The 72,089-nt window shown below is 34.8% G+C and overlaps 1 protein-coding gene across 1 annotated transcript; it reads right to left on the minus strand.

Moving 5' to 3' along the window:
* Window positions 1-23,159: 23,159 nt before the first annotated feature.
* LOC150099994 (uncharacterized protein C3orf38 homolog) lies at window positions 23,160-57,331 on the minus strand. The gene is made up of 4 exons (XM_090402897.1): window positions 57,255-57,331; window positions 48,620-48,767; window positions 31,748-31,932; window positions 23,160-24,033 (listed from the first exon to the last, which is right to left on the minus strand). Exons 2-4 carry the CDS (start codon window positions 48,738-48,740, stop codon window positions 23,404-23,406), a joined length of 936 nt encoding a protein of 311 aa, XP_090259023.1. The 5' UTR covers window positions 48,741-48,767; window positions 57,255-57,331; the 3' UTR covers window positions 23,160-23,403.
* Between the last annotated feature and the right edge of the window lie 14,758 nt (window positions 57,332-72,089).

Raw genomic sequence — 72,089 nt, forward strand, 5'->3', positions numbered from 1 at the left:
TTTAAGAAAGGTAATAGAGATGACCCTAAAAACTATAGAGGTATCAGTATACTAAATTCATGTTACAAAATATACAGCAGAATCTTAAATAACAAACTAATGAAATATTCCGAAAACTTTATTCTAGAGGTACAAAATGGATATAGAAAAGGACGATCATGTATAGACCCAGCCTTCTGCCTAAAATTAATAATAGAGAAAAGAAGAGAATATAATTTAGAAACACATATTGCATTTATTGACTTTGAAAAAGCAATAAATGCAATATGTCAAAGTTTCTTTTAACTTTGACAAAGTTAAAAGAAACATATTATTTAACATATTAAAAGAAAGATAAATACCAAATAATACCCTAAAAGCTGTCACAAGTATATATGAAAATAATCAAATACAAATAAGATTAAATCATGAGCTATCATATACAAGAGAGATAAACCAAGGGGTCCGACAGGGATGTCCCCTCTCAGCAACTCTTTTTAATATCTACTTAAATGAAATAATAATAAAATGGAGTAAAAATTTACATCAAGGAATTAAACTTTCGCCTACAGTTAACTTAAACACTCTCCTCTTTGCAGACGACCAAATAATAATTACAAATTCTGAAGATAACTTACAGAAAGCTATTTTAAATCTAAATGAGATATCCAAAGATTATAGTATGATAATATCAGCGGAAAAATCAAAAACTATGGCCTTTAAAGAACAAGATCCAGCAAGAACTAAAATAGTATTAGATAACAAGATCTTAGAACAGGTGAATTCATTTAACTACCTAGGATGTATGATCACATATGACAATGAAAAAGATATAAACGTAAAAATTGCAAAATATTTAAAAATAACAGGTGTAATTAACTCTATATTTAAACCAAACCTAGTTCAACAAACCAGGCTAAAAGTATACAATACATTAGCCCTACCGGTCTTAATGTATGGAAGCGAAATCTGGACAATAAAACAAGAAAGAAAAAACAAACAAAGATTAACAACAGCAGAAATGAAGTTTATGAGAAAAACTGCAAAGTATACAATATTTGATCACAAAAGAAACGAAGATATTATGAAAGAATTAAACCAAGAACCAGTAATAGAAAAAATTAAAAAATATAAACATAAATGGATGGAACACGTTGAAAGAATGAAAACAGAAAGATTACCAAAACAAGCCTTAAGTTACAAACCATTAGGGATAGGAAAACCAGGACGTCCTTTTAAGGGATTCAGCGATGATTTCTAAGGCCATATATATATATATATATATTATTCACTTATTTTAACTAACTACACATTCACTTGTTTTAACTATTATGGCAATCTAATTAACCGATACTTTTTACGGTCAACAACGTTATCAACAATTACAATACTGGAATATATGCACTTCTTATCAATTTTTTTCAGAAATTATAATAAAGTAATTTTTTTTCATTGGGAATTGGTAATATGGATAAGTCTAGAACAATAAAAAATAACGGAAATAAATATGAAACTACATGAAATTAGAAATTGCTTATAAAATTTAGGAAATTTCGAAACCCAAATGTTGCAGTAGCTGGTCCCTCAGAACCTACTCATCATGGTCTTTTTGTCAATCCAGATGTTACAGATATTGATGTCCTACGAAATATCAGATATCAGTATCAGCTGCAAACGATTAATGAGGTGTCATCAGATCACAACCCTATCTTAGTTAAATTAGGCAGTAAGGAACAATCCCCCCCCGCCTCCATTCCTTCATAACTTCAGAAAAATTATCCAAAGTAATCCCCGACACATTCGTACAGTACCCACCATACAAAACAAGGAAGGAATAGACGATGCAATAACCAAGCTCAGAAATCAAATTAGCAAAGAATTAGCAGTCACCAAGATTACAACTACTTGTAGTTGTAGTCTTGTAGCCCAACTGTGTAGCGGACGACCTTTTGAATTTAATCAGAAATAAGAACAAAGCCAGGAAAAGATATCACAAACATACGCCCTCCACAAAGTCGAAACCGCTTAACAAATTGATCAATCTAGTTAGAGAAGCTCTCAGAAACCAGAGAAATCAACAATGGGAAAATGAGTTACCCTCTTAGTCCTGAAGATCACTCAATTTGAACACTCTCCGTACAATATTTGAACACTCTCCCTATACAGGCCAAGCACGGTGTTGTATATACAGACGCAGAGAAAGCCGAAGCTCTTGAAAGCAATCTGGAAAAGCATATGAAACTATAAATATCAATTTCGTCTACAAGGTTCACGAACATGTCAAACCCTCAGAGCTGATTAACCCTACTTCTCTAGCAGAATTAATTAACATCAACAAATATGTCAACAACTAAAATGCACCAGAACCAGATAGCATCACGAACAAAATCATCAAACTGCTCCCAGGCAAAGCTGTATTGCAGCTTGTCAACATCATAAACGCAATACTATATTGCCGATATTGTTCCGCTACATAAAGCTAGTAAAGACCTGCAATTTCCTCAAAACTACCGACTCATCTTACTATCCGATCTAGGATAAACTGCTGAAAACAATCATCCTATCCAGACCTCAAGAATCAAAAGATAAATTAAACATCATTCCAAATGAAGAATTCAGTTTCCGACAAGGCCACAGTACAGTTCAGCAGATCCATCGACTTGTTGAATATTACTACAGGATACAACTGGAAACAGCACACTGGTGCTGCATTCCTAGACATTACAAAGGCTTTTGATGAAATCTGGTACCAAGGTCTTCTTTACAAACTCATCAAAGCAAATATACTAATAAATTTAAGACATCTAATTAATCATACCTAAGTGATATAACAATGCAAGTGAAGATCAGTGAAATAATCTCTACCAAACGAAAAAGTTTAGTTGAAGTTCACAAGACTTCTTACTGGCTATGCTTCTATTCTCAATCTACATGGCAGGTATCCCACAAAATCCTATGAAGACCATCACATCTCTACCCAGACGATACTGTAATATTAACAAGATCTCTGCGTCCTTTCCTTGTAACCAAGAAACTCCAAGATAATATCTGTAAGCTGGAAAAAATGGTTATTTGATTGGAGGCTTCAAATAAATTCTCAAACGAGCACAGCCATACTCTTCACCAGAAGGCTATCATCCCCAAAAGGAGATATTCAACTCTTTAATGTCAAAATCCCATGATAAACAGAAAGTAAATATCTTGGGGTCTAATTAAATAAAAGACTACGATTCAACAGTCACATCAAACTCATCTGCACGAAAGTATTCAAAGCTATTGCCCAACTTTGTCCATGATTGACAGTCGTAGCAAACTAAATAAAAGAAACAAACTATTACTTTATCAGATAGTGATACCTTACATAATTGCTTATGCCTCGCCAGCTTGGAGCTATACTTCCAAATCTAACTTACTGAGACTACAACGAGTACAATACAAATGATTATGGATGATATACTAGATGGTTCATCATAAATAATCAGATTCACGTGATACCAATATTCCGCATATCTCTTCTTTAATTCACTCTCTATTTTTTTCTTTTATTTCAAATTCAGCGGTGAATTTGATCACCGCGAGCACAATAGACTAAGGCAATTCTACAATCCACTGAGTATATTTAATCCCACAGCCCTCAAAGGACAGCTTAAAGCTCACAAACTATTTTTACCACCACGACTGAGATAAAGGGGAATATGAAAAGCGTTTTGCTTCACCCAGTAGAGTTGTGGTAATTGGATTCCACTATATACGAGGAACGGCCATAGTCACGTCAGTGATTTTTGGTATACAGACAGTAATGGAGAACGACGAAGATGGCGGTATGCTTTTGTGATCTGATATAGTGTTAATTTAAATTAATGTTATACATATTCGGAACTTTACGGATACTCTGCGACATCTGATCTTTTATTTTGTTTTGTTGAACTATCACTAGCAGTATAAAACAGGTAATGATTTCACTTAATTGTATAATTATGGTAAATGAAGAGACGAAAGATCCAGCCCAAAAAATAGATCGCAAACAGGCGTTCGCTCTTTTCAACAAACTGGTAAAAGGGGTGGAAAATGAATGACCAGGATATCTGAACATTTATTTCTTGACATCAAATAGTGAAGGTGAAGAAGTCTGTACAGATAATGAATACGTTAATTTGTTAGTCTCCCGACCAAAGGTTGTTCTCAGAGGTGTTACTAGGGGAATTACTACTGAAGAGGTAACTGAAGATCTTATTATGTATGGACTAAATCCTATTCAAGTTAGTTTGATGTAATAGATCAGAGAAGAAAAAAAAACCGGTCTCGTATTAGTTAGAGATAAATAAAAACCAAAAACGTTTTATGATACCACATCAATTTGTGAACACAAAATCAACCCTGAAATCCATCGAGAGAGTATCAACTGGACAAGGTCACAGATATCACAGATTTTTTTCATGCCCAGAACTTGTGCAGGGTGGCTACAGATGTGAGAAATGTGGTGAAAATCATTCATCAACGCCAGTGTAAAGCCCAAAACTGTAAAGCCCTCCAAATGCGCAAATTGCAGTGTGCCACATCCAGCCAATTATACACCCTGTGTCCAAAAAGAAACCGAACTTTTCGAAAATAGAAGAGACTATTGGCGCCACCTGTTGTATCTTTTTCTTTTTGTCGAAAGCGGCAACTTTCATTAGTGTTGTGTCAACTGTTTATGACATTCGTTTCATTAGAAGCCGAGTTATAGTGCCAAGAGTGACAGCGTGTTTTGACGAACGGTCGGTCGTCAGGATATTCATGCCGTACGAGACGAATTCTCGTTACCAATCGCTTCAAAACTTCGAGATAAAACTCACGATTGATCGTTTGGCCAGGTGGAACGAATTCTTTGTGGATAATGCCCTTGGAATCGTAGAAACAAATCAGCATTGTCTTTACTTTTGACTTCTCCAAGCGACTTTTTTTCGGATGCCCCTTCTTCTGGTGGTCTCCACTTAGCACTCTGAACTCATATTCAAAACACCACGTTTCGTCACCAGTAACGATCGTTTCAAGGATGTTTTAGTCCTTACGAGCGGTTTTAATGAGGTCCTTGCAATGTTCAATTCGATACATTTTTTGGTCGTCGGTCAACTTGCGTGGAACAAATGACTTGTGTGCCTTCGAATTCAATTTACGAAAGCCCAAACTCTCGCTCAAAATGTTGTGCACAGTTGATTTTGGAATCCCCAAGTCATCTACAATCAATCTCACTGACGATTTTGGGTTTTCTTTGATGAAATCGCGCACTTTTTGGATGTTAACTTCGCTCAGTCCAGTTTTTGGCCTGCCTGGCTTTTTGTTGTCCTCAAGCGTCTCACGACCACTTTGAAATCACTTAAACCACACTCGTAAACTTGAGTACGGGATAAGCATTCATCATCACCATATGCTTTTTGAAGCATTTGATGCGTTTCGATAAAACGTTTACCAAGTTTAATACAAAAGTCAATCGCAGCTCTCATTTGTTTGAAACTCATTTTCCGACCGTTCGTCAAAACACACACTGTCACTCTTGGCACTATAACTCGGCTTTTAATGAAACAAATGTCATAAACAGTTGACACAAGTCACACAACACTAATGAAGGTTTTCGCTTTCGATAACAGGTGGCGCCGCTAGTTTCTTCTATTTTCGAAAAGTTCGGTTTCTTTTTGGACACGGGGTGTAGATGCAGTTTTTATTCAAATAACCGAACTACTTGGAGAAATACACCGACCCTTCCCAATCTCCAACTTTTGGTTTATAAGGTTTCATTTAAAACCTTATAAACGGGAAGGAAATCTAAAATCAAATAAAACTTTTGTAGATATTGTTCGTATAACGAAAAACATCAAAACAAAAACATCAAAACATCAACTTGTGCAAAATGATCGAGACTAGGACTATTATATTTCTTCAACATAAGTTTATTCTGATTAGTGATAATTTAAGCAAACGCATCATGAAATCCCAACCCGTTAATGATACTGCAGGTTCTGATGCAAACTATACATTTCCTAATCATAAACAGTGTGCCCGCTAAGTAATGAGACAACAATTATTATATCAAAACAAAAAACTATATTTGGAATTATCAGTTTATGCAGATTCAAAACAATCTCCCTCCAACTCCACACAATACAATAATTCCAGCACCATCGAAAAAAAAAAAAAAAAACAGAAAAAAAAAGACCATTGTCTTGACACGTGATTTTTGCAATTTTTTGCAACCTGACTTTGTTCTACTACTATTACACTTCGAAACTTGCACTCATTTATTCAGTTTTAGATAATCATAATAGCAAAAGAATCCGTCAATTGCAACAGGTCAAAAAATGTGAACAGAAATTAATTTTTTTTTCTTTAAATTGTAGAATGGCTAAACTTACTCTAATTCCTAAAACTGATTTAAGTTCATTATGTTATTTATCATAAAAAAAGTATTTTTTCTTTTGTTTCCCATGTTGTATTTTTGTTACTTGTAAAATATTACAAGAAATGTTAACTCATACAGTAGACCAGGGGTGGGGGAACCCTTGGCATGCGTGCCAAACGTGGCACGCCAACGACTTTTTTTCCGGCAAGCAACCCAGGGCTCACCTTAAAAAAATAATTCAATAAATAAATACATATCTAACATCTTTCCTGAGCTGTATATTTTAACTTAAGAGAATACAATTTTATTAAGTAGAGCGATACCAAATAAAAATGCAATAAAGAAACAAACATTATCATCTGTTTTAGTAGTCATAAGTAACAAGAAAATGAAATAAACATCCTATTTCCAAGCTATCTATCTATCTCCACGATATACTGACCTATAAGTTTTGTCCCATTCAGTTGTTGCATCATTCGCGCAGCCAGACGTAGTGTGACTCCTTTATCATCATTTTATATATTTTTTCTTGTTTTGTGAAAAATTTTTCAGTTTTTTTTAAAGTGTGTATATATGTGGATTTGAATTAAATTAAATCGTAAGTCATTAAAATATTGATGTATTTATGGTCAATTAATATATTTAGTTTATCAGATAGAAATGCATATTTTCTTTACGTTCCCATAAACATAAATTATTGTTAAAGCTATGTGAAATGTATTATCAATATTCAGGATTACGAATGCTATCTGCACGTAATTAGATGGAATGCGTACCCTTCTCTTTCATTTGCACGTGTGTAGGTAGACTTATAATTGTACTAATTTTTGGTTTGCTTAAACTTGGTAGGTGTATACTAATCTATGGGTCTAGTGGTTCTAAGGCTTGTGTAGCTCAGTGGAAGTGGCAGTGAGTGCAGTGTGGATTTAGTTCTCCTAAAAGATATGTATTTTTCGTATTTTAGTTGATAATATTATGTTAAATTATTGTAGTAAGAGTCTGTGTAGCTCAGTGGAAGTGGCACGCCGCGCTCTGCGATTTTAAATGTGTAATGTCATGGCACATCCCTCGCCATTAAAGCTGATCGGTGGCGATGCAAGTTCGTCACTGATTCATTCGCAATTAACAGCGAAGGTCAGTTAACAAGTAAAGTAAGTAACCTTGAATCTCATTTTATCGTTAAATTCAGAAAACACGAAAATGGAAAATAATAATGTTAAACCGGCTAAGTCAACCAAGAGTAATGGCGAAGAGAATTTATTTCCGGTTAGTGGATCGAAGTCGGTAAATTCTGCAATTAGTAATTTAGACTTTTTAAAGTCATTAAACCTACCCTCGGACATGGACTGGTCAAAGACAGTTATCTTCAAATGTGACCTTAAGTTTGATCTTTATACAGAGGAAGATATAATAAAGGACTTGGAAAAGGAAGTAAAAGGAACTGACGTATGGCACCTTGGCCAATTGATGTACAATTATGGCTTCCTTCTATCCTTTAAAAAAATAGCGTTTAAGGAATGGTTTACGAATATGGGCAACATTAAAGTGAGAAACGAAACGTGCGAAATTATTAACATAAATTCTCCCAGGAAAGTAGAAATTCTCGTGCACTGGATGCCACCGCTTGTGCCAAACAAATTGGTTGTATTATATTTTGAAAAATATGGTAAAATAGAGTTTATAGACAATATCGCTACGATTAAAAATGATGATTGATCACATGTTCTCAGCAATAAAAAGAAAGTGGAATTTAAACGAAGGAGTGAAAATTGAGGAAATTCCGTATGTTATCCGGGTAAAGAAGATAACCGGAATTGTGGTGATTCCAGGAAGACCCCGTCGTGCTATAGGTGTAAGGAAACAGGTCATCTGAGAAGGCAATGTGTGGAAAATGCAAGAATTGCTTTCGCATCGGACATAGTGCTGATAATTGTACAGGAAGCACATATGCGTCGATTTTAAGGAGGAAATGAATGGATGATCAGGAAATGAATAAAATAGAAGAACTGAAAGATGACGTGCAAGATAATGAAACAGCAATAAATCTACAAACACAAGATTAAAGGATTCAGGATAAGAAAGCAATGATACAGGAAGGTATTCAGACAAATACTCATCCTGTGACAGAAACTACTGGGAAAAATGAAGAGAAAACTGAAGCAGAAGATGATAAAAGGTATCCAGGTATACCGAAAGATGATGCCGCAAAAGAACCTGAAACAACCATGAAAAATGAAGAAAGCATTAAAAAACAAACTATAAAATATACGGAAATAGAATCTGAGCAAGCGATTGAGAAAATTGGAAAAAAAGACGAAAGTATTAAAAAACAAAACGCAAAATGTATAACTACTGTGGAGACAGAATCTGAACAGGAAATGGAAATAAGTCAAATTGAGAAAAATGAAGAAACAAAGGGTGTTCCGGAAACCACTGGTAACATTAAAATGGAAAGAGAAGTAAAAAATATATTCCCACTAGAAACGAGTGGCTATAGTAACCCAAAACAGAGAAGGATGAAAATAAAAGTCACTCCAAATATCATAAGGACAGGAAATAAAAAAGTAAATAAGAAAAATGAAATCTGTACAAATAATAATATAAACAACACACAGCATGAAAGTGATGAGCCTAAATTTTAATGGTCTAAATCATAAGGATACTGAAAATGTATTAGCAAACCAAACATTTAAATCCTTTCCGGATATTATAATGCTACAAGAAACGAAAATTTGCTCTATAGAACCCATTCAAAATTTTGAAAACAAATAACTGCCCATTATATCTTAATCTACGAATCTGCAAATAATAGTAATAGTGGTGGACTGATAACGCTAATAAAATGCAACCCAGACATTCAGCTACTTTCTCATGAGGTATACTCATAAGGCATAAAGTTTTAGAAACAGATGTAGTAATAGAAAACAAAGTATGCACATTAATTAATGTAAATGGACCAACAAAACCTGCAGGAAAAAAAAAAACATTTTGGAAACAAATGAAACATCATCTATTGCAAAAAAAACATTGCCATAGTTGCAGGGGAGATGAATTTTATAGAAAATAAGTTAAAAGACCAAGAAAAAATATCTGAAGTGCCACAGAAGGAATACACTGACATCTTTAAGGATTGTGGTCTTATTGATGGTTTCAGGTTTTTATATCCGATGAAAAAAGAATTCACCCACTTCGCTCCGGGTAATGCATCTAGAATAGACAGAATTTACACTCCAATCCATCGAGGAATAACTGTAAAGAGCGTTAAGAATACTCCAGTTGTATTCAGTGATCACCACAAGGTATAGGCTAGACTTCAGTATTCTCAAAAAGAAAAACTAAAAACATTTATTAATCGGAACTTTCCATTATGTCAATTCAATGAAAAGCTAACAGAAGAAAGTGAATTTAATACGGAAGTAAAAATATAATAGTAGAAGCTGCAAAATATGATAACGCAATCAGTGGGTAGGAAATATTAAAATTAAAAAGTTATCCAGCTTATACTACTCAAACAGAACAAACAGACAAGTAAAAGCAGAAATAAATCAATTAAAAAAGAAAATAAAAGAATTACAATACAAGGAAATAGAAGGTGCGTGGTTACGAGCGCGTTTCAAAGCTGTAGAAAATGATGAAGGCTAAACATCCACTGCTTGGATATTCGAAAGAGACAGCAACGAAAGAAGGAGGATAAATTCTCTGCATTATGAAGAGGAAATTATGAGGGGCATTATGAGGGTTTCCTACAAACACCTTACAGCTGTATTCACAGGAAAAGAGAGTGATACCATTGAACGAAATAAATTCATGTCAATTCTACCCAAGACAACTCGAATGGAGGCTGAAGAGAGTGATGCCCCCATTATAATATCGAAATGCAAAAATACAATAAAGCATCTCCCGAAAGGAAAATCTCCCGGAGTAGATGGTTTAACTGGCGAATTCTACAAAAGATACTTTCAAAAGTTTGAAAACTTGTTTATGAAGATGATTAAACAAATGTTAGAAACACAGGCAAAACCAGAAAACTTCAACGGTGGATACATCCCATTAATACCAAAAGTTTGCGATCCAGAAAAACTGAAGGATATAAAAAAATGGAGAGGTATAACATTGTTAAACACTGACTATAAAATAATCTCAAAAATATTCACAAACAATACAGAGATGTCTACAGAAACTTGTATCGTCTAATCAAGCATGCCCAGTTAAAGGAAGAAATCTTACAGATACCATAATACATCTTAGATGTATATACGAATATTATCAATTGACCAACAGACCATGTGCATTACTAGGTTTAGACATCGAAAGAGCTTTTGACATAGTGAGTCATGAATACATCTTTGAAGTAGCAGAAGTATTAGGATTTGCAGCAAACTTTAGGAACTGGTTAAAAATATTTTATGAAAATGCACAAAGTCGTATAATCAGAAATAAAAAAACTTTCCGCACCTGTCCAAATCAATTGTTCCGTACGACAAGGGAACCCTCTCTCTATGGCCCTCTTTGTATTAGCAATCGAACCATTAATCACAGCAATAAACACAAATAAACAAATTCAAGGAACAAATATTCATGGAGAAAGAGCGAAGAAAAATTGATAGCTTATGCAGACGACATAACACTCACACTAGAAAATGAAAAATCCATGGAGGAAAAAATAAAAATATTGGACTCCTTTGCAAAGGCGTCAGCCCTTAGGGTGAACGTGGCGAAGTCTTGCTGTTTGGTGGTTGGCGACTGGAAAAAGGAACCAAAAATACCGGCTGGAATGTTGAGAAAAAACTACTTTTGCCGGTATTAGGAATAAAATTTGGAGGTATAGACACATATGTAGATCAGTGGAAAGAGTTGTATGAAGCCATATTTAAAAAATTATTAATATGCGAAATAGACAACTTTCCGTGAGAGGCAAAGCTAGGATTTGCAATATGTACTTAGCCTCCAGATTGTGGTACAAAATACATAACATTCCATACCATGGACAGTGGGCGGATAAAATTCATAGGCTCTTTGCAACATACATATGGGGTTCACAATATGAACCAATGCGCCGGTCTCGGCCTAGTTAACATACACCTAGAGACCTTGATTATCAGAGCCATAACTGCAGTAAAAGCACATAATAAATCATACCATGGATAGATATGCAATTGCTTTTCTACAAAAGTGCCTCCCTGACAAGGTCATCAGCTATCTTTCTTCGATCAAAAAGAGACCACCGAGAATGTTCACCGAAATGGCTGAAGGATACCGGTTTATAGAAAAAAATTTTGGCATTGAGAAATTACTATAAACGAAAACAAGAGCAATAAATGCAAAGCTAAGTAGAACCATTTTTCCAATACGTCAGCATCGAGAACAAAAACGAGGGGGAGATCAAACTAATTTCAGTGTTAAACAATATATTTCGTTTTCCAATAAATCCGTTCTACAAAACCTTTTTCTTTAAAGTTCATCATGCATTGCCAGCCAAAATGTGGGTTGTAACAAAAGGAATACCACTGGATAGTCTTGTAACCTGTCAATTCTGTAAAGAGCCAGAAACACTTTATCACTGATGATTTATTGTAAAAAAGCAGAAGACATCTGGAGTCTTGAGAAACAATGGATGCCAGAGAATGAAATAATTAATGAAAATCTGATATTTGGCTAAATGAGAAAAAGTTAAGCAGAGTACAAACGATCATAATTATCATAACAATGTATACTATCTGGACATACAAGTGTGACCATATGTATGACAGAACAGGCGGTGAAAACATCGAAACAAAATTCGATAGATACTGGCAAGATGTCATGAGGAATTCTATCCAATTGAAAAGGATGAACACAGAGGAATGGGAGTCCTTGGGAATTCACTTGCATCATGCTACCCTTCAGATAACCGAACAGGAAGAACATTCATAATTGTGTATGTATATATATATATATATATATATATATATATATATATATATATATATATATATATATATATATATATATATTTAAAAATAGATTTAATGACTTAAAAACCGAGATTACTTATAAAGACTTAATAAAATTAATACTAATGAAAATCTGATATTTGGCTAAATGAGAAAAAGTTAAGCAGAGTACAAACAATCATAATTATCATAACAAAGTGACCATATGTGTATATATATATATATATATATATATATGTGTGTGTGTGTGTGTGGTCTTTCTTCTGGTGTGTGGGAGAGGGCCAGGGCATCAATTATCAGGAATGCTAAGTGAACTTTAAGGACTCGAAATATGTAATCAAATAATGGTGTGGTAAAATAGCTAACAATTAAAATTGTTAATAACAGTAATACAAAAGTATTGAGATTTAAAAGCTGAATGTAACTAATAATGTAATGTCATGTAACTGTTCACTGTTAAAGGCTATGAGAATTAATTTCACAAAATGAATTACTCGTAACAAATGGTAATACCCTTAAGGAAGTTAAAGCATATGCAAACATATGATGAAAATATCTATCAATGATGTATCTATTTCACTGCTGTGTATTTATTTTTATTTGTATAATAACAGTAATACAAAAGTATTAAGAGTTAAACCTGAATCTAATTGAAATGTCATGTAACTGATCCATGTTAAAGACTATGAGAAGTAAATTCACAAAATGAAATACTTGTAACAAATAGTAATACAGTATCCCTAACAAAGTTAAAACAAATGTAAATATATGATGTATATATATCTACTTATGATGTGTTTATTTTTACTACTATGTATTTATTTGTTATTGGTCTGATAACAGTAGTACAAAGGTATTAAGAGTTAAACCTGAATGTAATCTGTATGTATATATCTATTTATGATGCAAATATTTTACTGCTATATATTTACTTGTTATCGTTTTAATAAAATATACTCAGTGGAAGTGGCGCTTGCATCCTTTGCGCCTGGCCGCTCGAAGTTGGACTTAGGTTCGAGTCTAGTCACAGACCGGAGGAACTTTTTCTGAGCCTTTTTTCTACTGGTTCCTGAGTTAGTCGATTTCTGTCACGAGTAAACGGGTTTTTTCTCCCGGAAACTCAGGTTTTTCATCCCATAAGCTCAAAAAAATCGACCGTAGAGCCCAACATTATTTCAGATAGTAACATATCCTGTTAGAGCGAGGTACCAAGAAACGGCAGCACATGTTTGCCAGCCTCTTCATCGATGGCTGCCTATAATTAGTAATAGACATGGGCCAGTTATCTCTGATTGGCTACCGATGGAGATTGAACTGCCCACTCAGTCTCCAAAAGCTACATAGGGTTTAAAGACCTCGCTTACTCCCTATAAGGAAATAAAAGGCGTTAGCGTATTACGTAGCTTATTACCTTGTGATTGCACAACTTTGGTCAGTCATTTGTAATTTACTTTTTTTCCTTTTTGCGTTATTCCCTTCTTGACTTCCTTTCTTTTTTTCTATTCACATTTATGCTAAATATATAAACATACCATTATTATATTTTTTTTTATTTGTTTCCTGCTCTTTACAGATTGCCACAACAACCAGCAAAGAAACATACTGGTAGACATTCAAATCAAGTGGATATTAGAAAATTTAAAGAATACTACGCTGAAAAATTTGGTACGATTAAGAAAGATAATAAAGCATTATGCATTATATGATTTGAATGAGTTGTTTATAGGACTTCTTCTGTGGAGAGATATTTTGAAACTGTTCATAAAAACTTAAGCAATAAAAGTGAGCAAGAATTACTTGTAATTCTTGCTCACTTTTCTTGTAAAGATAATTAATTTCTCGTGAATTAAGTAAGACAAAAAAAAAAATCCGATACTTGGATGAAATTTATTTCAGGCAGGCCTAGTTCCAACTTAGTTTTGAGATTTTAAAAGTTATTGCCCAACATGGAAAACCACTCAGTGATGGGAAGTATATTAAAGAAGCATGGCTAGAATGTGTTCCTTTCCTTCCTTTTGGACAATCTTTCAGAAAAGGTAAAAATTATTCATCGCATTAAAGATTTGTCTGTGAGTAGAAAAGCAGTTAAGGAAAGGATACTTAAGTTGAAAGGAATACAGCAAAACAATTAACAAAAGATTTGGCTTTATGTAACTTCTTTTCTATTTGTGTTGATGAGAGCACAGACATTACATCATCAGCTATTATTATTATTATTATTATTGTTCCGGGCAACTCCAAGGAGTCGACAGACTCGTCGAGGGAGGCCCAAACATCATGTCAAGAACAACTATTCGACATTGACACAGTATCTATCATACCTTGCCTTGAACTCATTCATGGTCGTAGCACCCACAACAGACTCTGGAAGCTTATTCCACTCATTCACCACTCTCCAAGTAAAAAACCTAGCTCTAACACCCTTGTCAACCACACTCTTGCCCAGCTTCCATGCATGGCCCCTAGTCCTCCCACCACCAGTCATATTTTCAAAAATATCTTCTGGATCAATCTTATAGAAACCCTTCAGTAATTTGAATGTCTCAATCATATCACCCCTCCTTCGCCTATCGTCCAATCTCTGCAACCCACAAATCTTCAACCTATTCTCATAAGGTTCATTCCACAGACCTTCTATCATCTTGGTCACTCGTCTCTGGATCCTCTCTGGGTCACTCGTCTCTGAATCGAGCACGATGTTGTAGGGTTGACGAAGTATGCGGAGAGATGATTAACCTTGTAACACTACCTGAACGTACCACGGAGGTTGAAATGTATAAAGTAGTTATGAACGAATTATCTATTCGGCAAACTGATATTTCAAAAGTGGTATTCGTCACAACAGATGGTGCACCCAGCATGATCGGTAAGGAAGCATGATTTGTGCTTCCTTACCAATCATGTATGAGAAGACTATATGCAAAAACTGGACTAAAGGAACCTCAAGAAGTGAATGTAAACAGTATTACAATATTACATTTCTGCCCATGCTTTCAATAAACGATAATTCCAGGTCTTGTTCTGAAATGATTTGTTGAATTCCTGATTGAGATAAATCTCTTTTTGACTAATCAACAAATATCTTATAAAGCAATCTGACATGCGTGTGGGTTTGTAAATTAATTTTTTTTTTTTTCAGATTTTTGCAAACATTTAAATGACTTGAACCTTAAACTACAGGGCTCTGGTAAGACTCTTGATATTATGTTTGATGACATAAAGACTTTTGAAATGAAATTAGGAGTTTTTAATAGGGATGTAGACAGTGAGAGATTTAGATATTTTCCAAACCTAAAGAATTACATCAATGAGCACCAAAAGGATGACAAAACGCCAGTGTCTTCAAAAAGCTTAAACATCAATTGTGTCAACTGTTGAGCAGTTCTCTCTAAGCTTTGTTAAGTTCAGAGAATTAGAAGAGACTGCAAAATTCATTGTTTCCAGACACTGTAAAACTGAATGAATTAAATTTGCAGATGTTTTCGTGGATAAATGCAGTTGATTGATTTTCAAAGTTGCTCAATCTGGAGGCAGAAATTTGTTGATCTCAGAGTTAATTTGGAAAATATTGAAAAGGAGACGGGAGTAACAGAGAAAAGTATGGAAAACGAGGTACTAAGAACTTGAAATACTATTCTAGAAACTTTTGTATGTTTAAAAACCCTTTTGCATCTACATCTTGTGAATTATTGTTTTCGATGATGAACTTTGTTAAGTCTCGTAATAGGAGTAGCCTTACAGATGAAACTAGGAGCGCATGCATATCTCTATCTCTAAAGGTTACAAATTATAAACCTGATATAAATTATCCGTCATCATTGATGCAGCAGCAGGTCTCATTGATGCTAAATAAATAAAACGTCCACTATTTTTCTTTCTATAGTTTTTATTTGATGTTTTCTTCTAAGAAAAAACGGTAAAGATTATCTTAACTTCTATTTAATATATTCTGTAGATAAAATAACATTTTTATCTGTATTTTTATGTATTATTCGTAAGGAATTAATAATTAATAAAAGAATATCTTTTATTTTATTTTATTGCGCTTTAGTCAAGTAAAACTATTATGAGATTGTGTACTGTAATATATTGGAAAAACTTGAAAACATTTATGTCTGATTGATCTATTAAAAAAAAAAAAAAAATCAGTATTATTGTTTCCTCTTTTGCTGATGATGTTAAAAATTGCGTCTTTAAATTGTGTGACTGTATATGGCAGCTAGAATTACACTTAAAGGTAAATAAAAAATATCCATGCACGCTATCAACAGGGTAGGAGGAGTTTGAAGCAAAACTTCCGTCACTAATTTTTATGTTCATTCAATCTTACATGACTTACAATAATGACACAAGATTCTTTTATTTTACCGCTCCATTGTGATTTTTGATTATTTGAAAAGGTTTTCTCAATACTTAAAAGACACCAAATTACAATAGGTTCCCCAAATTTTCGGTTGGCACGTGAGAAAATTTTGCATCAAAGATTTGTCGATTTTGACACGCACACTTAAAAAGGTTGCCCACCCTTTTTAACGTACTTAAGCAATTGTAACGACTGCCCTAGTGCAATCGTTACAATTGCTTCGCTGTAGCCCGGCTTATACACTAATGAATGAATCGTTACAAAATTTTTAGTTTAACTTTTATTAAATTTAACTAATTAATAACTTTATGCAGCTATGATTTAATACGCATCTCTTTACGTTTGTTAACATTTCTCTCAACTGCAAATGGCCATGTACAGTCTGCAAGTGTTTTGTATGCGTAAGTTATGATAAATTTTAATATGCACTTATGTATACAGGTAACCCTCGTATAACGCGGTCTACAAATTATAGTAACCCTTGTTGAACGCGGTACTTATACAACGCAGCTTGTCTTTCTCCAGGTTTGTCTGGTTTGTCTTATATGAAACCTTTCTCCAGTTTGTCTACAAAACTGCTTGTAGACAAACAGTTTTGTCTACAAACTGGAGTAACCCTTTATCTTAAAAATCAAATTTTTTAAGATAATTTTTATCTTCTTTAAATTTGCGTCTGCCTGTATCGCATGTAGTTATAAGTAGCGAATTTATATTAGGGGAAATACCCTTTAGCACGAATGTACGTCAATTGTTTACCGTATAAAATATTTATTGTTGAAAATTGTCTTCGTTTTCTGCCAGGAAAGCGCATTAAAAATCGTAAGTGTGTTCATCTCAAGCTGATCACTTTATTTTTGGGTGAGTTACATAATACGTAATGCTTTTTTTTATGTAAAAAACATTCTTTTTATAGTACTGGTCACTTAGAGCGCTTTTGCGATATACGCGTTTGTTAATAGGGATAAACCCACCCACTGCAAACTGCCAAGGTAACAATTGAACAAGACTGAAGATACATTCGGTTTCGATCAGCACATGAGACTCAACCTTCGCGAACTTTATAAGTGCTCCAATCTCTTCAATAGTGAATTAATTGATGGGGAAATAGATTTAAATGAGGAGGAACTGATACAATTAATAGATGACGTCGAACCAAATGGCGGGGAAAGTTCTGCCGAAGATTCTGATTGTGATGAATCCGTTAAAGAATTCAATTTAAAGAAATTAGCAGAAAGATTGGACTCGGCAAGAAAGTTATTTTATGGATAATGATCTTCCCCAATGGAGGGCTCCAGAAAATTCACGAGACAATTGGATATTTGTTTAGCTCCATATTAACTTAATAAAAAATTGCAGCATAGTGGTAAGCAAAGTCTTATTACTGACTTCTTGATAACTAAACTAGCCAAAGTATGCAATGAGAATTATACAAATGACGTCCAAGAGATTTCAAGTGATGACGACGTCCGGCCACTCGTAAATAAAGAACATCTACGAAATGTTAGTTTTGAAGAGAGTGGTGACGATTAAAATATAGTTTCTTTTATTTTGCCTAAAACATTTATGTATTATGTGCAATGAAGTTTACAATTTATAATTTTTTGTAAATTTATACTATGTATTTGCTTCACAGTTTATGTTTTCTTAACTTACATGAATTACCTGAATTAAATAATAAAAAAATATTTTTGTTGGATGTCATTGTTTATATAATCTTAAAAAAAAAAACGATTTTTGAACCTAACACTACTTTTTCAATGTGATCTGAATCTCGCATAACGCGATTTATATAACTCGGCATTTTTGTGGAATCTATATTTCTAAGCTATGGGGTTCGTCTGCGAGTTTTTTCAAATTGGCGCAAATCTCCAAAAATTCTTCCAATATAATTATCGAAAAAAAAAATCTTGTATAAGGTTTGTGGTATTACAATTCACATCTTAAATATCACAAACAGAATCATATTTAATTTCTTGTCAGAAAGTCTCTTATTCAAAAAATTAAGAGTTAATTATTTAAAAATATATTTGCAAGTAATATTTAATATGGAAAATTTTAAAATGTTTTAAAGATACTGAAATTTTTTAATAAAATCCATAAGTCATTCTTTCACCTTTTATGATCCCACAATATTATTTTTATTAGGTTCTTACAGTCAGCTGTATTTGTAACCCTCAAATTCCACTGCTTCTAAGCCTTAATGACTATCAGAAGATGTCATGAACTTAATCAGGGAAAAAAATAAGGCAAGATATCAATATATCATAATACCAGGGCACCCCCAAGACAAAAAGTTTCTCAACAAACTGAATAGTGCAGTTAGAGATGCACTTAAAGCCCACAGAAACAAAGGGAGGGGGGGGGGGGGAATCGGGCCAGATCGCCCCGATTTGTTCACTTGTTTTTATCCATTTATTAGGTTCTACGGGCTTTCAGACTTTGTAAACTGGTGTCTTTATAGTATTTTTAATATTCTTTTTTATTTTTCTCTTGTTAGGTTTTGAGTGCATTTTTTCCTTTTTGGGACTTTTCCTTTAATGAGTGAAAAGTCAAACGGCCGTTTTAGTAATACCTGGCAGTTAATAACTATTTCACTCTATTTTTCTATCTTCCTCTCTCTCTCTCTGCTGAATTTCAGTGCTACTTTTATTCTCAAAAGGCCAATGAGGAGATACTTGAACTCACAAAACACAATACAAATAATTTGGATGGAGAATAAAGGAGCAGAATCAATCAGTCGAATAATGTTGTAAATTGAGCTGAAAGACATGAGCTGCATTTAGTATTACCATTCATCGTTACAAAGATAATATCAGGAATATTATCTTTGTAACGATGGTCATTTGAATTTTTCACTCTTAAAGAAACATAAGTACCAAATACATAAAATATTCGTGTCATGAAATGTTAATAAATTATTAAATTACTAGGGCAATAAAGGTTGTTATAAAGTGCAATAAATTTATGCAATACAGTAAAAAGACATGAAATAAACTAAACGAGGTGGGGAAATTTATGGTTCAGGTGGTCCCATACTCAACTGGCTCGATATATATATATATATATATATATATATATATATATATAAACGGCAAAAGCCAGAGGTTAAATCTCAATCTACGATGCAAAGAATCTTCATAAAGAATTTTCAAATGAAAGTGCATTAGATGGTTTCTCATATACGGAGATGGTGGAATTTTTGTCCCAAACCTCAGGTGTTTCATGTCACAAAAGAGAAAAATAAACTGTCCGATACAATTATGAGACATTTTTGGGCTTAACAGTTTTATCGCAGTATTTTAATTATTTCTATACAGGTAAGTTATGTTTCGCGAAAGGCCATTAAACCTAAAATACCGAACGATGTTTTCTTGTATAGCGAGACCTGTTGAGTTTCCACAGTTAAACAATCACACGGTGCGACACATGCGAAAATTATATTTTACAATTACATATATGACATCATCAGTGTGAGAGAAAAACAGCAGTTAGGAATTTGAACAATAGAAGAGCACAGCGCATGTGCCAGATTTGAATCTCTCTGTATATGGTTGAGCGTTTGTCAAGTTAAAAACTATTGGGCTTAAAATGAAAATTAAGTTTATTAGTTAAAATATAATCTATTTAACACAGTTGAGTATAACAATTTCCCAAAATTTTGAGAAAGGCAGTCATTACGATTAAGGTTTGATTGACGAACTAGCGTTTCAGTTCTTCATTGAATAGTGGTTCCTATATATACATAGATCTGTGCAAAAGGTCTGTGGTTTCAACTGAATCCTATGATTTGCATTTTCAATTCCATGTTGTGCCAGGCTAAATTTGTGCGATTTGATCAGCAGAAAGAAAATTCCTCTTGATGTTTCTTTTTCTAAAGTTAATTTAATTCGGTGATGCAGATTGTTTTTTGCAAAAAATGAATAGTGTGGGTCTGTGTGATTTCATCCTGCAATTATATCATCTATGTATTGCAGCTAAACAGATGGTTTTGGGTGAAAAGCAAACGTTCTTTCTTCCAGATAAAAGTTTATCAGGTTAGTTGACAGTGACGAACCCATCCAGGTTCCTTCCTCACCACTTTTACCTGTAAGAAACTCCATGCCAAGAACTTCTAAGTAATCACTGATACAAACGCATCGTCTGTAGACATTCCTTAAGCGATGGATTTAAATATTATCCTTCCCACAAACCTTTCTCTTCTCTTTACTCAAATGCAGAGTTCAATTAAACATCAGCCCCATTCCATCTAGAGTGAGGCCTCTCAGAATAGATGTTCCTGGGAAGAGCAGCCAAGGGAAGTCACAAAAATATTTAGAGATAGTTGGAGCTGAAAACATTATTTTCTTTCTACCCCTATGGAGAAGAGGGATACATGGTAGTAGATGTCGAAACAAGAGACAAGCTATTAGAATGTTTTACTTTTAAGGACAATTAATAGGACCCATAATCATAGGAAGTCTGGCAATAAAGATCGATTCTTACAAGTTATGGTAAATTACCTCCGGAGAACAAAACACAATATTTAGGTTGTGGTTGCATAGAACGCTTAGGAGGAACAAAAGCCTGATGGATCCTATCCATCATTGTACAAGAATAACTACAGGTGAATTTTGCACATCGCCCTTTCGGTCTTGAAGCGAATGAACCTACTGTTTCACCTGTGGAAAAAATAGTCTCTGAACTGTCTAAAAAAATATTCTCTTCCAAAACATCCTATGTGAATCCATATTTTTGCTTACGTTCAGAAGCTCAATATCACTCGTAAGAAGACATCCTTTCGAACATTCGGTATGTGTTTGGAAGAAACTTTGAAAACTATTGCTGTGAATATGGACATTACTTGCACCAAACTGAGCAGCATTCCTCCTTGGCAGGTTTTTTCACTCCGTCATGCAACTGTGATGTTTTCTGACATACAAGAAGGGTCGTCTGAAAAGTTCTCGGTGTAACAATGAAAAAACGAATTTATAATTTCAAAATTATTTTTTTAACATAATATCCCTTAAGACTAATACATTTATTCCAGTGATGCCCTAGCATCATTATCCCATCCCTGTAGTAGTTCTCAGTAAGATTTACAAAATACCACTCTAAGCTGCAATCACCTCTTGATTCAAAGAAAAACGCTGACCAGCGAGGAAGAGTTTTAGTTTTGGGAAGAGATAGAAGTCAGAGAAATCCAAATCTAGGGAATAGGGTGGATGTTCCAACAATTCATAGTGCAGATCCCTTAGATTTTCCCATTGCCAAAACACTTTTGTGGGCAGGTGCATTGTCCTGATGAAAGATGATTTTTTTTTTTCTTCTGCAAACCGGATCTTTTCTCACAAATTTTTTCATCTAGTCTGGTTAAAAGATCGGAATAATATTCGCCGGTTATTATTTTACTCTTTTCAAGATAATAAACAAAATGCCTTTAGCATCCCAAAACACCGATGCCATGACCTTTCCTTCTGATGGAATCAACTTAGTCTTCTTTGGTGCTGAACAACTGGCTTCTGTCCACTGTTTTGACTGCTGTTTGAATTCTAGTGTGTAATGGTGAATCCAAGTCTCATCCATAGTAAAAAATCGACACACAAAATCAGTTTTATTCTTGTTAAAACGCTCCAAGCACTGTTCAGAGATTTTCACATGAATGCGTTTTTGATCTGCTGTGAGCAAGCACGGCACCCATCTTGCACAAAGCTTTTTTCATATGCAAAATATATCCTACACATATCTTCATGCAAAATATATCCTACACGTTCTTTTGAAATGCCTACAGTCTCAGCAATTTCATGCACTTTGACTCATCGGTCATCCAATACCATATCGTGCACTTGATCAATGATTTCTGGTGTTGTTACACTTTTTGGACGTCCTTTATGTGGATCATCTTCAAGGCTGGCACAGCCACATTTAAACTCAGCAGACAATTTCTTAATTGTCGAAAATGAAGAAGAGTGTCCATAAACTTTTATGAACTTCGAATGAATTTCTTTTAGCGTTAAACCTTCTTTTACTAAGAATTTTATAACCGCACGATACTCGATTTTATCCATTTCAAGGGATACAGATAACATTTTTGCTTCAGACAGCTGTATAAAACAAACTATTTGATAAAATGACTTGCAATTTTACATGGATGCTTATGATAGATGTACCAACTAAGAAAAAAAAAATCTTGCCAACAGTGTTGCCATGTCGAGGCCGAGAACTTTTCAGACCACTCTTGTAGTTACTAAACAGTGATGTGCAGTAAATGGAATGCAACATGCAATGTGAATAAGTGGTCTTTGTCTCCAACAGGATATCTAGTCAGTGGTAAAAGAATGTTGCAATGCAGAAACAAGATCCATAAGTCTCATGTAAATGTCACATTTGTCAATATAGCGAACAAAGTTTCCATCAGATTACTTGTAAACATTAATGTATTCGGTAAATGTTTGACCAAGAAAAATGCAGTTATGAAATAAGTAATGTGTGTTACATTAAGAGCTTCATTTTGACTTCAATCAAACCTATAGCCATGCCATTATATTTATTTATTTTTTTTTTAATATTTCAAGCAAAACAAGACACTGAGATATAACTATATTGCAGTCTTAAATTTTATATTACAGGATCATCTATTTTGCAAGATATAATTAATATTTCTGTACAAAAATTTCTGAATGTTTATCATATGAAAACAGTAAAGCAGTTTTATAGCACGGGGTATAAATTGATAAATCAGATATATACACATTTCTAAGCTTGAAATTTTCATATCAGGCAGTCTGTATAGCGCTTAGCTGATAATGCACATTTCTGTTTAAGTCTGTATTGCCCATAAGAGCAGTCTTTTCATTTTTCAATATCATATGTAACTGCATATGTTGAATTTTCCAGGCATCTGATTGTGGAGTTTTCACTAGCCCAAACACTTGATCAAATAATCCTACACAATCTGAAAATCTATGAATTACTCCACTAACAGTAACTTTAATCAGTCCATGAGGTTCTTGAACACATTTAATACCTCCAGTGCCACTGGTATTTGGGTCAAATATTATTCTTTCATTACAAATAAAATTAATGAGGCAACCTGATACCTTGTCAGCTCCAGTGTAATAATCATTCAATTCTTGACCTCCAGGCATAAGTATTCTTACACGTAAATTACAATCAGGCCAAAAATGATGTGTACCAAAATTTTCAGAGTTATTCAGCATTGGGAAGAACCATGTGACAAACTGGTGACCCATTTCAGCTAACCCATTGTCTGTATTCACTGATCCACCAGGAGATAATTCCTCTTCTTCCATTTCATCATCTAAGGCTGTAACTGTAGCAGGCTCAGTCTTTATACCATCAAGCAGTGACTCTGATTCATCCAATTCATCTTCAAATACAATAGGCTAAGGGAAGAAAATCATTATTAAAATGAATTAAGTTGCTGGTAAGACTATGCTGAAACAATTCTACATAATAACATGTTAGCAGACATCAACTTAAAATATCAAATGAGAATTTATTAGTTTATTAATTTGAAGTAATAGCATTACTTCAAATTCCTCTTTCTTTCTTCTAGAATAAAAATATTTACTCGAATATAATATTTTTCAAACCCCCCCATTCCAATCGATAAAGAGGAACTGCTAAAGTGCTAAAATCAGACTAAGGAAAATGAGATGGAATTGTATATGATCCTCCAAAATGCATCTTAAAAAGATTTTCTCCAAAACAAACTTTTTTCAGAATTTATCTGAGACCTCTGAAGATTTGCTATTATCAAGTGTATATAATGGGGGGCAAAAAAAGACTCAATTACAGTGAAAGAATCCAAAAATTATGCTAATAAAACTCAGAGAGAATAAAAGTTCTATAGATGAAAGTTTTCAATGCTGCTTTAATGTCAAAAGGCATGCACTGACATTACAGCAACATGGTAATAACAAATGGAAAGTGAAGTTTCAGACTGATTATTAGCACATGAGCAAATGGAGAGATAAAGAATAAAGCTAATTACTGGGTTGGTAAAGAAATTTCATCCCATCAGTTAAAAACCTTTCTACTTTTAGTTCTTCTCTTAAAAAAAAAACACCATCTATGTTTAATATGTACAAACCTGTTAAGTGATTTCTAGCAACCATCACAAGTGAAAGTATAAAATAATATTCCTACACTAATACCTTGCTTTAAACAAATTTAGCATTAGTGCTCTCATCATTCTGGCAATACATTCCCCCCATTTACTATTTTGCAAAAATTTGTAAATGGGTAGAAGTCCGTTGTGTGTAAAACACAACTTCTTGTGTTTTACACACAACAGACTATACTCTTGCCTTTCCTATCATCTACTACTATACTCTGTATAATATCTTCTATGTCTGATAGACTCATCTCACCAATTTCTACTCTCAATCACACTACTACTTTGATAACTCTGTAAATCCCATTCCCTCCTCACAACCCAAAACATTCTTATGCACTTGCCTGTAGTGTTTCCTTATCTCCCAGATCTGTGCATGGTAATCTAATCCAGATGTGTTGTAATGAATGCCTTATAATGGCACTATCCCTCCTTATCTGTACTTGTCAAGGTCCTCCTCTCATCATGGCAGCAATTCTTTGAGTGACTTTTACAACTTTGGCGACATATGTTTTCCCCCGAATTTCAATTCCCTCCATTCTCAGCTCAAGTTAAGCAAATCCTTTGAGTCCTTGAGAAACAAAGTATAGCACACTTGGCACAGAGGAGAGATTGAACAAACACTGAACTACCATATCTAGCACCAGTCGATCCAAATCCTCTAACAGCAATAATACCATTTTGGCATTCTCTACCATTATTCTTCACCATGTAGCATCAACAAATAACTATCTCCCTCAAACAATGAACCACATCAATATAAAAATTAAACAGCAGCAATCCAATAACAAAACCATAGTTCATGTCTGTTACCTTCCAAATAATTCAAAATTAAAAGGTGTACCATACTACCTAAAATAAACATTTGCAAGTACCTTTAAAAAATTGAATAGCACATTAAATTTAAAATATTTAATAAAAAAAAAAAAAACAGCAAACAGTAAATGCAAAACAATGGAAATGAATTTGCTTTCGGATCTCAAATTGATATGCAATACCTCCCCTCTTTCTTTCTTAAATCACCTATTTTCTGTCTACTGCTGCATTAAGGCCTACTCCAAATCTTCCATTCATTCATTCATTCCTATCTTGAACCTTTCTATGCCACTGAGTTTCTGTCATCTCTATGGTCTTTCTGTAGCTCTCTTTCCATCTCTAGGATACCATTCTGACATCAACTTTGCCCATTTTTGAGTGTTACTTCTTACAATATGATCTGCTGACTGCCATTTGGATCTTTTAATGGCTGTTATGTCTCTCACCCTAGTCTGAGTTCTGATCCAAGTATTGTGCTTTCCATCCAGAATAGTAATACTGAGTAATGCTCTTTCCATTTTTCTCTGGATAATCCCCAACTTGTTAGTCAAAGTCCATGTTTCATTTCCATATGTCATGACTGGAAGTATACAACTGTCGAATATTTTTCTAATAAACCAGATTGAGATGTTTCCTTTGAGTGCTTCACAAATGCTATCCAACCAAGTTAAATTCTACTTATAATTTCTTCTTTATAGTTACCCTCTACTGTGATCTTTTGTCCTAAGTAAACATAGGCTACTATATCAATTTCGTGATGTTCCATTTGTACTGCTTTTTTGTAATGTATTTATTGTACATTATTTTTGTTTTGTGAAGAACAAAATGAAGAGTGATCTGGACAAATTTAAAAATGGGAAACTGAGCAGAGTTATTTGTTTCTATAGTAAAGGAATTAGTTTAAGTAATCAGAGAGAGCAGCTGACAAATAAAAAGGAGAGATAATTCCTTGTTGCTATAGAGTAGAATAAGAAATGAATAGAAGACATAAAAATCTGAGAAAGCTAATAATAATGGTAAGTACTAGCTGGATTAGTGTTCAGGACATGGACTAATATTAATGTTACAAATTTTCCATACAAAGATATGCAGAAATTCAAATGGAGAGAATAAAATAAACAAGGGAAATAAGAAGTCTTGTTGATCATGTTATTGTTGATACTGATATCTTCAGACTAGTTGTAGGCCTGACTGGCCAAGTGGATGTGGCACTTCTGCTCACCAAACAATTGTGTATAGAGGATCTGAAATAGTAAGTTACCACCATTTAGTCTTGAACAGAGGAAAAATAAATATCACAATAAATAAAAATAAATAAAAAAAATATACAGTAGTGAACAAATTAAACTCCAACTTTACCTAATGATTTATATGTGCTCCCTCTATTCCTAATAGGTTGATTAATTTGCTTAGGCATGGACTCTACCAGTAGAGAACACATTTTTCTTATTTCTGCATTCTCGAAACCATACTTGGATAATGGATATTAAGTAATCATTTGTAACACAATTTAATTCTCCAAGTCTCTTTTTCACTATGGCCCACAAATTTTCTATTGGGTTAATTTCAAGAGAGTTACCTGGCCACTGAAGCAATTAGATGTTGTGATTTTTGAGGAATTCTCACTTTTTTTTTTAATATGTGGCATGGAACGAGAAACTGTTAAGAGTATGAGTTCTTTGTCTTTCTGGATCTGTGAGACCACTCTTTTCTCCAATGTTTTTATGTACTGGTCACTTTTAATCATACCATCAACAGGCACAAGTGATTCTGGACCATCATATGTAAACAACCCCCAGAACATCTTTTTAGCTGGGTGTTTCGGAGCTTGTTGAAGGTGGGCAGGAGAAGTGTTCTCAGCTGCTGATTTGCGAACATAAGATACTCTCTCTCCTTGGACAAAAAAATGGCTCTCATTTAAGAATATGACCTTCATCCACTTCTCAACAGTCCAATCTTAGTACACTTGATACGCTTTGACGTGCTATCATGTCAAAACATTAATCCCAATAGTTGCCAAACAGACAATTTTGGATTCATTTTACTTTTCCTACTGATCTTGAGTAAGTATAGTTTTCCTTTTTTGCCCACATTTTCCTTTTCTGTCAGGAGAAAAAGTATATATACCTGTCTCCCTTAACCTTTTTAAAATCATATTAACAATACTCAAACCAACACCACACCCACTGGCAATTTGTCTTTGAATCATGATGTGTGCTGATAAAATATTTTGTACATATTTTGAATGCTTTCTTGGAGATGTATCCATTTTATAGTTACACAAAATGAATAAAACACTATGAATGTCAACTTGTTTAACTAGTAAAAACGCACAGCACTATTAATAAACATTGTGAAGACAGTTAAAACACACAGCACTCAACCAAAATAGTGAATTAAAACCGAAACTACTGTGAACTGAAACAAAATTTGACAAATTTCGCTTGTTCATATTAATTTTTCTGCTACTGTATATATATTATGAAAAGATTTGAACTCAAGCAGCTTTCAGAGTAAACCGTAGACAAAAATATACAAATATTACTGAAGAAAATGAAAATTTGAAAACAATTAAACAATTAAGAGATTCAATGGCAAAATCTGGCCATGCAACTATTTGTAGTTATCTACAAATAGTTACACAGGAAAGAAGAAAAATCATATTTCTAGCAAGTAAGTCAGCATCTGCCTTCACAGAATACAGAGAAAATTGTAAGGTGAAGGAAGAGACTAGACGACTTCAGGATTAATATTCTAAAATAAGAAGCATAGCAGACAAGAACTGGTTCTTTCAAAGCGATCTGGCCCCACGGTTAGCCAAGTGGCTATGCACTTCACAACTATATGCCTGGGAAGGGAGTGTCCTGGCTTCGATTCCTGTCGTTGACGTGAGGAGCTTAGGATCTTTCTCAGACATAGCTAAGTTAGCTGGTCATAGGCGTGGACAGAAGAGATTTTTTTCTCCCAGTTTAACGGGAGTTTTCCATCCCGAAAGCAGGCAAACCAGCCTTCAGAACTCAATGCTTCTACAGACATAGGATACACTGGGAGGCATAGGGCTAACTACTTTACCCTTGTGTACGGTTGCGGTTAAATGAATAGAAAACCCTCGACACTGCAAGGAAAAAGAGAGAAAAGGGAAGCAGCAGCATAGCATGGAGTGCACTCCATGGAGGTGTCATGCACTGACAATAATGATAATAACAAATATCAATTCTGGTGATTGTTGAAAAATATTAGGAATGGGAAATAGTACTGTAAAATGAATCAGGGAATGTAAAGATTACAAAAAAGTGAAGAGAGGAATGTTGTGAATGTATGACAGTATACTGGAAGGCAAATACAGTCAAAGATGCTGGCCTGACTGAAAATGGATAGCACTGTCACTCTCAGCCACAAGCTGTGGCTTCAAATCTACTGAAACATCGATCTTCGTTTCAGTCTTAGGTAGTAGATGATTTTGGTCACCTGGTTTGAGACCACCACTGTTTACTAGAGGCCAGAATGGCCTTGGTTTGGTCCAAGTAGTTAGTATCTGCTCTCCAACCAAACCAACAGACATGATAGTTTGAATCTATATAGGCATAGGTGGGAAATGGATTTCAATGCCCAAGGGCCTGCCCAGAGTATGCATGCACTATAGATTCACAGATTTGCTTAGTCCTTTCATGGGTGGAGAAAAAAAAAAATTAAGCACATTGTGTCAGCTATTCAGACACAATGTGCTTAATGAAGATGGAAAATTAAATGTGGAAACAGACAACAGAATTAGCAAAGTTAGTAAGACATGAAGTCTGATGAATAAATTTATATGACATAAGACAAAAATTCACTAAAACACCAAACTTGCACCAATTAAGAGTATAAGACAAGTTTTACTTACAGTCTGCAACTGAGAAGCAAAACAGTTGACTGAAGACTAGAAAACACAGATATGAGAGTTCTGAGAAAAAAATTAAAAGAGTAAACAGAGGGCATCAATGTCATTAGCATTCAAGAATGTGTGACAATATTAATCTAAAGTGTTATGGTCACTTAACCTCTACTGGCCGAGGTGGATGAAATAGTGAGACCAACTTGCACTTCTCATCCATGTTATTCAATGTGTTAGAGAATCGTATCCAGCTTTATCTGGACATATATATATATATATATATATATATGTCCTGGCCAGTTGGGGTGTTAAACAGAATGGAGGGAAAGCTTGCAACAGGTTTCATATCAGAATGGCATGAAAGAGACTCACAGAAAGACTAAAATATATGAAAAGTGATAATGTTAGAACTTTAGAAGGATGAAATGTAGTATTATCATAGTATCCTGCACATGCCCTAAGGACACATACAATTATGTCTGATGAATTACAATAATGCACTGAGCATAATTGCAATATTAATATGTTCCATGCTTATTTTCTCACACCGATTCTCTTACTTTTGGTTTATTAAGTAGCACATATTAACCCGGCATTAGTAAGGTGGAGTGTCACAGATCCCAAAGATTTTAAATTGACTATATTTTTAACAACACGTGGCAGTGAGTCATTCCTCAGTATAGCTTCCCCTCCTGTAACCCGCTACTCGATGCCATAGACAAAAGCTGTTGCTTGCATGCAAGTTTAGTGTGCAGAGGTGTAAAGTGTGCTGGGGTCCTGCAGACCCCACCTTACCAAAAGTGCGACTATATTTACTTCTGAAACGCAAGTTTTTTTCACGTATATTCTACTAAAATATTATCGTTACTGCTGTGACTTCTATATTTTTACATACCAACTATAAGCAAATACGTTTTGTAAATATTTAGATGGTATTTTGAGAACAATATCTTTTTATACCAGGTGAGTTATGAGCAGGAAGAACAGAGGTTACGTCAATTTATAGAGCTAAAAGTAAAAATAAAGATGTTTAATTAAGTATTTTTGGGTAATAAAAATTTAATTTTGTGGATCTGTGTTTTTATTCTGTAAAATTACAGGACACTTAAACAATATGTAATCTAATATTGATTAAAAAGATATGGATTTCTATAATACACTACATTATTTGAGTGGGTCTGTGGGACCCCACCTTACCACTTTTGTTACATTTTCCCACCTCACCAACGGTGGGATAAATATGTGCTGCTACTTCATCAAATTCCTAACATGTATTTTCAAGGGGTGTACAGGATATGATAGTACTACATGAAAAACTTACATCATTACTAACTTCCTATCCACAATTTTCCTCCAAATCAATCTGTTACCTGTCAAGACTCCAACATTATCAGACCTTATATTTCTCTTCTAAGGCACTTTTTACTGTATCTATCCATCTATATCTTGGTCAAGTGTTCTCTGCCAACCTGGCAGAGAACACTTGTTTTGCTAATTTGGAGTGATTTAAATGAACAGCAATAATGCTACTTGCATCACTAGTACCATAAGAAATGTATTTTGGTCTTCGTGTAACATGATAGCCATTACTTCTGAACTTTAATAAACATTAAAATGGTTCAACAATTTTTTTTTTCTTAGATCTTAAATACTAAGCTTCATCAAAGCTGACTCATCCATTCTTGAGGTCATTAATGCAGGTGGACAGACATGAAGAAACTAATAGGCCATTTGCTTGTGATGACCACACTGAAAATTAGTCGTGGTTAACTTGCCTCTAATAAAATTATAACTGTTTACTAGCAATTACTAAACAAAGAGAAGCAATATCAATGATCATCTGATTCAATGGAGACAAAAAAAGATATAAGAAGAAGATGAGAAAAGAATATAATTCACAGAAAAAAGCATATCCTCTGTATGTGCACGGACAGGTTATAAAACACTTTAGGGTTAAATATGAAAGCAATTCTAGTCATGATAAATGTATATCATGTGGGTAAATTGTACAATGAGAAAGTTGCAGGTTTGGCACAATGAAACATCAAATAGTTTACCTGATTAGAAACCACAAACTTTTATAACATCATCTAAGCACAGAAAGGGAAAGTCCAAAATGATATTTGGATTTTCTTCTCCATAACCATTGTCTTCTAGCAGACTAAACTATATTTCATTTTTAACTGTTATTTTACGTAATAAAAAACATTAAAACTAAAGTACAGCAATAATACCTAATGGGCAGCAGATTTAAGATTACAAAGAAAATTCGTTTTATGTATATTTTTACCTCATTAACATCTGCAGACTTCCAATATTTCAAACATGTAGAAATAATTTCTGATTTCTCTGTTGTTACTGGCACTGCAATTCCTTCGCTGTTCAAATACTGAAATATGATAGCTTTTTTTATTTTACGTCTCTGAAGCAACTGTGATGGCTTTTCTGTATACATTAATATGGCCTTTATTGCTTCTAAAGAGATTTATTAAACAAAAAAATACTTCAAATGAATATTATACTGACAGGAAAATATGCAATAAATATTTCACAAAAAATCATTTTATATGATGTAATATAACAACTAATATTCGAGGATACATAGTGGTTGGTCGGCGAATTTAGTGCTCCAAGTTGGTGATTTTTGTCTGTTTTTATTGTTTTTTCCTTTAGAATAGAAAATTAGTGTTTTATAGTATATTAGTGTAGACTTTAGTGTTTTATAATGTATTCAGTATTTGATCATATATTTTTATTAAAATATTTTAATATTTAGTATACGTTTAAAATGGCGCCCAAAAAAGGGCAAGAAAGGTAATGCTAAAAAAAATGAATTAACCACCAAAATAGCAAAGTTGAAGCTGATCAGAGAGCAACGTGGGAATTGCAAAAAGTTGAGAGATGTTTAAATGAGCATAGGGAGAAAAAGAAAAATGAACAGGAAAATAAGAAACAACAAAGCAAGGAAACAGGTAAGTCAGGAAATAATGAAAATCAGGTAAGTGACGTTATTAGTAAAAAGAAAGAAGTTATTTGGTATGGCAACTCTATAATAAAACATGGTATAGATGAGAGTTATAATATAACATCAAGTTTTCCTAGAACGAAAATTAAAAATGTAATGCTGTTGTGTCCCATTTTATGATTTTTATTCTATTTTATGATTTCCGCTTATCTATGTTCTACTATTATCTATGCTCGAGATATCACCAAAAATTTTGCTAATACTTAAATTATTTCTCCCCTTAGTACCCCTAATATTTGTATTTATACTGCGCCTTTTGGGATATTTAGTTTAAGATATTATATACAAAAACAAGGAGAATGAACTCAAATATGTCTGAAAGTGAAACAATGTTGCAGTCGTGACACTTTATCCCGTTTCTTAACATTCATTTCCCACGTGATTAGGTTCATATTTTTCAAATGGTGCATTGGACAGCAATTTCAGACAACTGTTTTATCATTGGACAAAAGTTTATTAAATTCCTTAACATGGTACAATTCAATTTTTGTGATTACTCAATTTTATGCTAAACTAAATACTTACAAACTAACATTAGCTTATCACAAGTAATTAGGCTATGATCCCCTAAAATGGGTATTACGATCATGCCACCATAACAATTCAACACATAAATTCATTTGACATGGACAAATAAGATTAATTCACACTATTTAACTATTCAAACTTAAGTAGATTAACTAAACCTTTTACTGCACTAACACACAACTATGACATTTTAACTTTCCTATACGTTACAATAGACATGCAAAATTTTCAGGACACTTAATTATTCACATAACATTAACACTAGCCAGCTTACTTTTAATATATTCTGTCAGATACTAAAGTCCTAATATAAATTTTCCTTGGTCACTTCAACAGTTCCGTATTAGAATAATGATACCTATTACAGACAAATTTTAGTTAACATTAGATATATTTTACAGTACCTTTCTTTCTTGAGTTTTTCATATGGGCCTTTACCTTTTTCTGATTGAACTAGTTTGGTATAACCTCTCCGATAATCTGTTTCTCCTACGTTCCTTTTGGAATTGAACTTTGCTTACGTGGTCTTAACCTCTCGTAACTTGGGACACACTTTGAATCATCTATATAATGGCTGTACAATTCGCGACATGGATATCGATATCTTTACAGCTTTCCCTTTCTCGTGGTTGTCACTGAAGTTGAAACACAAAGAATATGTTTCCTTTTCTTTGACTCTATGGCATTCTTCGCTTCTTACATAGGAAATCCGGAGCGAAATCCCACTCACTTTTGTTTCCATTTTGTTACGACGGAGGTATAACCCCAATCTCCACTCAGGAAAACTGCGTGAAACCTATGCCACGGAGCTTGTAGAGAACTCCTCGGGAACAGAACCAAAACAAAAACCAAAAAGCCTCGTGGGGGGGGGGGGGGGTTTCCAACCCTTTTATACTTGCTCTCCTAACGGCACCCTCTTTAACTTCTTTTCTCCGCCCCTACTTGTTTTTACTTCACCGACTAATTAGGGTGGCGTTTTTTTTCCTGCCAAACGTCCTTTGGTCGGCGAGCCAAACAATGTCTCAATCCGAGAATCGGCCCTGAGCGATAGTCTGTTGTTTTTCTTCCGCTAGCGTCTAACTTAATCCCCTTTCCAAAATTTTTCTATGAATTCACTTAATATTTTAATCTCTAGCCTCTCACATACCATCTCTTATGACTAATCCTTTTCTGTCTTATTTAGTTAAATTTTCTCTTTTAAATCATATCACAATATTAATATATTCTTTCTTTTGTTAGTTAGTTTAACAAACACCTTTATTTTTTATATATTTTATTGGATGCAAGAATCTTTCTTTTTCTTTTAATTAATTCAACTATTATCTTTTATGCAGGGTTTTTAATTTATTTTATTTATTCTTCATGTTACACCATGATAGCTGAGAATTCTACATTCTTAAGATATTAGGTGTAACAATGCAAGTAATTCAAAAACAGAAAAGAAAAGTAAACAAAATCGTAGTTGTAGTAGGTATGAACAATTTAACTGGGGATAAGTTCATTATGAGAGAGGACATGAAAGGGTTGCTGGAAGAGGCGAGAGTGAAGAGTGAGAAAGTGAAAATTGTTAGCATTTTACCTTGCTATGATAAAAATGAATTAAAAAGAAGGGCTATGATGGCAAACGATTCGATGCATAGGCTATGTAGAAGGAATGGATGCGAGTTTTTAGATGTGTGGAGTGAGTCTGAGGGAAGATTGGATTTGTATAAGAGGGACAGCCTACACCTGAATACCTTTGGTATCAGGAGTCTGGAAAAACTAATAACTGGTATGAGACCTAACACAGAGAGTCAGAGAAACTAAATTATAAAGGAAGGAATGGTGTGAATGTGAGTGTAAGAGTGACAATGGTATATAACTGTGTTAATGACAGGAATGGGCTTTGTGATGGAAATATTGACGAGGAAAACAATTTCGGGTTTGTGTTTGTCCGGTTCGAACCCATCACGTGTGCAAAGATGTCTACATGTGTAAGGCATTAGGAAAGAATAGAGATCTGCAAGTTGTCCAACTGTGTCAGGCAGACTGCAAACAAAAGTATAAACAAAACTGAATACAAAACAACATGCAGGTAGATTATCATGTCTGTACACGAATGCTAGGAGTATCAGAAACAAAGGGAAAGAGTTTGTTGCGAACCTCAGATTGTAGGAATTAGTGAGACCTGGCTATCAGAATCAGACCTACTAACTGGTATCGAGTGTCATGGGTACAATATTTTTAGGAAGGATAGAGTGGATAGAAGAGGAGGGGGATGTGTGCTAATGAGATTGGATGACTTAAATCCAGTTAGAGTTGAGACCTATGAATGTAGTAATATTACTAACAATATTTCATGTGGCAGTGAGTTTGAAGCCATCTGGTGTGAGGTGGAATCTAACAAGACCAATTACATAGAGGGGTGTTGTTACAGACCTGGTGGATTGGTTACTGGTGATGAAGAAATGCATCACCAAATAGAAAAGGTGAGCGTGTAAAGAGTAATCATAATGGGAGACTTTAATTATCCAAATATTGATTGGGTAGCATTAGAATCTCATAAGAAGAATGAAAATGCATTTATTGAGCTTTTGCAGGACAGCTTGCTCAAGCAGCATGTGACAGAAGGAACTCGAGGTCAAAGAGTGTTAGATTAGATTATAGCGTCAGAGGGCGTTTCAGTCAAAGACGTAACTATTCTGCTCCAGTTGATGACAGTGATCATGTGGTACTCACTTGGAAAGTGACCAAGCTGAGGAGTATACTGAGTTCAGTGGAATGGGATCGGTTGCTGGATGGAAAGAATATTGACAGTGCACGGGAAGCATTTAAACAATACTTAAATGATGCGATATCAGAATGTGTCCCGAGAGTTCGAAGCATAAATAGAGTAAGAGTCAAATGAATGTGTAATCTTATTAGTACGGAAAGTAAAGTCTGATTATGAAAAGAAACTGGCTCTGCGTGCTAAAGACAACCCACAAGAATTCTATCGATATGCTGCAAGTAAGAGAAAGAATGAATATGAAAGAATAACTCTTCTAAATCCAGATGGCACGAGGATTACAGATGCTAATTTCTGGAGTCTTGTTTTGATTTTCCTATCCTTGCATACATCTTCCAACATACGTTCTGTTCAATCAGCATTTTATTCAGATTTTCCCATTAGGAATCTATGGCTTGGCCCTCATTTTCAAATTTTTCCACTTTTCTTTATAGATTTTTTTTTAACATGAATCACATCATGAAATGTAAACCTGTAGCATATTAGTACTGTGGGTGACTAAGGGTTAATAATCCAGAACTCTGCTCTACAGACTAAACATGGAATTGTGCAAGCCACTTCAGATCTCCAATAAGCAGGGTGATGCTGAAATGGAATTCATCTACCACTGCCAAAATATTTGCATATGTGAGTATACAGTTCAGATCTGAAAGCTGTTACACTGATCTAAAATTTTATCGTATTTTCCTATTAAGCATCTTTCTCATTTTCATTTTGATCAAAAAAAGATGATCACTTCCTTTTTCACATCCCCTGTATACAGTTGTATTCTGAACCACCGTGAAGATTTCAATAGCAACATAATTAGTAGGGCTGTTCATATTCTAACAAAAAATAAGATATTATTAGCAGCTTTTTTTTTTCCAAGGCAATACTAATCAGCGTTTCATTTTGTACTATGCTATTTATCAAAAAGTTTTCTTCTTCATAACTGGTTTTCCTTTTTTTCTTAGGTCAGTTCCCCTCTTGAATGAATGAAAGAATTCTATTGGTACTTTGTGGGATCACAAGCAAAAATAATTTGCAATTTCTCATTTTCAAAGTTGGTGTCACATCACTACTAGAAATTATCCCTCATTTAAGAAGTTCCTGTTTAGTGGAGAATACTATAGCTACTTTTACTTAATTACCACCACGTGAATTAAGTAAAACACTGATTAAGTAAAAGAAACTGACTAGTTTAACACTCTCACTATAGTGAATGTAGGGATCAGAATATTGTTATAACAGTAACTGTCATTTTGTTACTGTGAGTCTACTATAACATTGTTGATATAATGTTGGCTCTACACATCTCATATCATAAGCAAAGGATTCACTAATCTGAATAAGAAATTCTGAATAATAATTAATAATATGAAATACCACAAAGCAATCTAGAACAGAAATGAAGACACTACCATAGTAAATGGGATAGTTTCCATAAATTCATAATAGCATTTTTTGTAGCAATATATTGCTTTCTACAGCACCACCAAATGTTCTATTTCCAACATAACTCTCAAATCCATAAGTTAGGTCAGTCTTAAAAATTTTCCAAAAAAACAGCATTTAAAACACTTTACTAAAAATGGATTACAAAAAAACATTAAAAAGTCCTATCATATCATTTAAAGCAGAGCTTCTCAAACTTTTTTTTTTCTGACCACAACCACAATAAGAAATACATTTTACATCGCAACCCAGTACACACACTAAACTGAAAAGCTTCACTACACAATACATCCCCTTACTACGTATAATAAATTAAAACAAAAACTTAACAAAGTTATCAAATATGATTTTCTTAACATTTAAATACAACATAAAAAGTAAAAAATATATAATCAAATTCCTGAGATATATATATTCATTTTTATATAAACTGACTAAAAATCCGAGAACTATAACAAATTGAGATTTATTTGAAACGCAACATGTTATGTCGGGATCAACTTCATCAGGTGTTAAGAACATAGAAAGCTATTAAAAGACACTGAAAAAAACATTGACACTCTAAAGTTATACAATTATAAAGCTATAATATTTGACTGTAAATTACAGTTATTATGAACTTGAGCTATAGTCCATGTTAAAGTTCTATTGTTGTACATTTGTGCATGCGTGGAACCACGAGATCTCCAGTATCTGACAGTAGAGCTGAAAAGAGTCAGGCAAATTATAGCTGAGATTATTGTTCATATGAAGAGGGTCAAAGGTGATTTCTTTTGACTCAACAATGCGGCGTTCTACCTTATCGTGGCAAATGTGTAGGATTGAAGTTGTTGTCCAATTTACTTCATGTTGGCGGCTTTCGTTGTTCGTGTTTATTGAAAACAGGACATGGCCTGATAGGGCAGTAGCTCTGGTTCTCTTGTAAGCAATGTCTCTCTGGTGTTCCTCGAGACGTAGGAGGATAGATTTCTCCGTTTGGCCATAGTAAGGTTTTCCGCACTCACATGTGATTTTGTATACGCCTGAAATTGTAAAAAAGGTTGTGAGATTGTTTATAGTTGCTGAAACTTGATCTTATTTTATGAAGAGTCGAGAAGCACATTTGTATGTTGAATTTCTTTAAGATTCTACTCAGTTTTTTGGATAGTGTGCTGATATATGGCAAGGAGATATAACCTTTGGAGTGGTCCTGTGTCTCTACGTTGACGGTGGGATAATTGTTTGTTAATACTTTTTAAAGAGTAGCCATTGCTTTTAAAGGTCCATTTAAGATGTTCTAGTTCTTTTTTTAGTTCTTCATCTGACAGTACAAATCTTGCACGATTCGCAAGAGTTGATATAATACCCAACTTTTGCTCTGGATGGTGATGTGAGGACGCATGCAAATATCTGTCCGTGTGTGTTGGCTTTCTAAATATAGAGACTTTTATTGATTCAAGCGTCTTGGTGAGTTTAACATCTAGGAAACAGAGGGAACTATTTTCTTCAATCTCCATGGTCAATTTGATATCCTGATGGAGGTTGTTTAAGTGGTTGAGAAACCTGTGAAGATTCTCAATACCATGTTCCCATATGAGGAATATATCGTCCACATATCTAAGCCAAATTCTTGGTTTTAAACTAAAAGAGGAGATTTCCTTTTGTTCAAAATCCTTGAAAAAAATGTTGGAGATTGAAGACAAAATCAAGGCTATATGGTCTCCCTAAGGTACATAAAGAAAACTATCCACTGATACCTATAGTAGACAGCATTGACTCACCTACCTACAGGTTATCTAAATATCTAGCGTCATCGTTAAAAGCTTATGCGGGAAAATCTTCTTCTTATATTATAAACTCAACAGATTTTGTCTCTAAAATCAAAGACTTAAAACTCAAATCTTCTGACATCATGGTGAGCTTTATGTGGTAGCACTCTTTACCAACATTCCGACACAAGAAGTTCTCCATATTTTAAAGAACAAGATTTCAAATAAAATGTTCTCTCTACTATCTCACTGTGCAAACTCTGGCTATTTTGAATTCGAAGGTAAACTTTATGAAGGTCAAAGGATTAGCTATGGGAAGCCCCCTCTCTCTCCTATATTAGCCAACATTTTTTTCGAGGATTTTGAACAAAAGGAAATCTCCTCTTTTAGTTTAAAACCAAGAATTTCGCTTAGATATGTGGACGATATATTCCTCATATGGGAACATGGTATTGAGAAACACGAACGAAAGCCGCCAACATGAAGTAAATTGGACAACTTCAAGCCTACACATTTGCCATGATGAGGTAGAACGCCGCATTGTAGAGTCAAAAGAAATCACCTTGGACCCTCTTCATATGAACAATAATCTCAGCTACAATTTGCCTGACTCTTTCAGCTCTACTACCAGATACTGGATATCTCGTGGTTCCACACAAGCACAAGTGTACAACAATAGAACTTTAACACGGACTATAGCTCAAGTTCATAATAACTGTAATTTACAGTTGAATATTATAGCTTTATAATTGTATAGCTTTAGAGTGTCTCAATGTTTTTTTCAGTGTCTTTTAATAGCTTTCTATGTTAAGTTAAAGGGAGATGGTAAATCCCGTTTTATTTTATAGCCGGGTACGAAACTCGGATTAAAATCCATCGAATCCATAGAGTTTCATGCCGAAAAAACTATCGGCGAGCCCAAGTGTAAGTGATCACTTGGGTAGTACAACACCAGGGCAACTCCAAGCAAAGGTGGAGCAAGCTCCGTCACTGGTTTCAACCTTTTTTGAGGTCTCATCAGCGAGTAGGTAGACCTGGAATAACAAGGTTTTAAGTGAACCGAACTTACACATACCTCTGCTACGAGCCTTTTACTCGCCGGTAAAATAGCCTTTTGGCTTATTATAGTAGTAATAACAATATAGGAGTACACCAGTTCAGCAATTCTATAGTAGAGATATATGTAAGTTCGGTTCACTTAAAATCTTGTTATTCCCGGTCTACCTACTCACTGATGAGACCTCAAAAAAGGTTGAAACCGGTCTGGGTAGTGACCTCTTCTTATAATGTAAAACAATATATATACATCTCTTAGGAGCTGTGTTTTACATTATGAGAGAATATTAAGGTTAGTGACGGAGCTTGCTCCACCTTTGCTTAGAGTTGCCCTGGTGTTGTACTACCCAAGTGATCACTTACACTTGGGCTCGCCGATAGTTTTTTCGGCATGAAACTCTATGGATTTCGATCCGAGTTTCGTACTCGGCTATAAAATAAAACGGGATTTACCATCTCCCTTTAACTTATGTCACCGGTAAAATAGCCTTTTGGCTTATTATAGCTTTCTATGTTCTTAACGCCTGATGAAGTCGATCCGACGAAACATGTTGCGTTTCAAATAAATCCCAATTTGTTATAATTCTCGTATTTTTAGTCAGTTTATATAAAAATGAACATATCCCAACTCCGAGTTAATATTAGTAGTCATCATATATATATATATATATATATATATATATATATATATATATATATATATGCATCCTTACATGGAGTGTACAAGATAATTACAATAATATTATATGAAAAAGTTACCATTAGTAACTTCCGATCAACAATTTTCCTCCAAATTAATCTGTTATGTCAAGATTCCAATATTACATTTTATATTTCTGGATCTTTTCCCTGCCAACTTAGCAAAGAACACTTGTTTTGCTAATCTTTCCTATCTCATTCTGTTTAAGTGACCAAACCACCGGAGATTAGCTTTACTAGCACATTCTTGAATGCTAACAATGGCAAATTCTTTCCTAATATCCTCATTTTTAAAGTGATACTGCCATTGATACCTTCTGTTCACTCAATTGATCTTTCTCAGAACTCTGATATCAGAGGTCTCCTGTCTTTGATTATGTGTTTTATTTCTAGTCCAGCTCTCAGATCCATAAATTAAAATTGGTTTGAACACTATGTTGTATGCAGCTAATTTAGTGTTTTGACTAATTTCTTTCTTATTTCATATAAATTTATTCAACTGACTTCCGATCCTAACAACTTTACTAATTTTGTCTATTTCCATATTTAATTGACCATCTTCACTAAAAATTTTGCCTAAATAATTTAAATGTTTTACTTGCTCTATAGGTTCACCATTCAGGAAACAGTTGATATTTTCAATATCTGTCTTTTATTATTATTTTTACATTACATTACAGGTAACTCCAAGGAGTCCTTAGACTCATCGAGGAAGGGAGGCCCTAAACATCATATCAAGAACAACTATTCAGCATTCGCACAGTATCTATCATACTTTGCTTTGAACTCATTTACAGTCAAGGCACCCACAACAAACTCTGGCAGCTTATTCCACTAATTCACCACTCAAGTAAAAAACCTAGTTCTAACACCCTTAATAACTACACTCTTGCTCAGTTTCCATGGATGTCCCCTAGTTCTCCCATCACCAGATCTGTTCTGAAAAATTTTCTCTGAATTAATCTCGTAAAAACCCTTCAGTAATTTGAATGTCTCAATCATATCACTCCTTTTTCTGCCTATCAACCAATTTCTGTAACCCACAGATCTTCAACCTGTTCTCATAAGGTTCATTCCATAGACCAGCTATCATCTTGGTCACTCGCCTCTGGATCCTCTCTACTTCCTCCCCGCCAAGAAGAAACCCAGGGGCCTAGATCTGGGCACAGCATCAAGATGGGGGTCTTATCAAGGCTCGATAAAGAGGAACAATAATTGTCTTATCTCTGCTCGTCAAAGTATTCTTCAGTAACAAAGTGATCTGATGAGCTGATTTAGCCAATTTTGCTATGTGTCCCCTAAACTTCAACTCCCTATCCACCAACACACCCAAATCTCTGGCTTCGTTAACCTCCTGGAGTACAGTTCCAGTGTGATATACTGCTGCTAATTTCTCCACCCAAAAATGCATAACCTTACACTTTGCTACATTAACTGACATCCATTCTCATTAGCCCAGACTGTCAATCTATCCAAACCATCTTGCAAAAATTGGACATCATGTGCATTCACTATTGCTCTACCCAATCATCAGCAAATAAATGAACAGTTTCTCTCAGATCCTTTCCCATATCATTAATGAACAAATTAAATAGCAGTGGTCCAAGAATTCCATGTGGTATCCTGTCAAAGATCTTAGCAAAGTCCAGCAGTATCACTGTAAATCCATTACCGTTATCCAGTTCAGCCATCACTGTATTATAAAACTTGAGCAAGTTACTGAAGCATGATCTACCCTTCACAAAATCATGCTGTCCTCCATACAGTATCCGATTTTCATCTATCCATTCCTGTATTTTGCTTGACTAATGTCTCCAAAATTTGACAACAATTCCTGATATGCTGATCGGTCGGTAATTTGCAACAACAGTCTTGGAACCTTCTTTATGCAATGGAACTATTTTCCCCTCTTTCCACCCCCCCCCCTCGGGACTAACCCAGAGCTGAGACTTAAATTAAACAATATAGTCAAGGGAACTGATAATTCCTTTGCCGCTTCACGTAAGACTCGAGCTGGTAAACCATCCAATCCCACAGATGTGTTTACAATAAGGTTCTGTAATATACTATTCACCTCCATTTCTTTCACTTCAATTCCTGTATCAGTCATTCGTTCTCTCATTCTTGCAATATCATAGCCTGGATGATATACTCTTGCAAAGTGTTCACTTAGTAATTCTACTATTTCAGCTGATTCAGTTACCTCCCTGCCATCAGCATTCCTTAGAATCATTTTGCAGTAAAGTATACATTTTTTCTTTTACTTGCAGCATATCGAAAGAACTGTTTGGGATTCACTTTAGCTTGCATTGCTAATTTCAAAATCTGCTTTTGCATTTCTTACCACACTAGTTACTCTTCTGGCCTGTGCTTTGCGCTGTTCATGTGCCTGCAGGTCACCTTTCTCCTTAAATTTCATCCACAATTGTTTCTTTTTTTGCAGCTCAAGCTTAATGGTGTTATTCATCCATTTAACTCCACTTGATTTACTCTCTGTATTCTAGGTATGCAGTCAGCAAATTACCTCCCTCAAACACTCCTTAACCACTTCCCATGCACTATCATTGCTGATATTGCAATTATCTGTCATGCACTTTATTGCTGATATTCTGACCAAATTTATCACAACAGTTACTCAATTGAATAAGGGAATCTTGCAGACTTGTACCAATTTATTTATAAGTATGACATCTTTTTATCAGATTTAATACCACTTTCTTACATAATGTGATCCATATAGATAATGAATAACAATGAATATAATGTGTACCCTTGTCACATACCTGATTTTACCTCAAACCATCTTCCTATACCTCATTCAATTCTAACTGCTGACTTAAATAGTGACTATGTACTGCTTGATATAACATCCCATTTACACCATATAACTGTAGCATTTTAAAGAGCTTTCTTCTTAGCACCATGTCATATGCCTTTTCCAGATTGCCAATATTTCTCAACTATTTATATTAAAGTGAAAATCTGATCCTGACAACCTCTATTTGGCCTTAATCCAGTTTGTTTTACACCAAGCTTCCTTTCCACAATTTTTCTTAGCCATTTCTCAAGTATACTTCCATAGATCCTACCAGGAACACTCGGTAGGGAAATTCCTCTAATTTTCACATTGAGCTTTATTTTTTTTTTTTAACAGATGGGTACAATGAGCACTCTGCTCAAATCATCTGGAATTTGATCCTCTGACCAGACCAACTGAATTATGCAATGCAGCCACCGTAAAACCACTATATTTCCATATTTGAGAATTGATGGCAGAATTTATCTCCAGCTGTCTTTCCACATTTTAGATTTTGGATGACTTTTTCAACTTCAAGTATGAATATGTATTCCTGTTGAGAGTTTTCCACAATCATGCTGACACTGCTTGTTCCATTTGGAAGTCTTTCAAATTACTCCAGACATCTAGAATATCTTTATCTTCAGTTTTCATGTTACCTTTATCACCTCTGATTCCTTTTACAGTACTACTTTTTCCTCCATTTCTAAGCTTTTTCAATAGCCTCCAGAATATTTTGCCACCTTTCTGATATTTATTTTACATGTTCTTACCAAAGTCTTACCATGACTTTTGTTCAGCTAGTTTTACACAGTGCTTTGCTTTACTTTCTTAATTTTTCTCTGTATTCTTTAAGAGTACAAGATGACTTACTTGCCAGGAACTTCTGATATGCTTTCTTCTTCTTCTTCTCCTTCATTGCCTCTGGAGTTTTGATTTTTTCTATCCTTACAGATAACCTCACCACATGCCTCTTGGTTGAATCAATCATTGTTTTCTTCAGGATTTGCCATGGAATCTCCAAGGTTTGGTTCTTGTTTTCAAATTCTTTCATTTTTTCTTCAATGATAACATGTGTATATTGGAGTCTACAGTTCACCTCTGAAAGCTTTCTTTCTCTTCTTTTTAATGTGAAATTCAATTGTATCCTGCTCAGAACTAAATGGTGATCCCTTCCCATTTCAAATTCTCTATATACTCTTGTGTCCTGAACTAGTGAGAAAATATCACTATCAGCTATAACATAGTCCAGCGCTTCCCAAACTGTGGGCCGCGGCCCCCTTGGGGGCCGTAGGCTTTGTTGAGGGGGGCCGCGAAATAATGAAAGCAAATTTAAAATGTTTTAAGACTAACTAGATTTTTTTATTTAAAAAAAAACGTATTTAACTTTTATTATTTATTTATTTTTTTTGTTATTTTTTATATTTTAATGGAAAAATTCACACATTGGTGTTGGTTCACAAACTTTGCTTCCTGTGTATTTCGGCTCTTAATGAATATTAGTAAATATTGCTTATTCATGTTTCATTTCAAAGCATTGGTTAATTGTATTTACTTCGAATGCTCTCCAGGGAAGCTCCAAATCTTCCTGTCCCTTTCATCACGCGTTCGTAATCAGGGACTGTTGATATTAACTTTATATACATATCAAAACTTGTTTTATATTATCACTCTCATCCGAGCTAGTTTTCTGTTACCAATAAAAGTTTCGCATATACTTCACACATGAAAAAAAGCTTAAACAAGTTCATGTGAGGAGATAGTAACTCGCTTGCAGTGGGCCCTCCCTAACAGCCACTATACTGCAGAGGCAATAAAAACAAGTACTTTTATTATGCCAGTGAATAAGGTATGAGGAGTCTGTGTAATATATTTCTCAACAAATAGTGCAATTAGAGGCAACTGGGGTAAAAACACACTAATTAATGAATCACATGTCCCCTCATACAGAAACTATGCTGTATAGACTGAAACAAAACCATATGTTGCATGGGCAAACACAATATCTAACAAAAAACTATTGTTATTAATTAGATGTGTGTGAGTTCGATTTCCCAAGGCAGCAATAAAATTCAACCAAACATGTTAAAATTTGTAAAAGTGTTAAAACTAAGTAATATATATATATATATATATATATATATATATAATGATCTTGTGTTGTATACAAGTTATGGCAGTTTCACATATGGAATTCGGTTGAAGAGAGTTAGCATTTCAACTCAATTGTCAGCTATGCTTTTATCTTTCGGTTGCGCGATCTTTTGTTAATACCGCACCAATCATATGCAAGTTTTACAAACCTGCCTTTGCTGTCTGTTTCGCGTTAGGCTTAATTACCTTAAAGGGGAGAAAAGTCACAAAAGAGAAAAATGTTCCTGGTCTGGGGGATTCCCTTATTCAGGTAATATTCACTAATTTCATGTTATCAGTCTGAGGTGTGCCAGTATCGGTAAAGGGTGATATTATTTGATCTATTCTACGTTAAAAAATTTAACCCTGAGATGGATAAGTGACTGATAAAAAAAAAAAAAAAAAAATTCCCCGCGAACAATCAGAAGAAGCAGAAACAGACTCCAAAAAAGGACAGTATTTCATATTTTACCAGAACAGCCCGCATCGTCTTCAGAACCAAACGGTAAGAGGCAAAAAATGTAATATTTGCATTTGATTTTTTGCAATATTTGCTGTGTACGTTTTGTATTGAATATAAATACAATAAATATTATAATAATATATCTCTCTATTACGATTTTTTTTCGAGGGGTGCCGTGAAATATTTTAATTTTTGCAAAGGGGGCCCTGACATCCAGAAGTTTGGGAAGCACTGCACTATACGAATGCCATAAAGGTGTGCTTATATTTTGTAATTAAAATGAAAAGCCAAACGGCTAGTTTTGGGAGCTGTGTTTTACATTATGAGAGAATATCGAGAATAGTGAGGCAGCTTGCTCCACTTTTGCTTCGAATTGCCTTCGCCAATAGTTTTTCGGCATTGAAACTCATATAGATCGTAGATCTTGAGTTTCACTTACTGGCTATATAACAACATAGGATTTTTATCTGCTTAATTTCTATTAAGTTGCCAGAAAACTAGCCGTTTGGCTTTTCATTTTAATTACAATATATCTCTCTATTACGATTTTTTTCAAGGGGGGCCGTGAAATATTTTAATTTTTACAAAGGGGGGGCCCTGACATCCAGAAGTTTGGGAAGCACTGACATAGTCGATAAGACTTTTCTTAATTCTTGAATCTTCTCTCCATGTGAATTTGTGCACATTTTTATGTTGGAACATGGTGTTAGTAATAACTAATCCATGTCCTGAATAGAAATCCAACAGGCATTTACCATTATTATTAGCTTTGCTCTTTTCTCCAAATTTTTCCAAAACATTTCTAAATCTGGTAATTATTTCCTACTCAGCTATTTAGATCTCCAACAAGGACAAATATATCCTTTTCCATTGAGCCAGCTGCCTTCTTTAATGCCTCAAAAAATTACGGCATTTCTTCCTTGGTAGAACCTTTCGTGGGACCATAAGCACAAATAGGTTTAATGTCCAGTTCCCATTCTGATATTTGCTCACATCACTCTACTTGATATTGTCTGCCATTCAAGAAGATTATTCATCCTCATACTTAGTGACTAGTCAATCCCTCTTTTCCCACACTTATCATTGCCTGAATAAAACATTTTGTATTTGTCGCTTAGAAAGCTCTCACCTGTTTTTGTCCTCTTTGTTTCGGTCATACCTATTATGTCGATCTGTTATTTATCGAATTCTTCTGCTAGTTCCATTTCTTTTCCATTGATAGTACCAATCTTGAACTCTGTTGATGTTCAGCTGGGATGTATTGTGGGATTTGTTCCAATAGCTGACTTTTTTTTTGCTGTTTGCCCTGCTCCCTAACAAAAAAATGGGAGCCTTGTTTAACCAGGCAATGCCCCAGCCAGCATGAAATTCTGTCGTGTTGTACCATCATTTTACATTATGGTTTAAGCTAGTAAATGTACAATTTGGTCAGCTAAATTCTAAACTGTCAGTCCATCCTCTTCCATTCAATATCTAGGTAGATAGCTAATAGGGTGCATCACAAGAAGGTGAGGACTGGATATTATGTCTGAATCCCCAGTCAGTTCTCTGCATTCCCTTAAAGGCTACATGGAGATCTCCTCTCAGTTATACCGATTTGACCCTTAAGCAAGAAACACAAAAACAGAAATTAGGAAACATTTTATTTAATGTGACGGATGTGTTTGCGTGTTCATAAGCTCATTCCAATCAGGAATACACAAGGACAATGTTATGCACGTATTTAGTGCACTTTTTTTTTTGTTTTCAATTGGTTCAAGGTTGAAAATATACTTCTCAACTTTGATAGCTGTTCCTAGGTCGATTAAATATTATGACTATTGCAAATAATCATACTCATTAACATCACTTCAGAAAAAAAAAAATGATAATTTGAAACAGACATTAGTGTGACAGCTAAATGGAATGTTTTAATACTTATGAAGGCAGATACTATGAGAGGTCTCTAGTGAAAGCAAATGTCACTACCTTCCCCCCCCACACACACACACCACTGGTGCACATTAGCAAGCATAAACATTTTTAAGTATCAGATTTTAATACTCATACAAAATCAAATCAGAGGGTTTAAAAGCTATGAAATTTGTGTGATCAACTAATATTTTATATTCCATTTCATTTAAAAAAAATGCTGGTCGTGACCCATTAATGGGGTGCAACCCACAGTTTGAAAAATGCTGATTTAAAGGAAACAAAAGCCCTTATGCCTTGCATCCTACATGATTTAAGTTCAAAGACACAAATACTGTTTTATTTTTTCTAAAATGGAACTGGTTTGTCAGAAAAAAGTGTGTTTCATTAATGGAAATTAATGAAAGGTGCTTTTTCTAATGTATTTCATGACACCTCAGATATGATGGTTCTTCACTTATTCTGAATTTCTGATGACATCTCAAGCTATTCTTTATTACTAAAGTTGACTGCACTAAGTCAAGGTTAGTCAACTAAGTAGTACTGATGTTATATATTAATCTTAAAAAAAAATAAAATAAATAAATGAAGACAATAATACCTTTCTTAGTCTCTGCAACAATCATTCCTTTTGTTGTAGTAGCTGTGACTGCTATTAAATCTTTAATATCAAGGGCCAATAAGATGGCTCTAAGGCCCGTTTTTTCCTGTGGTGAAAGCATTGTGTGAAGACACACATTCAAAATATGCTAGAAAGGAAGAAAAAATTATTTCTTTTTTCTTATTTATATAAGAACTTAATATGTTCATTAATAGGAGAATAACAGCAGTCAATTTTATTTCTATGAAAGAGCTGTAATCATTACTAGGCTTTATGTGAAATTTAAAAATAGTAAATGCAGTCTTGAAATGTTTGAAATTAACTTTTTTGCTGCTAAGATAATAAAATCTGGTTAAACTCGCCTAGCTAACTTATTTTTTTATTTCTTTTATAATTTAACTTAAAAACCAACAAGCAAAAACTGGCTATTTGTTTTCAAATCAGGATTAACCAAAATTGACAGATAATTATTGTTTTAGTAAAATCTTAGTCAGTATTTTTATACAATACTGAACTACTCTGCATCATTATCATTATCAAAATTTAGACATCGTATGATAATTTTCAAAACAGAGATATATACAGAGAGCAATGACACATTTGTCACACATTTATTTTTTTCTTCAAGTGAGATATTTGAACACCCTTGGTAATACCTAGTAGCATTATTTCTATTTTGGTGTGGATGAAACCAGTAATGGGAAGTGTCTTTCTGTTAATCTGAGGGGTTCTTGTTTTAGTTGCTGATCTTGGCATATGGAAGATTTAAGTTAAAAATCAGTAAGTGTTATGTATTTTCCTGTTTTTACATTGTAAAGCAGCTGAGAATTTAGAACTATTACGTCCAAGATGTCAAAAAAAAAAGAAGTTTGTGCGCTTCAAGGACTTATGCACGCATTCAAAAGATGCATCATGGTCTTGGCCTGTCAAATGCTTCGATATTCTTAATATACTCTATTACCCAACGAGGCTTCATTGTGTCACGTGTCGCTTGCTATCATGTTATCAGTAAGATTTGCCTCTACCTGTCCCTTTTCTAATTTCTTTGTGAATTCTGACATCCTTTTAGTTTCTTCTAACTCTCCCACACGAACTAGTTTTGTTTTTGTGCAGTCAATCATAAAAAAAGAAAGCTTGAAATCATTTGTCTGTACACACATTACAGCCTGTTTTGTTAGTAATTCACCAGCAATGTTTGCAATATGGGAACCCCAAATTAATGATCTAGACCAGTGTTTCTCAACCTGTGGTCCGCGGACCACAGGTAGTCCGTGACGATGGGACAGGTGGTCCGTAGCAGACTTAAATTAATTAAATAAATATTTTTTTTTAATTACCCAAACAAAACAAATTAAAATTGAATAAGTAAAAATTATTGAAATCAAATGGAGCCTTAAAAAAAAAAAAAAAAATAGCATCAGAATGTTCAAAGGCAGAAGCAATAAAACTATATTGTTTTTCACTTCACCCCTCTTTTATTATTCATTCATTCTGCTGCTAAATTTGTAGCTGCAGAATGACGAATAATAAAAGAGGGGTAAAGTGAAAAACAATATAGTTTTATTGCTTCCGCCTTCCCTTGCTGTGTCAGATTTGAAGTGAACATATGTTATCCACATTTCAACCAATTGCTTGTTGTGTACTGATTTTTATTACTGAAGGTTTCCTTCAACCAAGGCTCAGTATATCTTCAGAAGTGCTAAGTGATACTTGAACAAAGTGTGTTGTGAGTTAACCCCAGTATTTATTTTTATATATTTTCCGGAAACATTTTTTTAATAATGGAAAAGTGGCTTAGAACTAGGACTTTGAAAAGAAGAGCAAATGAAACAGGTAATGCTAACCCTAATTGTAATACAGGTGTTGTAACGGCCAGTAAATCTGATACTATTAAAGTAGAAGAAACAAGCAGTTCAAAGAAAAAATACAGTAAGAAATATAACAGTTCATATTTGGAATTTCGGTTTATTTGGTGTGGAGATGAAAGTGAACAGAAACCTCAATGTGTTTTGTGTTATGAAGTGTTGTCGAATGAGTGCATGAAACCTGCAAAACTCCGATGACATTTAGAAACCAAACATTGTGATGTGAAAAATAAGCCAATTGAATTTTTTCAGCGATGCTTAGGGACATTAAATCATGGGAAAGATATAATTTCAGCCACGGGTTCCATTAATAGCAAAGCACTGGAAGCATCCTAGCTCTTAAGTTTGCACATAGCGAAAACAGGGAAACCTCATTCTAACAGGGAAAATTTACTACTTCCAGCTATAAAAGATGTGGTAAAAACTATGTTTGGCAACAAGTTACTAAAAGATGTTGATTTGATTCCTCTTTCAAATGACACTGTCGGTCGCAGAATTAATGGCAGGTGACAGAATCTCAGTTAATTGAAAGAGTTAAGAAGAGCCCTTATTATGCATTACAAATAGACGAAACTACTGATGTTACAAATGATGCGCAGTTAATATGCTACGTAAGATATGAGCATGATAACAACATTCATGATAATATTCTGTTTTGTAGAACTTTGTTATCCCGAACAACTGGAAAAGAAATATTTCACACTCAATAATTACATAATACACAAAAGGATCCAATGGGAAAAATGTATAGGCTTCTGTTCGGATGGCGCTCGCTAAGGTCAAAGAAGTAGCTCTGGATATGAATTGGGTGCACTGTTTCATACATAGAAAGTGTTAGCCTCCAAAGGAATGCCACCAGAATTTAAAACTGTGCTATACAACGCTGTCAAGCTAGTTAATTTTATTAAAGCTCGACTGTTAAATAACAGGTTATTTTCAGTACTCAGCGATGAAATGGGCAGTGAATATACACAACTTTTGCTTCATTCTGAAATTCGCTAGCTTTCCAGGGGCAAAGTACTAACAAGGTTATTTCAATTAAGGCACGAAGTTTTATTATTTGTAAATGAACGTAATTCTGATTTTGCATCACTCCTTGTTGACAAAGCATGCTTATCAACACTATCCTATCTTTCAGTCATGTTTTCAAAATTAAATGAACTAAATCTCTCCCTTCAGGGAAGGGAAATTTTTTAACTGTACTTGATGCCTACGACAAAATAAAGGAATTCAAGAAAAAAATGGTTTTATGGATTAATTATGTAAAAGACAGACAATTTGCACCTTTTCCAACATTGGAATCCTTTTTAGTGGAAAATAATATTTTTGTTCATTCTGAGTTTGTGGAAAGGGTTTGTGACCACCTCAAAAATCTGAAATGGAATTTTGAAACATATTTTCCGAATAACTTTTATAAGAAATTTCTGTGGGTTCGCGATCCATTTCAGGCTTGCAGTCACGAGAACGAACTTTTGTTATCAAAAAAGGAACAGTTAATTGAGCTTTCAAGTGACAGTGGGCTTAAAATACAATTCCGTGATTTTGGTTTTGCTCAATTTTGGATCTTGTCTTCAGTGAGAAGTGAATTTCCGGAATTATCTGAAGAAGCATTGAAAATAGTCCTGCAGTTTTCTACAACCTATCTTTGTGAGAAAGGATTTTCATCACTCCTTCAAATAAAAACAAAATACAGAAATCGTCTTAGTGTGTGTGTGCTGATCTTCAACTGAAGTTGACCAATATTGAGCCAGATATCCAGCAACTCTGCAAGGGCCGAGAAGCTCAACCATCTCATTAAAAGTAAGTAGTAACATAATTATATCATCTTTTTTATTTGTTTTATAAAAATTAAAACTTTGTTCAATGATGATACACTTTTAATTGTTTACTTCCAGTTTAATTAATTATGATGCCATATCTTTCAAAACATGCTTTTAGATTTATTATGTTATAAATGGCACAGTTTTTCCGAAATGTTCGTAATTCCTACATAGGTTTTTTTAAAAAAAATTACAAAAAGTCAAAACAAAGTATAGGAAAATAAATTAAAAACACTATGTTTATTTTTGAAGTAAAACTTTAATTCCAACATTCTAAAATGCTATTTTTCTTTCTTTTCTGTTTGCAAAATCGATCACATTGTCGAAGTCTATTTCATCACTCAGTTGCTGTTTTATAGAGTGTAAGGCAAGATTTCATAAATGCCAAAAAAGATGCCACCAGGGTCTGATCTCTCCTACCCCCCAGCTATGCCTCTGTAACTTAGTGGTCCGCAGAATTGTTTTAGGCACTTTACTGGTCCTTGGGGTTAGAAAGGTTGAGAAACGCTGATCTAGACTATTGGTATTTACAGTAATGCATAAACATTTATGCTAAATCTATGTTTTTTTGATGGGATGAATTAAACAAAGGAGAGATAACCCTTAAATAATACCAAACTCTCTCCTTTATAAGGAGAATAATAATAAGGCTGAATAGGAAGGTTGTTATTCTTGTTTTAATAAGGCATATCTGCACTGGTGCAAATAGATCTGGTTGCCTAGATTCTATGGGATGAAGAAGAGGTGGAGAGGATATGCAGGCAAGTGACAAAGAATGTGGCAGGTCTATGGAACATGCTCCTTATGAAAACAGACTAAAGGTCTGTGGGCTTCAAAAACTAGCTGATAGGCAAAGAAAGAAGAGACAAGATAGAAGCATATAAGTTATGAAAGGAGTTTTATAGGATTAACAGTTAAGACCTTTTTCAGTACACAGCAGTAAGGGAGAGAACCAATCGTCCATGAACATTGTGTGTGTGTGTGAGTGTGGTTAGCGAGTGTCAGAACTAGATTTTAAGCCTAGAGGGTGATGAACGGGTTGCCAGAAATAGCTGTGAGTGCTTCATCAGTGAACTCATTCACTGGTGAGGCATGATAGGTATTGTGTGAATAATGTTAGCATAGGTCCCCTGTGAATAATGGGTCTCCTGTAATGAGTCAGAGGACTCATTGTTGGAGACCCAAAACATGTTTCAGTTTATACAATCTTTCATCCTGAGGCTAATTTTTGTTCACTGAAATGTAACTAACAAAAAAAAAAAGCAATAAATATCTGTTTCAAGCCATTTCAGAAAACCTAAGGGTTGCAAAGAGAAAATCTTTTAACTCATATTCTGCAAGTGTCAATTTTTTTGCCATTACCATCAGGCACAGTAATGTCAGAGAAAACATAGTTCTTAAAGGGAAGTGTTTTTTTCACTGCTGCAAGTGTATTGCAGGTGGCAGTGTTTGAGTGAGAAAAAAAATACATGATGTTTTGGTTTTGTTTATTTATTGCAAGACATCTAGAGAGAAAAATTGCGTAGATTTTCAAATGATGTTGTTTCTTCAATGATATTATACCACTTAAACAAAGGACTGCTAGTACATATTTTTTTATGCTAGTGGATTGTTATTTGTACTTTCACTATCACCAATGGGTTCAAGAAAATCAACATTTTCAATATTAAATCTAGGATACTCTCTAATTCTGTGCTGGTAAGACACTGCTACCTATAGGTAGATAGACACCATTTCTCTTATCCCAGAGGGGATAGGGATAGTAATGAGTATTAATGGATAGGGATAGTAAAGGGATATAAAATATATTATTTTAAGAAATAAACAGCAATAAAATTGTTAGAAATGTCTGCTTTCTATTCACAGATATTTCTACATATTGTAAAAATGCCTGTGTTGTTCTTTTTGCTGCTAGATGGTCATAACATATGATGTGGGTGGGGGGGACTGAAAAGTTCTGATAAACACCTCAAATGAGGTTTCACCTCAATTCTTCATGGTGATTATCTCAACTTTTCAGCACACCCTCTTGCAGCATCCAAAATTCTTTGATGCAGTGCATCCCTAGTGATAATTTCTGTCTATGCTAATATAACCCTTTCACATGATCCTAGATGTAAATCTAAAAACACTAAGGTCAGGAAAGCCAGCTGGAAAAGAACAGAACTGCACCGAGTATTCCAGCAGTTGAACCAGCAATGGTTCTGATAAATACAAAACTTTCATATGCAAGGAAAATACACAATGCTGGTGAGTCAATAAAGATCCTCTAAAAATTTTGACAGTTCATTAAAAATATATATATAAATAAATAAGAATAAAAAAATTAAAGAACATGTCTCAACTGAGTTGACTGTTGAGTATATATGAGTAGTATATGTTAGATCATGGAGTAGGGACATTATTGCTGAGACTGGTTCCCAACAAGTCTGCACCACACATTTAATGAAAAATCCAACAGAAATTCTTTTCAACTGACACACAGAATTTTCATTTTTTATTAATAGTAAACCTATTAATACATGTAGTAGGGTAGGTTAAATAACACAGGAAGCCTGCTGTAGAACAAAATATGATACTTTTTCAAGCCCCTTCAGGCCTACAAATAAGCAGGATTATGGTCTTGCATCAGGTGACACAAAATATCTACCACCTTAAAGATGTTCATAAACATCTATCACAGTGGGATTCAAATCTACAGCATGCTAGCTAGAGATGCTATTCATTCAGCTACTTAGATAAGCAATCGACATTATTAGTTAATGTCCCTTCACTATGAATAAAGTATACCCATGCATATAAGAATTTCAGAGGACTCAATGGCAAAAGTTCATCTGAAGCTCATAATTTATACTTTGGTAAACTGTGCATATTGAAAAGTTTGTCCACAGAAGACTCTTTACAACTTTTGAGGGAAGCTGAAAAAAAAAAAAAAAAAAAAGGGATGAACATAAATGCCCTTTAACTTAGCACCTTCCAAAAGGATGTTTTAAGTGGTTGAACACACATAAATATTCACTGGGTGTTTAAGGACTGTGTTGCAATTCTTAGAATACATTATGAGATAAGTGATTATGTCATATTTAGATACAACATAAAACAATTCAGCTTAAGGACAACATGGCTGAGAAATCATCAGTATTTGCAATGCCATTACAAAACCTGTAAATGATGTGATGTCAGCATAACAGGTTTGCAGCCTTTCACATATAGGTCAGATATGGGAAGAAAAAAAAAATTCGTTTGAAAGTACATGCCTCATTTGTAAAAGAACCAGTTAACCCTAATTATACAAAACAGTGTGCAGAAAGATTGTAACCCCATAGTATTGTGGATTGGCTAAGATGTAAATAACCCAGAAACCACTCTAGAGACCAAACATAATTTTTTAAGCCACTTCAGATCTCTAATAAGTGAGGATTGTGGTCACACGCATAGGCAATGAAATTTGCCTGAAAATCTAATGACATGACATTCACAGAAGCCATTTGCAAACATCCATAACAGAATTCAAACCCTCAGAGTGCTGAGTGGTATGGTTACATCATCCAGTAGAAGAGTTTCATCAACGAAGATGCAAAATCTCCCCCTATCTGTCTGGAATCAAAACCATGTTGATATAAATCTGCGATGTCATTTGGTTAAAATCACTCAAGGAATCAATCCTTGAAGTTCAAAAGATTCCTACTGGAACATTCTGTATATTACAAGACATATGTTATGGGAAGTAATTATTCTAAACAAAGTATAATAATTATAACATGAAAGTATAATGTTTTTTTTTTTTAATCACATATACAGCTGTAGTTGAATTTCAGCAAACTGTGAAAACATAAAAGCATATAAAAGGCAGAAGAGGAAAGCAGTGGCAGATTCAAAGAAGGAATGAGGGTAAATACCATCTCCTCAATTAGTCAGGACCAAATGATATTACAAATTATTAGTTCCATAATTAAAACATAAAAAGAAACAAACCTACCTATATTCTTTTTATGAATTATGTGAATTTAGAAAATTTAAAATAAATTATTACTGAAAACTTGAAGTAAACTGAAATAAAAATGCCTAATAAGTATTTCTGAATCACTCTAGTTTAAAAACTAATGTTATGGGTGTCATTTATAGAAAGGCAAAACTAGACGTTGGTGGTATGCAGTGACAGCTAAGTATAATGAACATATTGTATTTTTTTTTTCTCTATGTGTAATATTCATGGAATTATTGTGCACTAATTAACAGTTATGCTATTGTTGAAGTAGACCATGTGAAAATTGGTATATTTTGAATCCACAGCTTGTTGTTCAATCAACAAGCTGTGGATTCAAATCTCACTACAGGCACATGAATGATTTTCAGTGATGAATGGGTGGTCTCACACAAAGTAATGAAATAACCAAGTGTGAGATTCCTACTCCGCTTACTGAAGATTGCTGAAATGGCTTTAAAAAGATTACACATTTGGAATCTGGAGCAGGGTTTTTTGGATTATCTAACATTTCGATTCACAGAAGTACAAGCAGACTACCTCCATGAAACACTTAAAATGAGATTAAATTTCATGTTTTGTATAATTTCGCTGGGTGTGCTTCGTACTTCATGAAAAATTTCGATGGAATTATTCCATGTACAATGCACTGCGGAAGTAACTTTTTTTCCCCAGAACATTTTCTACTTGTTCCCTAGTGCTACCGATTTACTAGATTCGGTATACAAATAACAAGGTCTTTTGTGTTTTTTTGTACAACCATTCTACTTTTCCAGATCCTGAATCACAATTTTATTTTATGATATGACATGTTCAGAGAACGAGAACCGAACGTATATCCAAGACTCATAAATTCTACCTTGTGAGGAAAATGCCGAGTTCATACAAGCACTTCTGTGTGCATAATTATAACATATTTTTCTGTAATCCAAAATTACACTTTATACATATACAAAACAATTTACCTGTGCAAATTCTAGAAAGTACGCATACTTCACACCATACTACGCATTTACCACCGAACATTCTAAATATGACGCTGTTCCACCTAGCAGCAAACAAAAAACGAAACAGAAAACAAATAAAAACAAAAACTATTATAAAATTATAGACAAATCCTTGAGATTTGGATTTATAAAAAGATTACCTCAAAGCATATTTGTTTCATGCTAAACGTTTTAGTTTTAGAAAAAACTAAAATTAAATAAAATTACGAAAAACTAGAACTCCGGTATGTTTTGTATATTATATAAAACTGTTTTGTTTTATATAATCAGGGTTAACTGGTTCTTTTACAAATGAGGAACTTTCAAACGAAATTTATTATTATTGCAGAGGCCAAATAATCATGATATAATTTTCAACACAGACATCAAATCCCGCCAAATAAATTATTATAATAAATTGCTAATATCTAATTTTATAAAACAGCATATCTCCTCTATACCCTTATATTCCTCAAAATAGGTATGCAGAACTCCTTTTTTCTTTGAACATTTTGCAAGACAGATGGCAGCCGGTCTCCATTCTTCACTGATAGTGATTGCAAGTGATCAACGAATCAAAGTTTTGACAGGGAGAGAGAGAGAGAACTGTCTTTCTCTCATGACCATAAATCCTAATTCTCGTATTACTGACTATAACACTGTTGGTTCTAAGATCGATTTTTTTAGCTTCGCAGTTAAAATCCAGAAATTTCAGTAAAAAAAAACCTATTTTCCAGTGGCAAAGACTGACTGAATTGAGAGAAGTCAAAGAAACGTCTAGACAAAAAGTTCTTTAGTCAGCGACTGGAGTCGAACATTATGTTCGAACATTACAAATGTGGATTTTCTGTCTTCGTAAAACACCTTTAAGCTGATGAGAGAAAATATAAAATTTACAGACATTGCATTAATTATATTTTTATCACTATTGAAATAATGCTGGATCTAATATCCACTGTGCTTATATAAATTTGCATCGCCAAACTGAAGCCTTTTGGCTATTTATTTTAGTAATTACTTTTACGCACTGACCGAGAGTTCGCTTACGAAAAATACATTTTTTCTGACATTTCAAGTTCCTTAGTACTGAACGAGAGATTTTGCTCCCTTAATGTATCTGCCTGGTCTCTGAAGAGAACTAACCAGATCGAAACAGCTTTCAGTCGAGTGAAACCTTATTAAAATTGATATTTAAAAGGCTATTATATAGATGCTTGGGCGATGCCTAAGTCTTTCAAGTGGCCCACGCTAAGGCAACTCAGAGATGCCGCAGAATGTATTCCTGCAAGCTCTCTGGTCAACTGACGAAACTTTCATAGTTTCTACGGTAGGTTTTTAAATAATGCTGGATCTAATAACCACTTTGCTTATGTTGTTATAACGTTAAAGAGGGAAAAGTTTTCGATATTAGTTAGTGCAACTTTGCCAAAAGTTATAGACATTACTGAGACTTGGATAACAGCAAATGACACAGATAGAGGAACAGAATGTGATGGATTTGTTATTTTTAATGAGTATAAAGTAGGCACGACAGGGGAGGGACACTGCTGGTGATATCAGATGAATTGCAACAAACAAGTTTAAGAGTCAGTCGGGCAGATGACAGATCTTTTGAGTCAATCTGATGTGAGATGGAAGCCATTAGGAAAAAATACAAAATTGGTTCCAGCTATAGATAAAGCCGCAACCAATGCCAGAGCTGATCTAGAAGACACATCAGGAGGTCAGTATGAGTACCAGCTTAGTAATTATTACATGAGACTTCGACTTCTAATTCAACTTTTTCTACTTAAACTTGAAGTAGAAGAAGCCATCGAGAGCCTGAAATGTGGAAACACAGCTGGCATAGATGATATTCGACCATAAATGCTCAAGTATAGAGGTATGAAAGTCTTGCAATAATTGCGCTGCATAGTTCAGAAGGCTTAGAATCACAGATGTTTGGAGTAGGGCTCTCAGAGTACCCATATACAAAAAGGGAAATAAAACTGAATGTGAGAATGACAAAGGCATTTCCCTACTGAGTGTTCCTGGTAAAATTTATGCAAGTATACTTGAGAAAAGGTTGAGAAGGATGGTGGAAGGGAAGCTTGGTGAAGAACAAGCTGGATTCAGGCCAAATAGAAGCTGTCAGGATCAGATTTTGTCTTTATGACAAACAGAAAATTGAGAATTCATGGAAATATAACAAATATCGGAATTTAAGTTTTGTAGAACTGCAAAAGGCATCTGACAAGAGTCCAAGAGAAACGTTACTGAAAACGCTACACGGTTTTAATCCTCTGTGTCTTTTTTCTGCCAACCTGGCAGAAAAAAGACACAGAGGAAAATAACAATTATTATTATTATTATTATTATTGTTATTATTATTATTATTATTATTATTATTATCTAAGACCTCCAGGGAGTCAAGGACTCATCGAGGGAGACTATAAATCATCCAAACCAGCTATTACACCTTCCCATAAACTCATTCACACTGGATGCACTCATTACCCGTAAGGGCAAATTGTTCCACTCACTCTGGGAGAAAAACCTATCTCTTACCCCTATCTTGACTGCAAATAAATTTAACTTCCATGGATGCCGCTGTTTTCTCTCCTCGCCTTCCATATAATGAAACATTTCATCAGTTGATATCCTATAACACCCATTCAAAAGTTTATAGACCTTTATCATATTACCCCTCTTTCACCTGTTAACCAAAGTCTGCAATCCACATACTCGGAATCTGTTCTCATAATCTAAATCCCATAATCCGGATATAATTTTTGTAACTTCTCTGCACCCCTTCCACAACTTCTTTATCCCCTTGAAACCTGTGAAACCAAATCGGCGCACAATAATCCAGGTGTGGTCTTATCAAAGCCTTATAAAGAGGGAAAATGACTTCATTATCCTTAGATATCAAGGTTCGCTTCAAGATCGCAATTATCCTCTAAGTTGTATTTGCAACTTTTGCTATGTGACCTTTGAACTTTAAATTCCTATCCACCAATAAGCCAAGATCCCTTGTCTGTACAGTTTCTTGTAGCATAACCCCGCTAATATATTATGCCGATGGAACTCTACGACAAAGTGCATAAATTTACCCTTACTAATATTAAATTAATAGCCATTTTCGTTTGCCAAAATTTCCAGTCTCATCAAATCATTTTGCAATTGCTGAATATCAGCAGCATCCCTGATTGTCTTGCCTTTAACGGCAAACAATTGCACATCCGATGTTAGATCCTTCGTGGTGTCCTTAATGTATAGATTAAACAATAATGGTCACCAAACAGAACCACTGGTCACTTTAAATCTGGCAGATTCACACCCACCCACTGTATTCCACTTTTAGATATCTGTCTGTCAACTATCCCTTGTTCCAAGTCAAGAGTTTACATTCCAATCCCACATTCTATAGTTTATGCAACAGCCTTTCCTGTGGTATCCTATCAAATGCCTTAGAAAAATTCAACATTCTCATAGTATATGCATTCTCTTTATCCAACTCGGCTGTAACATTGTTACTAAATATGAACAAATTGCTAAAACATGACCTATCTTTAGTAAACCCATTTTGTTCCTTGCAGAGTATAGCATGTTTATCTACGCATTTCTGTATGTGAGTTCTTACCAACTTCTCTTAAAATCTTCACTACTACACCAGAGATACTGCTAGGTCGGTAATTAGATACATCACTTTTTGCACCACCCTTGTACAATGGAACTATCATACATTCCTTTCATTCCTGAGCTGAGACTCAAGTTACACAAACATGTGAAATGCGTAGCCAATTCAACTGACCATTCCTTTAGCAAATGGGCTGATATTCCATCTGTCCCAATAGACAAATTCTTATCCAGATTATGCAACAGATCTTCAACCTCATTTTCATGAACCTCTGACTCTTCATCCAATTCAGGATGAAGAGTCAACGCACTATATTACAAACACGTGGTTGATATATCTTAGCAAAGTGAGCACGCATTAACTGAACAATCTCATTAGCTTCCGACACTCTTTTTATTCCAAAATGCATAACTTTACGCTTTTTCACATTAAATTTGCATACATTTGCAATATATTGTTAGGGTTAGGGACCCGACATTGTGGCACTTGTTATGCAGTCTCTTCACTGCATGCCGCTTAATTAGTGATAGCCTTGGTCCAAGCTATCACTGACTGGGTACCAGTGGAGACTGAACTGCCCACCCAGTCTCCAAAAGTTAGATAGGACTAAAACGGCCTCGTCTACTCCCTATACGGGAATAAAAGGCGTTATGTGATTTATTATTTTTATTTTTATAATAATAATAATAATAATAATAATAACGTCAAGCTACCTAGACGTGATGCTGCTGAGATTAAGGAAAACATGGTAGATGACAATCATGAATCAGATTATGATGGATACAGATTCATGAAAGATAATATATATAGGACTTCTTCAGTTATAAGGGAAGAAAATCGATAGACAAATATACTCCAAAGAATTAGAAAGGTGATATGTGTGATTCTGATAATCTTAAATTATGTTTGAACATAATTTAAAGTTCAGTCAAGAAAGAAGTTTATGCGGAACTAAAAAGTTGGCAATTATGACAAACGTAGGAGGAAATTTGGAGCAGTGCCATCATAAGAAACTATGTGGAATGAATGTCATTAATGCATGGAAAATATTCAAGGATTGTCTGAGCGAGACAATATCAGGGTGCATGCCTAATAGCACCGAGTACGGATTAAGTGGATAACTATCATTGTAAAGCACTTCAAAAAACGAAATCACGGTGGAAGGAATTTAAATGAAAAGGTGATCATTATGCCCATAACAGTATAAAGCACAAGCAAGAAAAGTAACTAACATGGTAAGGAAGGCTAAATCAGATTTCGAGAGAAAATTAGCTAAGCAGACCAAAGTAAATCCAAACGAATTTTTTCATTACGTATCAAGTAAAAGAAAGAATGATTATGGAATGATAAATTTCTTCAGTGCTGATGGTAAGAAAGTTACAGAAGCAGAAGAAGAAATACCTTAAGTGATCACTTTTCAAGGGTATATTTTCAAGATGGTGATTTTGCTGTTAATTAGGTGACAGACACTGATGTGAGCATTGAGAGAGATGAATTGGAGGTACTCACTATATTGAAAACCTCAATGCAAATTCAGCAGTGGACATGGACAGTATGTCACTCATGTGCTACAAGAATGTACAGGTGAACTGGCAGTGCCTCTGATGAAGTTATTTAATCTAAGTCTCAGCCTTGGCAAGGCTCCAATGAAGTGGTAAAAGGGTAAGATAGTTCCATGACATGAAGGTGGCTCCAAGATAGAAGCAGTATATTACAGACTAGTTAGTATCGTTGGAGTGGTGATTAAAATATTCGAACATTTGGTTAAAAGAAAAATTCAAAACTTGGTGGATAGGAATGTGATACTCTAGTGCAGTGGTTCTTAATCGGTGTTCCCTGAAACACTTGTGTTCAGCGAACTAGTTGCAAGTGTTCCGCCGGTGAAAGATGTCACTTGACACGGTTCTGAGTGTAATTGGCTAATTTAATCCTAACAACTGAAGACTACTATTGCAGGATATATTATATCTAAACATTGTTTTTTGCACAGAGAATCCCTAGTTTCAAAAACATTACCGGCAATATTTAAACCTGTACTGACCAAGTTGTAAATATGGTAAATTACATCAAGCCAAGACCTTTAAAAGCACAGCCTTTTTAAAAAAATCTTTGCATATCTATGGAAGCCAAGTACGACTCTTTGCTTTTGCTCACTGAAAATAAGATGGTTATCCAGGGGTAAAGTGCTGTTCCGAATATTAGAACTTAAGAATGAATTATTGGCCTTTTTTCAAAATGAAGGTACAGATGCTTTTGTAAAATGTCTTCAAAATGATATTTGGTGTGCTAAAATGGCATGTTTAGCCGATATTTTTAATTACTTAAATAGCATTAATACAAATCCAAGGGGAAAATGAAAACATTTTGACATTCACTGACAAATTGTCAGCTTTTGAGAAAAAAAAGTATCTCTTTGGAAAAACCGCACATCAGAAAAAAAAAAAAAAAACAGTAGATGTATTTCCTTCGCTCAATAATAAAAATGTCGAGGGAATTATTTCCGTTATAACAGAACATTTAACAATATTGGAAGAAAAGATTTCAAGTTACTTTCCGTCCTTGAATACACACAATCATGACTGGATACGAAATCCATTTGGCTTAGTACATTGAGTTGAAATTTTTCGTTACAAGAAGAAGAAAAATTAGTTACCTTGTCAACGGATAGTACTCTAAAAATGAAATTCTCTGAAATAACTCTTGAGGAATTTTGTATTTTTACTCAAGTCGAACACCCAGCTGTCTCAAAAAGGGCACTGAAAATTTTGTTAGTTTTCAACATCATATTTGTGTGAGCTCAGTTGCTCAATATCAACCAATATAAAAACAAAAAAGCGTTAAAGACTTACTAATATAGACAAAGAGATGGGGGTAGCTATATTGCATATTAGACCTGATATTGCTCAATACTGCAAAAGCCGACTCAAGTATCGCATTAAACTAAGTTCCATTTTTATAAAAGGAAAGTTCATGCATATTTTTATTGTTAGTTTTATGACCTAATGCTTTTGGTGTTTCCCAAATTTTCCTTATAATCAAAAGTGTTCCGTGACTTTGAAAAGGTTAAGAACCATTGCTCTAGATGGAGCAGCATGGATATGTGAAAGGTCGTTGCCTCAGTAATTTATTCATATAGTATAATAAGGTGACAGCAGATTTGGATAAAAGAAAAGGCTACACCATGATGCTGCTGGACATTTTCAAAGGCATTTGGAAGAATACCGCATAGAAAACTGTTATGTAAGTTGGAGCAAATGGGAATGGAAGTGACACTGGTGGCATTGATGGGATGGCTGATGAATAGACATCAGAGGGTGATGTATGATGGAGTAGGATCAAGGTGAATGAGGAATGAGGGTGACTAGTGGAGTGCCTCACGATTCTGTAACAGGACCACAACTCTTCCATTTCTACATTAATGGTCTGGCAGAAAATTTATAGGGGATTTTCAGTTGTTTGCCAATTATGCAAAATGAGGGAGGGCAATAGTCAATAAAGTCGTAGATATTTTGCAGAATGATTTAAATAAATTAGTAGTGTGGGAAAGGGACAATGGTGTCAAATCAGTGTTACAAAATGTAAGCTAATGCAGTTTGGGATGAAAAAGATTATACACTTCGTATTATATTGATGGTACTAGTTTATAGGAAATTGATGAGGCTTGGGTGGAAGTGGGGGGTGATGGTGGATAGAGAGTTGAAATTCAGAGCACATAGTGCAATAGTTGGCAATCTAAATTAGAGGATTACTTCTATGCTGAAGAATACATAGACAAGTAAACATTGGAAGATTATTATTTCTCTTTATAAGGTTATGATTCGCCCATATGTTGACTACTGGGCACTGGTGACCTCTGTTTCTTGAGAACTGAGAAGTGGTGGAGAGAATTCAGAGACCAGGGACCAAGCTGGTGACGGATCTGTGGAATGTTCCCTATGACGATTGATTGAGAGTATTTGGGTGGCAGAGGTTAGTTGACAGGCGGGGGAGAGGGCATATAATGGAAATTTGAGTTACTAAAAGGGTTGTATAAAATTTACACAGAAGAAATTTTTTTCAATACATGGGGAGTAGGGAGAATACAATGAGTCACACTTAGAAGTTGTCTAAGAGTGTGATTAGTAACGATGTGCAGACTAGGGTATTTACTTGGAGAGTGGTGAATGATTGAAATTCCACAATGAGTCTTTTGACTCTATGCAGTGCCCATATAATAATAATAATAATAATAATAATAATAATAATAATAATAATAATAATAATAATAATAATAATAATAATAATAATAATAGTTATTTATTAGTAATAAAAATATTGTTAGTAGTACTACTACTACTAATAATAATAATATTTCATTTGGCACTGAGTTTGAAGCCATCTGGTGTGAGGTGGAATCAAACAAAATCAATTACACAGTGGGGTGTTGTTACAGACCTTGTGGATCGCTTGCTAGTGATGAAGAAATGCATCACCAAATAGAAAAGATGAGAATGAAAAGAGTAATCTTAATGAGAGACTTTAATTATCTAAATATTGATTGGGTAGCAGTAGAATCTCATGACAAGAACAAAAATGCATTTATTGAGCTGTTGTGGGACAACTTCCTCAAGCAGTATGTGATTGGATGAACTCGAGGTCAAAGAGGGTTAGATTTGATTGTAGTGTCAGAGGGCGTTTCAGTTAAAGACGTAACTATTCTGCTCCAATTGATGACAGTGATCATGAGGTACTCACTTGGAAAGTGACTAAGTTTATGAATGTTCCATTTAGAAAAGGTTACATTCTGAACTAAAAAGCAGGAAATTATGAACAACTGAGGAGTATACTGAGTTCAGTGGAATGGGATCGGTTGCTGGATGGAAAGAATATCGACAGTGCATGGGAAGCATTTAAATAATACTTAAATGATGCGATATCAGAATGTGCCCCGAGAGTTCGAAGCATAAATAGAATACGAGTCAAATGGGTGTGTAATCTTATTAAGCAAGAGATTCGTAAGAAAAGAACGATGTGGAAAGAATACAATTTGCATAAGGATGACGTCGTTATAAACGTTATAAGGAGCAGGCTAGAATAGTCACAATTGTTCTACGGAAAGCAAAGTCTGATTATGAAAAGAAACTGGCTCTGCGTGCTAAAAACAACCCACAAGAATTCTATCGATATGCTGCAAGTAAAAGAAAGAATGAATATGAAAAAATAACCCTTCTAAATCCAGATAGTGTGAGGGTTATAGATGCAGAAGAGGTTGTTCAGTTAATGAGTGTCCATTTTGTTAAAAGGTATCAATGTGGTAAACCTAACATTGAGCTCACTGTGAAATCTTCACCAGATGAAGAAACGAAGGTGTGTGAGGCCAAGGTATTAGAACTGTTGCACAAATTGAGTAATAATTCAGCAATAAGGACTGATGGAAAATCAGCAAGTGTGCTAAAAGGATATTCAGCTGAACAGGCCATTACTTTGACCAGGCTGTTTAATTCGAGTCTCAGAACAGGGAAAGAATGTATGGTATGGCATCGGTCTTTGCACCACCTTTGCACAAGGGTGGTGCAAAGACCGATGTATCCAATTATCGACCAATTAGTATCTCAGCTGAAGATTTTTGAAAAATTAGTCGGCACTCGCATTCAAAAATGATTTCACAATGAATCTCTACTTTGCATGAACAACATGGATTTACTAAGGGAAGGTCATGTTTTAGCAACTTGCTGACAATCAATAACACTGTTACCTTTGAACTAGACAAGGGTAATGGATACAACATGATACATTTGGATTTTGCTAAAGCTTTTGACAGAATACAACATGACAGACTGTTGCATAAATTGGAGAAAATGGGTTTGGGTTATACAATATTAACATGGATAAGAGGATGGCTGACTGACAGATATCAAAAGATGGTATACAGGGGATCTGAGTCTGCAAGGTTTAGGGTAACAAGTGTACCACAAGGATCAGTGCTTGGTCCACTGTTATTCAATCTGTACATTAATGATATTGGGAAGGATTTGACAAGCGACATACAGCTATTTGCTGATGATGCAAAGATAGGTAGGATAATCAAGAATGCTGTTGATATGCAGAACTTGCAGAATGATTTGAATAGGCTGGAGTTGTGGGCATGAGAAAATGGGTGTCAGCTCAATGTGAGTAAGTGTAAATTCATTCATTTCGGCATGATTAGATATCCAATATCATATTATATTGGTGGGATTAGGCTAGAAGCAACAGATGACGCTAGGGATTTTGGAGTGTTAATAGATAGGAAGTTGAAGTTCAGGGGCCATGTGGCCAAGATTGCAAATACATCTCAAAAGATAATTGCAATGCTGAACGAACGTTCACATGTAAAGATAGGGATGTTATTTGCCTCTTTACAAGGCCTTCATAAGACCTCACTTGGACTATTCTGAGCATGTCTGGTCTCCTGGTTTCTCTTGTGATTCTGATATATCGGAAAGAGTACAAAGGCGAGTCTTAAAAATGCATCAGGATTGTGGAATACTGATTATGAAGACAGATTGAGAATTTCTAGACTGCAGACACTAACAAAGAGGAGAAAGAGGGATAATATGATGGCGACTTACAAACTGTTGAAAGGGTCATATGGGATTTCAGTTGATGGAATTTTTCAATTTATGGAGGATGGGGAAAAGACAAGAGGGCATCCTTCGAAGCTGAGAATGAAAGCCGCCAAGAAGGGTGTGAAGGCTAGATTTTTCTCTCAGAGGTGGTGTGTGATTGGAATGGATTGCACTTGGCTGTTGTGAGTGCAAGCAGTGTAAATGATTTCAAGAATAAGTATGATAGCCGGTGTGTACAGTATGTGGTCTCCCTCGATGAGTCTCTGATTCCGGGAGGTCTCTCTTAATAATGCCTGTGTAGCTCAGTAGAACTGGCGTTTGCACTTTACAACGCTTGACGGCATGAAGAAAGGATTTGGTGGTTCAAATCTAGTCGCCGACCAGAGAAAAATTTTTCTAAGCCTTTTGTCGACCGGTTTCCGAGTTAGTCGATCTCTGGCACGGGCTAGCGGTTTTTTTTTCCCCTGAAACGCGGGTTTTTCGTCCCGTAAACTCAAGAAAATCAACCGACGAACCCACACTATTTTCAGACATTAAAAATATTGTGTTAGGGTTAGGGACCACGAGATGGCGACACTATCTTGCCACCTTCTTCACTGCATACCGATGAATCAGTGATAGCCTTAGGCCAGCTATCTCTCTGATTGGCTCAGATTGAACTGCCCACTCAGTCTCCAAATGTTAGATAGGATAAACGGCCCTGCCTACTCCCTATACGGGAACAAATATGCGTTAGCTGATTTTATTTTTTTATTTTATTTTTTTATATGCCTTTATTTTCTGCATACATCGTGTGTGTGTTTTGCTGTTTGTGTTTCTTTGCATATAACCAGAAGGCATTCGGATGAATTGGTTATTTTTAACTAAAGAGCCTGTGTAGCTCAGTGGGAGTAGCGTTTTCATTCTATGATGCTTGATTGCATGAAGAAAGACTTGTGGCTTTAATCTAGAACGGAACGCTTTTTAAGCCTTTTTTTCGACCGGTTCTCGAGTTAGTCGATCTCTGGCATAAGCATGCGGGTTTTTTCTTCCGGAAAATCGGGTTTTCAGTCCGGTAAACTCATGAAAATCGACCGTAGAAGCGATACTATTTTCAGATATTAAAAATATTGTGTTAAGGTTAGGGACCACAAAATGGCGGAACTTTATAGCCGCCTTCTTCACTGCGTATGATTAATTAGTGATAGCCTTGAACTAGCTATCTTCGATTGATTATCAGCAGAGATGAAGCTGCCTACTCAGTCAGCTAGGGCTAAAATGGCCTCACCTACTCCCTATATGGGAACAAAAAGGAGTTAGCCGGTTTTTTCATTTGTAACTAATACTAATATTAGTGAGAGTCTCTGTAGCTCACTCGGTATAGATGAAGCCCTTTGGTCGGAAAGATCTGTGTTCGATTCCTGTCTATGGCATGAGAAACCTTGATCTAGTCTCTTTCGACTAATGGTGAGTTAGCCAATCTTATCGGCGTTAGAAAGTTTCCTACCTGGAAACTCTGGTTTTTTCATCCCCTCTGATACCATAATGTTAGACCACCAAAAGAATGGCTGTTATCATAGATTCACTTCTTGTCACCCAGTAAGAGAAACTCTTTCTACATTATTAGTTAGTTCTGGATTAGTAGATCCTTGGCACAGCACATAGTGTCATTTGCTTCCTAAATAAACCACAGGTTTTAGTCCTATAATAATACTAATCGGCTAATTCATTTTATTCCCTTACAGGGAGTAGGCAATGCCTTTTAACTCTGACTAGCTTTTATAGACTGAGTGGACGGTTCAATCTACACCAGCAGCCAATCAGAGATAGCTGGCCCATGATTATCATTAATTATAAGCAGCGACCGATGAAGAGACTGGCAAACAAGCACTGCCAACTCTTGGTACCTAATCCTAACAGAAAGTGTTTATTGTTTGAAATAATATGGGTTCTACTCTCGATTTTCGTGAGTTTACAGGACGAAAAACTGGAGTTTCTGACAGAAGATAACGACAGAGATCGATTAACTGGGAAACAGGTCGAAGAAACGCTTAGAAAAAAGTTCCTCCGGTCAGTGACTATCCCTGTGTTGTTATGTTCCATAGAGTCGTTTTCGACTCTTGGTCATTCTATGAACATATGCTCTCCATTCAGATCTGTCACTAGCCATATACTTCAGAATTTCCAGGCACATTCCAGTTGCTTCTTTATTCCATCCACCATCTACTTCTTGGTCTTCCTCTTCTCCTGCTTCTATCAACTTTAGCAAGCATCATCTTCTCTAGACTGTCATTTGCTCACACAATGTCCAAAGGATCACGCAAAAATTGTCATAATATATGACAAATTTTGCGTGATCCTAGCTTCGAGGGAGCGATCCGGCTTTATTCTGTCTATCCCTGATTTATTCGTTTGCTTTGCAGTTCCATGATATTCTTAGTAATCATCTCCAAACCCATCATCTTTCTCTTTCACATCCACAGGGAATACCATTGCTTTCACGATTCTGATTTTTGTTGCAAGGCTAATATCTTCATCTTTAAAGATCTTATTTAAATTTGTCATTGCTTTTTTTCTGAGTAATAATCTTCTTCTAACTTCTTCCGTGCAATGCTCATCTTTATCAATTCGGGATCCTAGGACCACAAAATTGTTAACTGCTTCCATTTTCTCCCCATCTACTTCAAAAGTATTAAGTTCACATTGCCATAACTTTTGTCTTTTTGAGGGCCATATTTAACACTTTCTTCTTTAACTTTCATAATAAGTTTCTCCAAATCTTCTTTCCATTTGTTAGCAAGGTGGCATCATCTACATACATCATATTATTATTATTTCTTCTGCCAAATTTATTTCCAACTGAATTAAAATTGGCAGACTACTCCATCCCCGCCATTCTTAAAATGTATTTGCTGTACAAGTTAAACAGGTACAGAGATAAAGTACATCCCTGTCGTACCACTTTACCTATTGTAATATACTCAGTTTCTTCAAGATCTGTTCGGACAGTAGCTTCTTGTTCATAATAAAGATTCCTCAGAAGGATAATCAAATGCACTGCTTCTCCCATTGTTCTCAACGCATTCCACAGTTTCACATGATATACAAAGGCAAAAGCCTTACTATAGTCAAGGAAACAAAAGTTGACACTCTTTTGATATTCCTGTGCTCTTTCTATTATTCATCTCACATTGGCAAATCTGATCTCTTGTTCCTCTGCCTTTTCGAAATCCTGCCTGTTCATGTGGCATTTCTCTCTTCATGAATGGTTCCAGTCTTTTCTTAAGTAAGACTTTACTTGTATGAGAAATCAGTGCTATAGTTCTGTAATTCTCTCTCATTCATCGCCTTTCTTCAATAAAAGTACATAAACTGATTTTTTTCCATTCCCAAGGCCATGTAGTTGTGATCCAAATTCACTGACACAGAGCTGTTAAAATTTTAACTGCCTCGTCTCTCAGGGCTTTGAGCAGCTCAAAGTGGTATCCAGTGGTACTGACTCCTGTGTATAATCCTGCTCTTCAAATCTCTCAGCAATTTTGGAGTCCTTTCTGAAAGGGCTTCTGTATACTCTTTCCATCTCTCTTTGATGTCCGTAAGACTAGCCTTACATTTCAAAAATATCGACCATAGTACTAGCACTATATTAGTTAAAAATATAGGTGTTTAGTAATATGAAGTTGTAGAGGTTGTTTACTAGAAACGCTCCCCAGCCTTTAAATCCTCGTTAGCCGTGCAGCTATCGATGATTTACATACATTATCGATAGACTGCATACCAATTTTTTCCAGGGCTAAAATTAATCTGCCTATTCCATTTATTAATTAGAAAAGCGTAATACTTATTTTTACAGAGGAAAAATATATAAGGGTTAGAGATGTCTCTCTGTAGCCCTATGCAAATGGTGTTTGCATCTATAGCACTAGGCTGAATGAAGAAATCCCATCATGAGTCTGATTCTATTGCTGACTAGAGGAACTTTTTCTGACCCTTTCTTTGACACTTTCCCGAATTAGTAGATCTCTACCATAGCAAGTGCAGATTTTCCTCTGGGAAACTCAGGATTTTAATCCCTCAGCTGAACAAAATGTAAAACTCAAACTGTTGCCAAACAACAATACGTTAGGATTTAGGGTCATGAGATGTAGTTAGTTGCCTGCACATGCTCCTTCACCAGAAAAACTTTGATTCCTTGATAGCTTGGATTCACAGTCAGTGATGGCTTGAAGGATGGAACTGGCTACCTATCTGTCGTTCAAGTTTGTTAGAAGAGTTCTGTCTTCTACTTTTCGGAAACAAATGTAATTAGAGAGCGAAAGACAGAGAGAGAAAGAATCTGAAATCAGTTTTGTGAATTCATGTCTTAGGCAGAGTACAAAAGTGATTTGGTGATGGTAGTGATATCGAAAATTAAGTTGTGGTTGTGCAAAATCCTAACTTTGTTGAATATGCTTGGTTTACTTAAAAGTTGTACAGTGAAAGATTCTCATGTCAAGCTTCTACTCATTGCGTGAAAGCAATTCCAAGTTTCTGTGACAATGTATTTTCTAACAATGAACAAATCCATATGGCAGAAACTCGGGTGACTTTCGTATATGATGGAACTAAGAAGCATAATGGAATTTCTTT

This window comes from Typopeltis vanoorti, chromosome 13 (genome assembly GCF_054136105.1).
Source record: "Typopeltis vanoorti isolate ZY-2024b chromosome 13, IOZ_Tvanoo_1.0, whole genome shotgun sequence".
NCBI lineage: Eukaryota > Metazoa > Arthropoda > Arachnida > Uropygi > Thelyphonidae > Typopeltis > Typopeltis vanoorti.

Coding starts and splice junctions, on each gene's coding strand:
- LOC150099994 (XM_090402897.1), bottom strand. CDS start 48,740: ATGCTTTCACCACAGGAAAAAACGGGCCTTAGAGCCATCTTATTGGCC. Junction 31,933..48,619: donor TGTTGCAGAGACTAAGAAAG/GTATTATTGTCT, acceptor AAATCTCTTTAG/AAGCAATAAAGGCCATATTA. Junction 24,034..31,747: donor AGTCTGCAGATGTTAATGAG/GTAAAAATATAC, acceptor TTCTTCCCTTAG/CCTATTGTATTTGAAGATGA.